At 38.3% G+C, this 72,089-nt stretch overlaps 1 protein-coding gene and 1 pseudogene across 4 annotated transcripts; both read right to left on the minus strand.

The window, feature by feature from the left end:
• Positions 1-7,129: 7,129 nt before the first annotated feature.
• LOC105077953 (uncharacterized) lies at positions 7,130-9,153 on the minus strand (annotated as a pseudogene).
• Positions 9,154-14,914: 5,761 nt separating this feature from the next.
• On the minus strand, positions 14,915-53,609 carry VGLL3 (vestigial like family member 3). 4 transcript variants are annotated; one of them, XM_074361452.1, is made up of 4 exons: positions 52,749-53,609; positions 40,775-41,063; positions 31,687-32,223; positions 14,915-15,255 (listed from the first exon to the last, which is right to left on the minus strand). In XM_074361452.1, the coding sequence occupies exons 1-4, from the start codon at positions 52,872-52,874 to the stop codon at positions 15,212-15,214; spliced, it is 996 nt and encodes a 331-aa protein (XP_074217553.1). In that variant the 5' UTR covers positions 52,875-53,609; the 3' UTR covers positions 14,915-15,211. The 4 variants fall into 4 exon arrangements, with proteins under 4 accessions (XP_074217553.1, XP_074217550.1, XP_074217554.1 ...); XM_074361449.1 differs by having other exon boundaries at positions 40,775-41,060; positions 52,749-53,542; XM_074361453.1 differs by having other exon boundaries at positions 40,775-40,892; positions 52,749-53,538.
• Between the last annotated feature and the right edge of the window lie 18,480 nt (positions 53,610-72,089).

Genomic DNA, 72,089 nt, shown 5'->3' on the forward strand with positions numbered 1-72,089 from the left:
TGTAAAAGAATGAAATTAGAACATTCTCTAATACCACATATAAAAATAAACTCAAAATTGATTCAAGATCTAAATGTAAGACCGGAAACCATAAGACTCTGAGATGAAAACATAAGCAGAACACTCTGACATAAATCCTAGCAGTAGTTTTTTGGATCTGTCTCCTAAAGCAAAGGAAATAAAAGCAAAAATAAACAAATGGGACCTAATGAAACCTATAAGATTTGCACAGCAAAGGAAACCATCGACAAAACCAACAGAATGAAAAGGCAACCTACTGAGCGGGAGAAAATATTTGCAAATGATATGACAATAAAGAGCTAATATCTAATGTATACAAACAGCTCTTACAACTCAACATCAAAAAAACAAACAATCCAATTATAAAATGGGCAGAAGACCTGCAGAGACATTTTTCTAAAGAGGACATGCAGATGGCCAACATGCACATGAAAAAATGCTCAAAATCCTAATCAGGGAACGCAAATCAAAAACACAATGAGATATCACCTCACACGTGTCAGAATGGCTATCATCAAAAAGAAGGCAAATAACCAATGTTGGAGAAGATGTGGAAAAAGGGAACCCTCATACAATGTTGGTAGGAATATAAATTGGTGCAGCCATTATGAAAAACAATATGGAGGTTTCTCAAAAAACTAAAAGTAGAACTACCATATGGCCCAGAAATTCCACTCTGGGTAGATACCCAAAAAAACAAAACACAAATTCAAAAAATACACTCTTCCCAATGTTAACAGCAGCATTATTTAAAATTGCCAAGATATAGAAGCAAAATCTAAGTGTCCGTTAACAGATGAATGGATAAAGAAGATGTGATATATACACATACAATAGATTATTACTCAGCCATAAAAAAGAATGAAATTTTGCCACTTGCAACAGCATGGATGGACTTGGGGGTACAATGCTAAGTGAAATAAGTCAGACAGAGAAAGACCAGTTCTGTAAGCTTATCACTTATATGTGGAATCTAAAATATACAACAAACTAGTGAATATAGCAAAAAAGAAATAGACTCACAGATACAGCGAACAAACTAGTGGTTACCTGTGGGGGGAGGGAAGGGGAGAGGGAAACGTACAGGTAGGGGATTAAGAGTAATAAACTATTAGGTCTAAAATAAGCTACAAGGATATGTTGTGCCACACAGAGAATATGGTCAATATCTTAGAAAAACTATAAATGGAGAAAAACCTTTAAAAATTTTGCACCACTATATTGTATACCTCTGACATATAATATTGTACATCAACTATACTTCAACTTAAAAAAATAAGTAGTTGAAAACCACCTCACTAGGCAGGAACATCAGAAGTAGAGAACTGCGTTTTGCAGGTCCTCAATCCACGGCCTTTCAGAAGGAGAAACAGACACAGCCTCTGAGCCAAGACAGGGCACTTACCTGACAACCGGCCCCTTCCTCCTCCTCCTCCTGCTTTGGGTTGTCTTCTCAGGCAATAATCACATCTGCATCTTGAGAAAATACTTTCAAAAGCATCAGCACAGCTCCTTCACTGGCTCCCTCCACACCCAGAGGCAGGAGGGCCTCTACACGCTGGAGAGTCCAACCCTCTAGTCTCTTGTCTCAGGAGAGATTCAGGAACAATGAAGACCCAACTGTGATTTTTTTTTTTCTTTCCTGTCTACAGGTGCTCACCCCTCAAACATCCAAAAATTCTGCTGCAGCAGGAAGCAGGGGGCTGCACCGATCTGCCTCTTCCAAACCCACATAAAGCAGATACTGCTGTCTCCCCTTGGACCAAAGCCGGGACGCAGCTCTCACAGAGTACCCAGTAGCTCTTGTGCTTCCTCCTAGCCGCACCTTAGAATCACCTGGGGCACTTAATTAAAATATCATTGACGCTTCCACCTACATCAAAGACAGATGCTGAGGGGAGGGCACAGGTGATGTTTGTTGTTAATTCTCACCAGGTGATCTTAATGGAAAACCTGATGGGAACCACTTAGCTACACATTTCTCCTGAAGCTTTAAAGTGCCCACAGGTCCCTTGAGGCTCAGGAATCCCCTCTAAGAGGCTACGATTCTGCAGGTTTGCAGTGGGGTCCATGTCATGGCATCTTTAACAAGTTTCTTGCTGTTGCTGGTGTGGCTCTCCCGGACCCGATTTCAGTAGCACTGAGCTAGAGATGTCACGCCTGGCACACCTGAGTCCTCTGCATGGTGTGAAGGTTTGGGAAGGGAACATCTAGAACCATGGTGTCCCTTGGCCAGCTCCTGGTTTCAGAGCTTATCCTGGAATTGGTGTGGCTGTGTTGTTGTCTAGGGCACATGCTGCAGGCGTGGAGAGAACTATGTGGTGGCTTCAGGGTTGTGTGAAGGGTTGCCCTCAGAATTCTCCCCAAAGTTACCCTTTGTCCTCAAGTCCTTTAGCCCCCTGTCTCCTCAGGGCCCACTTGAGTCACAGGAAGATCCATGGTGTGACCCCCCTGCCCACAGGTGAGCAGAGCCTCCGTCCCCAGGAGACTGGAGGTGCGAAGGTGTTGACATCACAGCTGTGCTTGAAAATAAACTAAAGATAAACTGCAGCAGAGGATGGATTCATATTTTATGCTGGGAATGGAGAGAAGCCTTTGTAAATGAGGCCATGAATGTCTGTTTAATGATACACAAAGGAGGCTGTGATACATGCTAAGTAATAAGGGAGATTATAACTGAAAAAAATGCAAAGCCACACAGCAGTGTTCTTGTAAGTCAGATTTCCCCTTTTACTGTTGGGGACATATCTGAGTGGCGTGTGCTGAGAGAGATTTGCCCTGAAGCCAATGAGGCGAAGTCTTCAGAGCCCCTTCCAAAGCCCTGAGATGCATCCTAGCATTCATGTTGACATATGTTTTTGCAAATTTTTTCAAAAATAAGCTATTTTAGCCACAATGCTTTAAGAGCATCCTCCTTTTCACTCAGATGTCCCCATCATACTTTCCCTGTGTCGGGTGGTGGGGATCAAGTTAAGGGAAAATTGAGCTGGTAGCCACCTACTGTTTGGACTTGGATTCAGTGGGATGTATTTACACCATTGTCACACCCTGCCGGGTATAGGTAAGTCATCATATCCCAATGTGTGGATGGCTTCTAGGAACACTCCAGCCCCTGTCTGCGCCCTTTCAAAAGGAGCTGGGAGTATATTACGCTATGGGCAGGTCCTATGAAGGTTCTGTTACCAAGTATAAGAAGGTACTGGAAAAGGAACGTGTTTGAAACGGGACGATAAAACCAAGTTGTTTGAAGAGTACTACGTTATACCATGCTTGCATCTTAAGCAGGTAGTTAATACAAATTACATGGTTTTTCTAAATTTGGTGTTTATGGTATGCATCACATTTTCAAAATTTGTCAGTTGTGTTTCTCATTCTAAACACATATTCACTTTAATACAGAATTTAGTATTCGTTTTGTATTCTTTTCCTTAAAAAGCCCTCCCTCCCCACAACTTCTATGTTTCAGGCCCCACGAATCACAGATCAGTCCCTGGGTGATTAACTTTCCAGAAATAAGCTTCAGGGAAGCCTGATCATGCCTCATTCCAGGAGCCAGAGCTCAGCAGGGCTGGGGCAGGAAAGGCCTATAATGAGCAACCGAAGTCAAAACAGGTGAAAACCTCTTCTGAGACGTGCAATCAATGGATCAACATCAGAGAAGTTGAATTCTGTTGACAAGTCTAAGGGGATCGACATGGGGCCAGGAAACAGACAAGTTCAGAAGCGTCACAGGCCCAGATGTATGTATCTCAAAGAGCGAGGAGCAAGTTTGCATCAAAGAACATTTCCATGAAAAAGCTGGCATTTCTAAGACTTGTTTTTATGAATGTGCACTGCCTAAGAGGAAGGTCGTTTGATCTGTTTCAAACAGTCAGCACAGACACAATGTCCACTGTCCATTGTCAAGGGAAAAGGATTTAACACATACATGACTTCAAGACTGCAATCAAAGTAGGGATTGAAATCACTACTTTGTTTTACTTGTATTAGTTTTCTTAGCATATATAGTTGACCCTGTAGAAAAACTAAATGAAAAGAAAAAAAATATTGTATGTTGTACACACACACACACACACACAAATTCCAGGGTTCTGGGAATAGGGAGAATTCTCCTGCTCTGTTATTACGGAATTTGGAAGAAGAAGAAAATGGGGATTATCTTCCTCTTCCATAAGTTTATGATAATCTGATTTCTGATGCAGACATTGGACTAGATTTTTCAATTACTCATCATGATATCTCAGTCATGAAATTAGCTGCCCAGTAATTTAGTTCAGGGAGCACAGCAAATTTGCATTATAAGCAGTTTAGAAGGCGGGCATCCAATCACCCAGAGGAGGGCATTTATACTCTTACATTTTGTATGTGAATGTGAGCAAAGAGTAGGCACTCAATATTCATGTTTTAGTAGACTGAGAGGCAAACTGGCTCAGTGGAAAAGACATGACCTTTGAAGTTACACAGACTGAGCATTCAGTCCTAATTCTGCTTTGGTCAAGCAATCTAAAATCTCTACAACTCAGTTATCTCATCTGTAACATGGGAATTAAACAAATCACCTTGGAAAGGATTCAATTGGGATGACTTTTGTAAAAGTTTCTTGTTACAAATGCCTATTTAATTGAGGCCATTAGTAATTGATACTTGAAATTGTACACTTCTTAAGAAGTCTAGCATTTAACAGGCATTTTTGTGCATTATCTCATTTAATCCACATATCTATATGGATTATAATGTGAGGATTACCACATCTTTTTTACTAATAAGAGCGCTTTTTCCCACATCAAAAAACTAACAATTAGAGTAAGATCAAAACCAAATCTTCTTGCACCTTCTGAGCTTTCTGACAGAGAACCTGCAAATTAAGATATTGTGTGTTTTTAAATGATTTATTCTATCACCTTTAATCCTGACCCAACACACCCTCAGACTGTGAGAAATGAGAATACTTCACAAACATTACCTTAATTATTCAAAAAATCAGGACAAAATGTAACATTGATTCTTTTAGCAGAGGAACTAACAGCACATCCCTAAAGAGATTTAGTGAGTTGACATTTTCAGATGAAAATTACAGTAAGATGTCAATGGAAAGAAGTTATAACTCTTCCAACCCATTATTCACTATTTTAATGAGATTTGAGGTTGACCTGAGTGGAAAAATAACAATGATCCTCCAGACCAGAATATGTTGCATGAATTGATTCTGAAACCCCATGTTACAAGTAATGCTCTACAATTGCAAAAATCTGTCAGAACTCTATTTGGCTCATGAAAGCCACATTACTTTTGTTCACTCTTCTAAAAATCCTCCCCTTTTCTGGCCATTTTTGGTTCCTCCTACTGTCTCTTTTACTCCAGTTGGCTAAGAAATTATTAAAGTATGCTCACAGCAAATACATTCACATGTGACAATAGCAAAAACTCTAAGGGGGTGGGTAGCGTGGTGTACTAAGATTCTTTTCGGGGGGGTTGAATCCTAGCTCTGTTACTTGCAGGACTTACCTGAAGATTTCCTCAATTACCCAAATTACTAAAAAAGAAAAAAAGATTAATTTAAAAATCATAGTATTTACTCAGTGGTGAATGATTTATATACTTTAGCCTTCATAACAACTCTATTAAGTAGTTGGTTTAAATCTATCTTTTTTAATTGAAGTATAATCAGTTCACAATGTTGTGTTAGTTTCTGGTGTACAGTATAGTGGTTCAGTTATATTATGTATATTCCTTTTCATATTCCTTTTCATTATAAGCTATTATAAGGTATCAAATATAGTCCCATATGCTATACGATAGGACATTGTTGTCTATTTTATATATAGTAGTTCATATTAAATATCTTTATCTTGTAAATGGAGCCACTGATTTAAAGTGGCTGAGAAAATTGTCCAAGGACTTACAGTTTCTAAGTAGCACCACTAAAACTTAAATCCCCAGTTTTTTATATTGCTAACCGGCTCCCAAATAACGCTATCTACATGTTACTATTTGTGAGAATTCCTTGAGATAAATTCATACAACGTTCACAGTCCAAAGAGGACTTTTAGTAAAGATCAGTTCCCATCTCTTCGTATCTACTTTTAGTTTTCTCAAAGTAGTTTACATCTTTTATTTCATTGGGACTTCATCTGACAGATGTAGAAATGGAGGAAATTTGGGACTAAATGATATCAACAAATTTCCAGTAGAACCGGTCCTGGGACCTGGGGTTTCTGGTTTCACATTTGCAGCCTTATCTTCTCCAAACATGTCAAAATCCTGCAAGAAGTAACTTTCATTTTTCACTTCTCTTCAGTCCTCCTTCCCTTTTTGGCTTTGGGCAGAAAGGCATATGCTTATTTTCATAAACGGATGAGTGCCTTGATGTTACAGAATATGATAAGACACACTTAAAATGATTAGTCTAATCTTTGGAATCTTCATGGCAGGAAGGCCACTCTCAGCAGGACTTCCTCTCCCAGTGCAATGACAAACCTTAATGGAATCTGGCCTGTGGAGTGTCTGGGTTATGTGCGAGGCTGGTGTTAGAGCAAGTGCAAGCAAGTTCTCCGAAGCTCAGCCTTTACAACACAGCACAACTCAAACATTCCTTCCAGGGACCGCCCACATTTTCCAGTGGGAATCTACTGAAATGATTCTCTTGAAAACAGTGTGGAAGAATGGGGGAAAGGCGTTAAGTATGTGTTTTCAGCCGAGATAGTGGATGGTGAGTGGGTGGAGACTTAAGGGAGAAAATGACAAGCAAAGATGGAAAAAATAACCACGACTGCCACCAAAATATTCTGCTCGAGGATGAGGGGGTATACCCTGCAGCTGTTAGGACTGTTCGGCATACTCTGCATATTTACATATACCAAGTATTTCCAAACAGCCTTGTGTTTGTTTTAAAATCCCACACGGAGATGTCTGGTAAAGCTGTCACTGTGGAAAGCTTATCTTCTTGGTGATGTTTGCAAAACTGTTTTCAAAATTCTGCATATACAATCATAAGAGACAGAAGAGTTGCTGTCATTCCCCATATTATAGAGAAATTGGGACTGATACATTTACCCATCAGACAACATTCAGAGTAAAACACCATGTTCTAAGGCCACGAAAGCACCTGGTTGGTTGAAGCCAAGTTTTTATTATTACTTTTGATTCAATATCAGATGAAACACCAATCATCACCCAGAAATCCCTGGCTAGTCCTGAAGCCACCAAAGTGTGATTTTCTTAATTACTGTTGACTCTCATCTTTGATTTAGGAGTTGTTTTTTGTAAGAGAAATGATAATAACACTGGATGGATTTCTCCTATAGCCATTTTCTTTTGGAAACATAAAACTCCACGCAACTGCACATAGCCCATTTGAAATAGGTCAGCGAATTTCCAGCAGAAGGAATGGGGTAGTTTAAAGCTACATTTTCCTTTTAGCAAGATCCACAAGAAAAGGATAGAGTGTCATGCTTACAGGGGAACAGATTTTGTATTTTTTGGCAAGATATTAAATCCTCTGTTTCTATATTTGGCTCTCTGCAAATAGTCTCTTGTACAAGTGCAAAGCAAAGATCAAGACTGGGGTTCTTCATTCAGCCACAGCCAAACTGGGGAGGGCAAGTAAAACAGTGGGGCTTATGTGTTACTTCTAAGAGAGCCAAGCTCATTTATTGATCAACAGCATCCCAGAGTCTAGGTTCCTACTTTACACATTAAATATATCAAAACAAGTTTGCTTTCCGTAACAGGTTTTCCACTGCTTAACTGATAACAGATGTAACGATTCAATCTGGACAGAAATGAAAAAGCTTTACGACGTCAGTGTAGTCATGTACAGATATTGAGTCAAATGGGTAGGAGCAGGTCAAATGAGATGACTGAAGTCTGAGGACATCAGAGAATGGGCATGTATTCCCAAAAAAGGAAGCAAAACAATTAAATGGTAGTTGACTGTCCCCAGAGGAAACACACTTCAGCTAGTAAGAATCCCCACCAGATGTCTTGCTCTCCACCCCCCGGAGTGCCTGTCTGACATAAATACAACGTAACCCTTTGGATTCCAAGACACTCTAATAACCACATAAACGTTTGAAGTAGCAACAAGTATTTCTTTTACGAATGTAGAGGAATCCTACACAAATGACCATTGCAAACGTGGAACATGCCTCTAGTTCCAGTGTTACAATAATCCTCTCAGATTAAAAGGCTAATAAAAATACTGAAATCTAATTGTAATTGTGGTAGGTCGAATAATGGCCCCCCAAAATGTTCACCTCCTAACCCCCAGAAGCTGAGACTATGTTACCTTATGTTTAAAGACTTTGTAGATGTAATTAGGAACTTTGCCATGGGGAAATATCCTAGATTATCCAAGTAGGACCAATGTAATCACAAAGGTCCTTAAACATGTAAGAGGGAGGCAGAAGAGAGGGCAGAGTGATATGGTATGAAAAGGACTTGACCAGCAGTTGCTGGTTTTGGAGCTGGAGGAAAGAAGCCATTAGCCAAGGGCTCCAGAAGCTGGAAACAGGGAAGAAACAGATTAAAGCATCCAGAAGGAATGCAGCTGACACTCTGATTATTGCCCACCGAGTCCGATACTGGATGTTTGACCTACAGAGCCATAAGATAATACATTTATGTTGTTTTAAGCCATTAAGATTGCGATAACTTTTTATAGCAGCCATAGAAAACACGTTAATACTTGTCTAGTCTAAATATAACAGACAATTAAGAAGCCATATTATTTCACCTGTAATGATGGAGGGTCTACTAACTGAAGGACTAATTTCCAGGCTTGGTATTTTCACATTAAAGATTCACTTACTAAGATGATAGCGAGCCCATGAAGGGAACCTCTAGCTTCCCTTGAAGATGTAAAGTCTTGGACTTCTTTCCAGGTGCTCTCCTTCGATATAAATGAATTGTTAGGAAAGTTTTGCTTTTTCCTACTTACAGCAAGTTCTGTATTAACAAATGTAAAAGCAAAATGACAAAATGCTCCTCTCCCAAAGGGTCCACTGACAGCTTTAGAAGTGTTGTATTAAAAAATTCACAAGCCTCCTGCTGCTGTGTAATTGTTGTAGCCCTTTTCACTTGTCTTCTATTATAAACACTTGCTTTATAACCATACACTCGTTACTATAACATGTAAATCCTTTGGCTGTAGAAATTAATCTCATTGAAAAAAACCTAAGATATTTTGATTTCTAAAGATAGTTGTAAGTTGCTTAATTGAGTAAGAAGAAAGCAGAGAGCTTTAGTTAATTGTCAAGAAGTGCAGACAAAACCAAATTGCTACATTAAAATATAAACATTAAGTTTACATTAAGTTATTTATTAAACAAATTGAAGATATTTGTTTTTATTACAAAGTCCTCCATCATCTTATATCATCAACACATAGCTATGAGACCTGCCTTTGAAGTGACTGGAAATATGAAAATGTCCCTTCCTCCAAGCCCATGAAAAACAACAAAAAATACATGATTTTTATAACCAGCTTGTAAAGCCAAAAGTGTTATGAATTACATACTTTTGGTAAATTAAAAATGTTAACATAGCTAAGATTAGTTCATTTCTCTTTCCGGACATGTAAAATTAAGATGGCATATAATTGCTCATAAAACTAATGAATCTGAATCTTTTTGTATTTCAAAGTTGTAAGATAATACTTCTATTATTAGTTCTCAGTTTACTTAATCAAGTGACAAATAGAAAGCTCACCATGCTATGTATTTTTTTATAAAAGCTTTTCACCTTATCTAGATTTAAATGATGAAAACAAACTGAACGCATGTTTTCCCATTTAATATGTGCACTTTAAAACAATACAAAGAATTTACATGAAAACCCTTCCCTATATTGTATACCCAGAAAAATGTATGGAATAGTATTTTTAAATCAGATACAATACCCAAGATTGTAAACAGTCTAAGAAATTAAATCAAGTGTGTAAATCATTGTTATTAAATTTTGCCCGAGCCACAGCATAGGAAAAAATGTACATCTCTATTAGTATAAAGAGATATCATTAGAAAAGTTCACATCTTATGCGTATACCAAAGACACTAATTAAAGAATCTTGCATTCTAAAAGAGTTATTCTTAGGTCAAAATTTAGTAGTCCAAAAATCCTTAAAAAGGAAGCGAATTGCTGATGACCCGCCATTTTCTAGAAGGGGTCGTTGTTTATTTACACAATAGAATTGGTAAATTACACTCAATTAGCATTTCTTGAAACTCTACAAGATTGGGACAATTTTATGGGATCAAATGTGATTTCAAGAGAACACTAGATTGATCAATTACTTGAAACTATAAAAATATTTTTCAAACAAACAAAAAAAGTACAATGGACAGTAAGAAAAGTAAGGCAATTAAGATATTTTACTTATAATGATTATTTCTATACTTTGGGAAAGTGTAGAGGGTGAAATTCCCAGAGAGCACTAAAAGGAAAATAACGTACTGAAAAATTCTGAAAGTCTGCTCTGTGACAAATCTCCATGAACAAGTTACCAGTTAATTAACATTTTGAAGCTACTGGGACTGAGGTTCACTTGCAAACCTCACCCCTGCCCTACTCTCCAGAGACTTCCACTTTTGAGTGTCTACACAGTCTTCTTCAACATTATTGAACTAAATTTTTAACCTGATTTTTCTAAAATGATTTACATAATAGTTTAATACTTTAATAATAGATTTAAAGGGCTTTTGGGCCATGTGTTTAGAGAAAACATTTTAACTGCTCTCTCCAATCAGCCTTAAATTTTCTGAAAGATGTGTCTTTCATCTTGGAGGGAAAAATAAAAGAAAAAGAAAACCTGAGTCCTTAGGTTCCTGTACATTACAATTGGCAGACTGATTTCAGTCTTGGTTTCCTACAGTTTCAGCTTTTCGGCTATCCTTCTGTCTGCCCTGGCAGTGATCAATCACAGGAATTCTAACAGCCATCAATACCCCTTTGTAACCACAATGGCTCAAGTGAACCCGTTCCATCTTCAGTAACTGACACAGTGTCAACATCTGCTTCCAATGAAGTTGTTTCTTTTTTTCTCAAGTAGAATAAATCTGCTGACTGAGATTGTAAAGGTTTTTTTTTTTCCTCCCCTTTTCATGCGGAAAATTTTTTTCCACAATATTTTGCAATTTTTCCTCCAAGGCAAGTTAAAAAAATAGGATAACTTCAAAAGAGATGTTTTCATTTGAGGTGCTAAGAAGCCCAAAATATAACTAAAAAAATAAAAACTATGGTGATTTCATGAAACTTTTGCTTTAATTTTGGAGAAAAAATAATACACAGGGGCCTGGGTGAATAAATTTTAGAATATGTAAGAAAACTAGGAGTTGGACCTACATACCATAATTTACTTTCCTTCATCAACAGCACACTAAAATATCAGAGATAATTAAGAAATTTACATTTGATCTTCTACACATAGTAGAAGGCAAAGTTTCTCTTGTAACAATTTCTTGCAGAAAAGCACAGTCATATATCTATTGGATTGCTGCAGAAATGGGTATGGAAAATAAAAAGAAGGGATGTTTGGGAGTTCAATTTTATGATCTACTTCTCAGTTGAGAGATAAATGTGGCATCTGTCATTTATTGAACACCTACTATGAGCCAGATGATTGAGCATCTATATATATGATTTCCAACCTTCCCAGCCTGCCAGTTAGGTATTATTATCCTACCATACTCATGAGATAAATGAAGCCCCAGAACATACATCTAATTGTGACTAAGCCAGAGTTCAGAAAATGACCTAATGTCCAAGCCGATGTTCTTTTCCATTAATTCATTCTGCCTCTCTATGCACCCAGCCGTCAGCGCTCTAACATAAATACTTTCCTTTCCCATCACTTAGTGCCACTGCCCCAGTGACTTAATTTGGCAAACATAAGGTAACCAAGAGACACTCAAGGATAGAACACAGTCTCTTGAAACATAGTCTCTGATTGCTATTTGCATAATGAATAACAACTTCCTCAAAGACATGTTTTATGCTGGTGCCTAGAATTTGTTTTTTCTTTTAAAGTATGTTATAACATTAAAGAAACTAATTCCTCGATTATTTGCAATTCATTTGTTCTCATTTGCGATATGTAGAATGATCCTGCCCCATTTGCTCAAAATAATAATGTAAATAATCTTAAAAAGAAAAAGAAAGGAGAAAAATTAAAGGGGAAGGTTAGGAAGGATGGTTAACCTTCTTAAGAAGAAACATTGGTTTTTAAACATTTAGAGCTGCTTTTCAAATAAACAATGAGGAACCAAATAAGCTGTTAGGAATGAATTTGTCATTATCTTGTTGTTTCTTAGCTCATGATAATTTATTGGTCAAAGCATAGATTAGATGTCAAATAAATGAGATGATTTTCTAGGGTCTAGCTCCCTCACAGATCTTTAGAAACCTTGAATAAAGTCTGACTTGAAGAATAACCGAAGGTGGAGTGGTTCCAAATGAAACTGGGGAGGGAGATGGTAGCCCTCAAATAAAGCAGTCTGGAAGCCTCCAAGTTGAATAACATCATTTTGATATGAGAAAACCAGACCCAGAGAGTGGTAGCATTTTAAACTTCAGTTCAGAATATCATGCTAAATTACAACTCATCCTCTTTCATGACTTCTGGTGGTAAGGGTAATACGATCTTAACATTGGGATGCCAGACAATTATACAGACAAGCACTCATTCATTTTTACTGAGATTTTGATCCACTCCTTGTATATGCAAGGATCTGATCCTTGCAATGTGCCAACAACACCTGGGCCTGTTCTCCATGGGGGATTCACTTACAGATCTCTCCTGTGTACAGCAGAACCCAGGTCCCCAACTTTTCTTGGGCCTCCAGAGCCAAGGAATGTTTCAGCATATACTTACCAGTAGTGACACAGGGCAGAATCTAAATTCAGGGTCTGCTCTCTTTCCTTCAGTTCAATTCAGTGGAGAGTAAGGAAGGAACAAAGTTAATGCTTTTCTCCTCTTAACTGGGAAAATCCAATTGAATGATCTGAATGAGATGGAGTACAACACTGTTCTAAGAGGAACTACAAAGGAACTTGAGAGCTTCCAAAGGAAGAGAGGGGAAATAATCCCTAGTGAGTCGTTCCATGGGAGCTACTGAACACCTGTCTTTGAAAATTCAGGCAGACACAAAATCAAACCAACTTCATAGAGTCATTCAACTCAGTGCTCCATAGATTGGGGCAAATTACAAACAATTGTATCAAATCAAATTGCAGATCAAAATGTAGATAATTTAACCAAGCCACTCTCTAGAAATCTAAGTTCATATCATAAGTAAGTGAAAGATACCTTAAGTTTGGACCTCGCATTAGATAAAAATGTGTATACTGTGTTAAGGGGAGTCTGGTTAAGAAGAAGCAAAGTGGTGATGACAATACAACAGAGTATGTAGGTTTGTAACTCTTAGGATGCACCAGGAAAGAAGGCTTATGCATAAAAAATAGAGTTAAGGGAAATATCTGAAAAGTATCTGTGAGAACTCTGCATAGTCAAGCAGAGATTGTTTTGTTCTTAATATCTAAAATGTTCACACACATGAGATATGCAATTTAAGATAGAAGATGGTGATTCACTAAACACTGTATTTCACATGGGTGAGGACGGGGATGGGAAAAAATATAGAAACTTTCTTTTTTAACCAAACTAAAACTTCTATAAAACACTACATTTTTAACATGACCCATCTCTGGAAACAGCTGAAAGACCAGATTTTGCATTGAAAGTCCTTAAAATACCAATAACTGCTATTTTTATAATCTTAATCTTTTATAACAGCAACTTAATGACAATCTCAACTTCTTCTTTAGATCCTAAGGGCCATGTCAAGTTGAATCTTGAGTTCTCAATAATAAATTTCAAATAGCAAACTGTCAATTCATTAACCTACTTTCAGTAATTGTAGTATAAATCCCAATTTAAATTTATTTTGCCCCCAATTTTTTTTCTTAAAAAGAATTAAATCAACTAAAACTAAATTTAAACAAAGACTTACAAAAACCTATGTTTAAAATATTATATATGCAATACATTATTTTTCAATTGACAATGATGGGTAACACTCTCAGAAACAGCCATTGAATTAAAGGCTCTGTGATGTGTCTAGTACATTCCCAAATGTTTTCCCTTCAAACTATCTTCAGGAAAAAAATTCACTTAAAATATGACAAAAATTGCCATGAATGAATAATTATAAATGAGAAAAAGAAGTCACTGGCACTCAAAAGTAGCATGGCTAAATGCATTTTTCCAGTAGTTGGATATAAACTCTGTTTCCAATTATCAAAGTCGGATGGACTGGGAGGGTTATATACTCAAGGAAAATGCTCCATCTAATTGAAAGTTTATGCAAACTTTCTTCCTAGTCAACTTCTAAGTACTCTTTGGGAGAAATCAAAGCAATGAAATAGGCTTTCTTTAGAGTGGTCATTTTAAAACTTCCTTTTCAAGCCATACATGCACCTCAAAGCTAAGTGAGCTAGCATGGAGTTTAATCTTCTCTGAGATTTAATGTAAAACAATACTATACTGGCTTGGCTATGGTGCTACTTTTGTAAAAAGGAGAAACTAACAAACATTTGAGGTAACCTAGAAAGCACAGAGCATATCACAGACATCTTAAAGACAAGCATTTTAAACATTTTTGCCAGTGCTTCTCTGAGAGCTAGTTCTTTAAACAGAACTTAACAATTTTTACAATATTAAAAAAAAACAAAACACATCCCTCAAAATAGCCCACCGATGCTAAGTCAAACTTTCTGTATTTCTACAAAAATAGATGCACATAGAACTACAGAATTGTATTCCTGAAAGAGCATTTTCTTTGTGGTTCATCTTTTCCTGGCAAGGGGACTGGTTCCAAAAGAAAAAAAAAAGTCAAACTGAAACAAAAATTAAACCTTGTATTGATAAAAGCAAGACAAAAAATAAGAGAGTCGCACAGTTGGCAAAGGCTCAGATGAGGGAAGAAATAAACAAAAATGCTTTTCTTCAATGTCTAGGACCCACTCTACTTTCTCAAGAAAAGGCTCCAAACCAAAGTCAGCTGGATAACACTTCCTCTTCTCCTTCCACGTCTACTGCGTTGTGTCCCCTTGCAGAATGACAAACCCTGGCAGCATCTTTTCCCAGTGGGCCCATGGGTTCACGCTCCAACCTGACCTGCTAATACTGTGTGTTTCAGTACCATGGTGATTCCTTGCTCTTGTCTTGATGCTGTAGACCTAGAAGAGGTGACAATGAGAAAGAAGAAAAGCATTCATACTGTAGCACTCAAAAACGGGCATCATCCACAGTGCACTGGATAAAGAGACCAAAAAGACAGTCTAGGCATCTGCGAGGTATGACCTCAGGATGACCTGATCTCTAAGGAAATTCTGTGCCTGAGCTCATAATTTTCAAAAAGTCAACCCACATAGTAGATGACCAAAAAGCTCTAGACTAGAGCAGTGCTATTTGCACAGCACAAATTCTTTGTTTTTTTAATTGAGGTATAGTCAGATATAATGTATCAATTTCTGGTATACAGCATAATGTTCCAGTCATACCTACACATACACATTCTTAACTGTGGTTAAGATTTCGATCTTCCTAGAGTGTGAGTGAATAATAAATAAAATAAAATAATACAAATGAAATCTTATTTCTAATCTCAAAAGGAACTGATATTGCAGGGAAAGGATGTAACCAATCTTTGGGGGCATGTAGGCAGTGCTTCACTTAATAGTTTTCAGCAACCATCACAATGACTCTTGTGGAATAAAGTAGTGACTAAATTTACTTATTTTTATCACTTTTTCCTTCAGAAAATATTTAAGATGGTTTATAAAAATTCCATACCTCATAGCCAGAAAATAAAATTTACAGATAAGTTAAAAAATAGTGACAAGAGAAAAGTATGTGAGCATGAAGGAATTCCAGCTCAAAGCTAAAATGATTAGGAAGAAGTTGATCATAGAGGCGACAGAAAATGTGACTCTGATTTGGTTCTGATACAGTCCGTTGACTAATTTCTGATGTGGGCAATTAGCATAGCATTTTCAGCTTATACCCACTCGGAGTCACTATATTTTTGTCCCACAGCATACTTGTTCAGAAGAGTAAAGACACTGAATAATGGTTGTTTTTAAGTTGTTTAAAACCAAGTACCAAAACAAGAAGAGAAGGCTGTTAAACAAGTGGGTAGAAATGCAGTTTGACTGCTGTTGTGCTAGGATCCCAGGCTGTCTTCTTGATCCTTGATCTAAAAGCTATAGTTGCCTGGGCTGGGTGTCAGATTGAAAGGTTAAAATGAGCCAGGATGGTTTTCAATTGCCACTAAAGTAGCTGCAGTGATTTCATTTCCTGTCCTTCAGCTTGTCAACGGATTTTATAAAACAATGGATGTCATTACAAAACAGACACAATAAGTCAGTCATTGATGGGCGACATTAAGACAATCTACAAAAAAGACTACACAAAGGGAGATGGAACAAACAGAAGGACACACAGAAGCACCTTATAGAACCACAAGGCATGATTTCTGTTTCATAGCACTTGTATAGTGGGAAAAAGCAACACTTCCCTGAATGCAGAAAAATTAGTTCCATCTTAAGTTTTTTTAATGTGTAATGATAGCATTATGCTTAGATACAGAGTCAACAGTTTTCCTTTCCCATTTCAAAAGTAGAACAGGAGGAGAAAGAGGAGAAAGAGGAGGAGGAAGAAGAAATAAAATGATCTGGGGCATATCAATTCACTCTGTTTGCTTTATTCATTTTCAAATAATTGTGGCCAGAATAATTTGCAACCTGACAGAGTCTCTGTTGGGTGACTCTTATAATCTAAACCAGCTTAACTGACAATCTGCTGACTGCATAAATATTTTTTTTCATTATTAATACATTTCATCTTCTGTATGACTCAGTATTTCCACACTTGAAGACTCCATCAATCTATAGAATGTCAGCGCTGCAAGTCATGAATAGTGTTGGACTCATCAAGTGGTTTGAGTGTCTTTTTTTCTTCTTAAATAAAAGCAATTCCTAGTTTGCCTTGCAAAGACAGATGACTCCATCAAAATCATGTTAGCCTTTTTCTGTAGACGAGTATTACATTACTTAACATAGCCCTAAATTTTCCAACCAGAATAAATGGTTGGAATAACTCTCATTATAACTTCATCTTTTCAATATAGTTTTTTGTTCCCAAGTCTTTGCATTACTCCAAAGCAAACCTTAAAAAAATCAATTCATCTATAGCCTGAAACATATTAAATAGCTAATGTGCTCTTTGTGGTTTAGCTTCTTCTTAGTGATGGGACATAAATCAAACTTTGCTTTAATAACCAGGAACCCATATCTGTAAATTTCAAAATAGGGATAAGTAAAGCACAAGAAAATGAACAACTGCAGACAAAAGACACTACTACTAGTAAGCTGTAATGGAAAAGCAGAGCTATGACTTTTTTTGTTAAACATTGTTGAGGGTAGATCAGATTATTTAAGAATCAACCAGTACATGTTGTTTTTCCAGCAAGGGTGAAAGGAGACAAAATCATTAACCCATGATCCTTGTGTGGTCTACATATATCTTTAACCCATGATTCTTAGATGGTCTACAGATATTTAGAGTTTCCCCAAATTTTCTTACTAAAACACAAAATCCACTCTGCTATTATTTTGCTCCTATTTAAGCTTTTTCTTTTTTTTTCCTCCTCACTTCCCTGACTCAAACCTATATGAAATTAGTGTATAACACAGCCTAAAATCTCCCCACTGGCTAGCTGAAATCACCTATGTTTATCTCTTGATAATAGTACCTCAGTTTTAGTTTTATTGTTTAGTTCACGAGATTTTCAATAGAAAGGGAAATAAACATCACAAAGATATTAGCAAACACTTTCTTAGGGCTGAATATGCCAGACATTGTGCTAAGTACTTTATGTGAAATATCCCATTTAAGGCTTCCAACCATGCGATATATTTTTTTAACTTCATTATACAATTGAAAAATTGAGACTAAGAGAGCTTACGTCAGCTATTAAGTGGTAGAACCAGGATTTAAAATGAGGTGGTCTGCTATCAGAGTCAATGGTCTTAACCACAACGTATGTCTCCCCTGTATGGACTATATTGGATGTAAGCTGTCACACTTAGCATATACTCCTGCAATTCCCCAAGTCAGAATTCCTTTGTTAATTCAAGGAAAAGCCAATACATTTTTAATATTCCTTTTTACACTGTTTAGAAACACTCTGGTTTAACAGAACTGATACTAGTATTAATAAAAGAGTTCTCTTAGTGTTTTTCTAAAAACTATACCTTTTCAATGTTTGTCCTAAAACACAGAAAATGATTACACAGTAGTTTGCTATACTTCAGATGAAGACTACTCCAATCATGTAATAGGACATGTCTTATTAATTGAGATTTTTTTTTGTTATGTATCTTTAACATAAGCACCCCTCCTCCCCACCCTCCACAGACTTCCCCAGTGTGAACACGGAATTTGAGAGTCTTGGACTGAGTCAAGAGAAAAGCCCGAAAGGTAACGCAGGCCCACAGACCCAGTTCCTCACTTCAATTCCATCAGCACTAACACCTGACCACTGGAAGAAAGGGCAAAACAAAGCCCGGACCCAGGAATAGAACAAAGGAAGTATGAATATAGGAAGGGCAGAATGATTAAAAGTGAGAGAGAAGTCTTGGTCAAAGAAGAACATAACATGATTTCTCTTTAAAATTTGAAGAATCTGACTATATAACAAGGCATCATAACTCACTCTCTCATTTTCTGTCTGAGATTTTTGGGAAGCTATTGTTTCACAGATTCACTTCTTGAAAAAAGCTCTGGGGATAAGGAAGTCGAGATAGCAACAGGGTGTGTCTAAGTTTAAAAAGCCTGGAAACATCCCTCTTCCTAGTTTCCTTCAACTCCTAGGTCTCTGGTGAAATGATCCTAAAGTTCCCATGGGCCCCGTAACAAGGGTCCAGAAGTCAGTTCAGAGAGAGTTCTGGGCCTGCTGGTGGGTCCCATGGCTATGATGTGGGTACCCCGTGGCAGAAGAAATGGCATAGGCCACCCCAGCTGAGCACCTTGGTGGGATCACAAAGACCGTGAAGCTGAACTCAAGTAAACGTGCCATTGCTGGGGTGGTGGGGCTGGGGGTGAGGGCTCTGGACAGAGAGGGCACAGAGAAACAAGAGTCGGGGGAGGGGATGTGTCTGCAACAGAGGCTAAGCTAGGAATGAACTGACAAGACCAAGTAGCAGACAGCAACCTTCTAATTGACAATTTTCATGACTAACACTGGGAAAGCAGAGGCAATCCGTAGGGAGAGGCTGAGGGAAGAATCCGAGAAGAGGTTTCAACTCTGAGTGGGACATTGTTTTAAACTGAGAGCAGTGAAGATATCATTGGGTGGGACTATGAATACTCAGAATTGATGAGGTTAAGTTTTCTACTATTGGGTAGAAGTAAAGGATACATTGGGTTACTGAAAAAGTTACATGCCAGCACACATGAGTTTTAGGATATATGTGATTATCAGAGTCAAATCCACTAGAAAAAACATGTCCTCCTTCTCAGGAAGCATAAACACTTGACAACACCATTGACTGCAGCTCTTAAGTAAGTTGAATGTGCTTCCAATTAACTTTATTGCTTCAGTTAAAAGAGGTAATGTGGTAACCATCCACTGGGGAACATGCTGTTGATAAAAAGAGAAGAAGAAAAATAGGAACATAAAACCTGGATGTGTGGGTAGAATATTTTATGACTGAAAAGTAAAGAAAGTACTTAAACAAACTTTTCATTTCATAGATATTGAGTCTAGAAACCCTTGTGGATCAGAATGCTTGCTATTAGAGTAAAAGAAGCTAGTAGCTAATTTCTACATTAAAAAAAAAAAAGAATCCTTTGCTTCACCCTGGCTTTTATAAAGAACAGTCATGATTATTACAAATATAAATACATATAACAGTGTTTGGATGCTACATCAAAATAGCCAACCTTCACCAACAACCTGGCATCTAACACTGACACAGGGACCAATGATCACAAACTATGTCAAAAGAGAGACAGTCCTATTATCTTCTCCTCCTTTATAAAGTTATCATTGTTAATGATCAGACAACTACATTTGTTTGTCTGAGCCCTGGGACAATCCATTTAAATGCTAGTTAAGAATTTCTAAACAAGAGCCACATGGGGGTTGCACCTTAACACTAATGAAAAGGGGAAAAAAGAAGAGTGAGAGTTATCCAATTTGGAAATTATCATTTCAGATGAATATCAAGATAAATCATGTTTGACTACCATGGAGATCTCCCTTCATTTGTTTTTCAAACATTTTTTTAACTTCAAAACATTGTAGATCTCTTGTTTAAAAATCAAGTTACAAAGTATTTAGAAAGTAGAAGTTGGACATAATATCCTGTCATCACACAGCATGCTGAGTACAATTCAGCTGTACATACGTACTCATACCACTGTTCATACAGTGTTATCACATGATTATTTCACCAGCAATATTATCTTGGAAAACTATTTCATGTCAGTATATGCAGATCAATCCTTTGGAGGGCTGCACAGTATTCATTCTTCTCTATACAAGAAATTATCCAGTTCTCTATAGACATACATCTTTTGGATAACCCCCCAACACACACACATGTGTGTGTACAAATATACGTGTTATTTATGTGAATAATTTAGTAGATAAAAATTCCTGAAAATATTTTTGTACAGTTGCTGACACCAAAAATATATATACATTTACATTTACGTATTTCATTGTGAGTGGTAAATGTTTCAGAAAGTTTGTACTGATATTCATATTTTTTAATATTTATTATTAGTATTATAGATTAAAAGTATCTAACTGTTTCAATTTGCATGCCTTTCAGTATTAATGAAACTGAAAATTATGTGATTAGGCCATTTCTTCCTGTGTTTTATCTTTGGCCAGTTTTCCATGCTTTTAAGAAAGCAATTTTTTCATTGATTTCTGAATGCTTTTTGTATATTAGGTATACTAGCATTTTTTCTCATGTATTTCCACTATTTTTTGTCAATTTGATGAGCACTAAGTACCTTCACACTCAGTACTTAAATGTTGGACAATAATTCTTTTAAAACTTGTCACAAATAAGATGTATTCTTGAACCAGACCAAAGATTAAATTTGTTAGGACACTTGAATTACAATGATCTTCTTATCATTACAACTTTTACACACTAAAGCAATGATAAAAAGATACCTAACTATGACAACATAATAACTGATTAGCAGACGGAGGTTTTCCAGTGTATAGAGGTGTTTTCTCCAGACACATTTAGCATTGACTTATAATCTCCATGTCATAGTACTGTCAGAAACAATGAAGCGAAAACTGTCTGAACCTGTCTGAATATATTTAAGTTCAGGTTCAAAAGAGCAGTAGAAATTTAAAGCCCACTGAACCTGACGTTACTAGTAGACTGTCATTTACTACATTATTGTAAGAAACACAGCACACACACACCTGAGGCAAACATCTCAGGTGACAAGCAGTTCAGTGGCCAAGTGTTTCCCACTGCTCCTGGCCCAGACAGCAAGCTCCCTTAGCGTATCTCCCCTCTCAGAACCTTCCTCCCTCTGAAGCCACAAACTCATGCACAGAATCTCCAGCCTTCGGCGATACCCGCATTCTCAGACTTGTGCACATACGATGCTCAGCTGGAAGGGAAATTGACAAGCACTTTAAGCATCAGGATATGGGCTTACAAATCTGAACCAGCCATTCTAAAACCCACCTTCTGGACAAGTATCAAATATAAATCATAAGTAGTTTTTGATCATAGTAGCATGTTTTTGATCATAGTAGCATGCTCAAAATTTGAATGTCAGTGTGATAACTGGGGACCAGGAGAGGCAAGATGGCATGTAGACACTGCTCAACCAATTCAGTGACCTCAAGTTCAAAAGCAGATAAAAAGAAACTTTGAAGACAGAGACAAAGAATAAAGGAAAAAGGGAACGGGGAAGAGTGAAACGAAATACCCTCTGTAATTTCTTCTACAGACTCTCCCAGAACTGAAGAGGAGCAAGACCAAAGAAACACTTGGATTGCTTACTGTAACTGAAACCACAAGTTATAATACTCTCAAGAGATTCTAACTATCCAGACATCTGTTGGATAACACATGCAGCCAAACATGCATCTTTAAAGAGGTTTCTAGGTTATGCAGTGACAGTTTTACGATCCAGAAAATAGATAATCCAACTGGAGGAAGAGCTAATCTGGATCCACAGTTTACCCATAAAAACTTAATTAGGGACACAGCACCAACCCAGCAAACATCCTACCTGAAACTAGGCGTTTGGTAAGGACTCTAAACGTTTTTTAAATCACTTCAGAACTGCAGAAATACAAAGTAATGTTTATGTCCATTTAGTTTAAGTAATCAATCTCCCATTAAATCAAAACATATTGGAAAATATTCCATAAGAATGAAATATGCTGCATATAGATCAACTCTATACTGACATCAGTCATTCTTCATCTCACTTCTATGTGAGGTGAACACAAGTTGCTCTCTGACATTTTCCAGAACTGTCTGTCCAACCTAAGCAAACATAAATAGGGCTTTAATGATTGTGAAGATGCTAAGTGTCACCTGATACTGCTCAAATGAAGCAGCTATGAAAATAAGCATTATAGCACATGCTTGTGGTTGACGAAAATGATGACGTGAAATCTGCCATGTATCAGCCTGTAACCAAACGAAAAACAGCATGTTTTGTCCCTCCTCAGACTTTTTTTGGTCATCTTTTTGCCAAGGAATTCAGAACATGCTGTCCACAGACAACTGTTTGTGAAACCTTATATTGTTGATAAATAGAACAGTAAGAGAAGAGTTAGGCAACCAGAAAGAGAATAAAGAAAATCTGGAAATTCCACAGGCCATATAGAATTTCTGTCTATAATCTTTGTAGCCCATTTGAAAGTCGATGTAATATTGTCTGGGGACGAATTCTGAAACAGATTTCTTCATTCAAGCCGTTTCTTTTAGATGCATTCCCATATGTGGTATGAGAAATAGGAAAGTATTATTGAAAAGATAATTTGCTGATACAAAATGCACTGACCTCTGAAACAGGTATTTTAATGCTTTGAGTGGTTCTGCATTCGGAGCCATGTAAGAATTAACAAGGAGTGTTTTCAACCTCGATAACTCCCCTCCCAAGCAAGCATCTAAGCTTCTTTGGGGAAGGCATTGTATAGTTTGACAAAGTTCCCAATTGCAACTACAGCTAGTCTATGACAACTTTGAGAAAACAATCCAAAGATAACAGTGTTGCCTAACTTTGCTTGTAATTTTTAAGAAAACATCTCATAAAGCACAGGAATTTATATATATATATATATATATATACACACACACACACATATACACACACATATATATATATTTATAGAATTTATATAGCTACCAATAGAAACATATTTACAAAAATGTACATATTTACTGGAATGGAAAATGAATCAGTTCCTAGTTCACAACTTTTAACGATTTAGCATGTATTAATGGAGTTCTGGTGAATCTACTTATATGTATAGCCTAACTTCTTAGTTCTGCACATAAAATTTCCTTTTGATCTATATGAGTGACAAGAACAAACATCTCAACAATACCTAAGCATAATGGGTGAGGATTATTTTTTTTAGTACCCTCTCATTCCACATGGTTAAGTATTCTAGATGGAGAAAACTATGTTGAAAAATGTCAAACACCTATATTTTGATGACCCTTCTAACCCTTGTCTTCTTGATTCTTTTACCTTCCCCTCCCTCATTATCTGCCCAACCAATATAAAAGCACCCAGGCTTCCTCGTATGGCTAATACCAGAAAACGTTACCACTGGGAAATGTAACTCCAACAAATGTCACAGCTTTTCTTCAAGAACAGAAACAAATTAAGTTAGAAATAGGCAGGAAGTGACAGACATTAAAAGCTTGCATCTCAGTTACTCGTGAGGCTTCACATCTCCAGTATGACTTTCTTACTCTGTTTGAAATGCACCGTATTTATTAAGAATAAGGAGAGCTTAAGTTCTGCATCACGTGTCACCATCTAGAAAACACGACCACATGGGTTACTTCATTGGAATCACTCAGCCGTGTCAGAGTAGGGAGTATCATCTCCACGTTGCATCTCACGAAGAGGAGTGGGGAGGTTATGAGACTTGCTCAATGTAACACAGCTAAGTGAGGAGATGGGTCCCAGAATCTATTTTTCGGCCTTCTCCTTTTCCCAGATACATCTCTGGATACGCATTTCCACATTTCTGCAACAATTAACATTCCCTGTATTTATCATCATCTTACGAGTCCCTAAGTTTGGGAGGGGAGGATGAATTATTAGTAAAATCAATCTTTCTCCTTGTCCTTTTCTCTCTCACACGCATACACACACGTATGTATACACATGCATATGTTTTCCTTCTAAATTCCTCCTTCTCCCCTTCTGAAACTTGTATTAGTGACCCTGATACATTCAGCCCCAAAAGGAGACACAAATTGATAAACTCTCTGCTTTCACTGAGCTGTAAGTACATGCACACACCCACCGCAGAGACACACACATACAGGATTTTGTCTTCTTTTTTCAAAAAATATTTTTACTAAAGGAGCATATACATGCACTTCTTCATCTGTTTTGTTTCCTGTCAGCAATACCACAGAAAACATAATTCACTCATAGGTTCCGCCTCTCGATGGCAGTCACCTGATTCCACCTTTCTGCTGCTGTGAATGTCATTACAATAAACATTTTGCACCTACACTGCTCCTTATATCTGTGTGGTAGAGACTCACCAAAGGAAACACGCTGGGCCAAAGCTCCTGAGTATTTTTAACTGTAATGCGTTTCCCAGTTTGTTTTTTAAAAAAGCCTATAATTCTTTAATTTTCTACCAGCAATAGATGAAAAATAGCAGTTTCCCTTAACCAAGGGATTCTCTCACCTATACAGACCCCACATTATGCAATGCATCCTAGAACATTCAGAATCCCCAGAAGGCTTCTGCGCTAGTCCCGTAAGCTAGGAGGAGGACCCGTGAGACAGAATCCCCACGCTCTGGGCATTGTGACAGGGCGGTACTATTCTAAGGATGAAGGGCCAGCAGAGAGCATGGGCAAGACCTACAGGGCTCTGGGAGCAGGGGACTTTCATTCAGGTCCTGCAGAATCTGCTGTGGATACTGGAAACTAACAGCCCTGCTCTGGAATGCATTTCTCCCCAATCGCCATTCTGCTACTTTTCATGCAGCTCTCGGTCTCTGGCTGGGATCTCCTGGCATTTCTCATGCATCTCAAAGATGATGGTTTCCATTACCCTTCTGGTCACGAAACTGTCATTCTGGACATGCGCTTAACACAACTAACGCCATTCCAGGGTGTGTAAATATTTTAACGTATCTTTGGTGTTTTTTTTTTTTTTTTCTCTCTCTCAGTGGAAAATTGGCTTATGCCATAAGCCAAAGAAAGAGAAAAAGGTTTGCAGAAAGTATGAAGCAAGCAGTTGTTAATTACTAGAGTCTTTACTGTTACTGAATCATAAGAAACTGTAAAAAAAAAAAAAAGAAAGAAAAAAAGGTCCATAGAAAGTATTAGTGTAGAAACATTCTGCCTAGCATTTTTCCCCACAACTATTGCCTTGTGATGTTTTAACTAGCCTGATTGAGATAATGCCCTCAAGGTAAGTATCCAGAAATCTACAAATCTTTATCGACGAACGCAGCTGTCATTGAAATGTCACATTTTTCTAGGGCTGACTTCTATATTAAAATGCATTTAATGTGTCCCCCTGCTGAAATCAAATTATTAAAGGTAAGCTTCTCTGTCTATTCTATTTTATAACACCATTAAATAAAATTTCCTAATTTCCTCATCATTTATAAAAATCATAAATAATGTCAGGAAAGACTTCAATGAATCACCAACCCCCTAGCTTTCATATATGTATTAAATGACTAGCATTTATGTTCCAGGAGAAAGGATGTGGAAGTGGAAAGGAGGAAAAGTGCTTGTAGCTGAGCGTCTATCACATATGTTACTTTGATGTGCTCTCTTCTCTATGATGGAAATATCTTGGAGCCTTAATATTTTATACAACTCATATTTTCCTGTTAATTATTACTGCAGCTCTCGATGATTTCTCTCCAAATTTACCATATCTCTCTTTCATGATAAAGCCTGGAATTGGAGAATCATGTTATCAAGTAAATATTCAATTACCTTAGGTTGGTAACTCTTGGTTTCCCTTAGTCTCTTTTTGTATATGTATATGCTGAGAGAGAGGAACAATTTCTAAGAAGTCATTGTATGTGAAGTTCCACGATTTTAATACCCTTTGTACTCCAAATAAAATTCCAAAATTAGCAACATTAAAAAAACAAAGATGTTAAAATAGTTTAGCAAGGTTATTCTGAGAACTCTCATGCCTGTGTTTTGCCCGGGCTTGTCACCACCAGACCACCGACAAGAAAGCATGGGTCTTGAGATGTGACCTGGAGAAATGGCAGCTTACAGTTTGGATGGAAAAGCAAGTGCTAACCTGATGTCCATCTCCCTTTCATGGAGAGGAACTGCCTCTCCATTTGCTGCTCTAGTACATTAGCTGTTTGTCACCCTGCTCTTTTATTTCCTGTATATGATAAACAAAGATATTTATGTTTCTAATGGATTTCAATATAAAATATCCACATCATATGAAGCAAGACTGACCACAATGATCTTAATTAATGAAGTAGTTTAATTCACCTATTTCAAAAAGATCTTTAAAATTTTTCAAAGGGAACTTTTAAAAATAATTTTGAGCAATAATAATTACAACTTGGATTGCACTAAAATATAGTTTTTGTCACTTATGAATGATGTCCCTTCACAAAACATTCAGATTAGAAATTCAGATTAAACCAGATTTGGATAGATAGATAGATAGATGGTTTACAGGCCTATACCATTACAAATTCAGAAAATCATTTAAGGTGATTCTACTTCTCTATTATCAGACACAAAACGTCTATGAAGAAAAAACAATAGATACGAAGGACACTGGTAGGCTCCTAACTTCCCTAGTGTTGCCCAGGGCTCCCTATTCACTTTCAAATTTAAGAGCTCAGAAACAGTTTTTCCAGATTTCTTCACAGAGTATTTCTACTTGCAGGTTAATAAAGCTCAAGTCTCTTCAGAAGTAATTCAGCGTATGCCTCAACATTGAGAGAATACTAGAAATACAGCTTCCTGAGCCTACGGGAAATTTCACAACCTTCATTTAGCAAATAATTTTTAGACCTATGAGCTATCGTAGTTTAGTTCTTCTCTATGCCCCATTCTATGATACATAATCTTGATTTCCCCAATATCAGAAGATATGTTCATTAGTGAGAGATGAACCAGATGATGTTTGATAACTGGCTATAATCATACACTGGGGCAGAATCATACAGTGATTCACTCATTGAATCTACTACTTAAGCAAATGTATGGTTAATGCTTATATGATAATTTTTTTGAGAAACCAGAAGATACATCAACATATGTTAATTCCCTTTCAGCCCTAGATTTCTTGAAGCTGTGATACAGTGGAGAAAATTGTTTGTTTTTCAATTTTAGGCTACCTAAATGTATCTAAGCAAAAAGAACATGTATACCTCAACTCTAAGCTGTTTATCTATATTGTATATTGAGTTATTGAAACATTCCTCAAAGTAAAAATAAAAATAAATTTATAACAAAATTGGAGCTAAAATAACATGAGGGATCCTAAGAAAAATAAATCTGTGGATCTAGAGATGAAAACAACCTCAAGCCATGAGCAGCTTGTGTTTATAGAAAAAAAGTCACACCACAAAACATGACTCCTTTTCCGTTTGGTAAATTTAAATATAGTGGGTAAAATGGACGTTATAAATAAAGTCAACTTTGTATTTCAGTAAAAAGGCCTCATTAACAAATCTTCACTTGAAAAATTAATTCAAACTGGCTGGGATATGCAACATTGTATGTCCTACATTAGGTAGATTAGTGGTAATAACAGGAAATAAGAATGACAGCATTTCCACAAGATGCATTTTTTTTTAGTTATGGCCACTGACAGATGAATTGTAGGTCAGAATTTACTGAACGTCATCATGAAAAAATCTGAGTGCGATAAGAAAAGACACAGTCTTGCATTCATTGATGCATATCTAGTAATACAGTATATCACAACCAGAAATATTTCCACATTTAACTCTTTTCTTCCTAACATGCAAAGGGGCCCTGTACAATACTCTGAGATTCCTGAAGTTAATCTTCCATATCCTGGGTCCTCCCTTCTTCAGCTCACCCTTCCAGGTATTATCTTCAGCCCCACCTACCCTTCCTAAGGATTCCTCTAACAACAGCTAAATGTTCGGTGAAAGTTACTGACAGAAGTTGGAACCTACACAGCTTTTATTATGGTGAAAAAAACGGGTACAAAACAGTTCCCAAAGCGCATTGCATGAGAAGTTAATAAGTATGCTAAAAACAAAATGTGCCCCAAAGAAAATAAGATTGAAAAATCTCCTATTAAGCAAATTGTAACATGTTTCTTTACTAAAGAATACATAATAGCCTTTTATATGCTAAAGTGAATTCTGATCTCAAAGAGATGTACCTAGCTGACAACATTAACAGATTCACTTCACCATAGACTTCTTTGGTTTTCAGTTAAGCTCCTCTTACCACATTCCGGAACTATTGTTCCCATGGAACCAACAGAACCCAGTTTTGTGACTGCTTTTAAGGAGAGGGGAAAGTGTTATGTGGGATTTTGATAATAGCCTTTTGGTAAAAAATGGGTATTTTCCCAAGGAGGGCAAATACAGATGCCCTACAATCATATCAATACACTGACCATTCCAAGGGCTCTGTATGTAGTATCCATTCAACAGACAGAGTCGTGAGTGATGGCAAACCAGGCATGGCAGGAAAGTAGGGCCAGGACAGGCGAGGTGGGCATGGCATTCTGGGAGCAAAATTTAAGGAGGTATGTACTTGCACACCCCAGAAAGTGAGTCTCTCTTTAAATTTTGTGCGGAGGCACCTTACTCTCCTCACCCCAGTTTGGGCCCTTCAGAAAAGATGGACTGTCTCACTTCACTCTTGTAGAAGGATTTTTGCCTACCAAACCTCAGAACTCTATTCTATTACTCTATTACCATATTCTGTAGTCAACTTTTAAAAATTAACTACAGATAGAGTCAATGCTCTTTGAAATATTTTTAAGAGCTAGAGAGGTATGCAAAATAAAAAGTGAGGTTCTCTCAACTCCATAATCCTGCTTGGTACACACCCAAGAGAACTGGAAACCTACGTTCACACACAAATTGGTACATGAGCGTTCATTACAGCATGATGATTATTAGCCAAAAAGCAGAAACAAACCAACTAATGAATGAATAAACCAAATGTGGGCTAGCCATACAGGGGAATAGTATCCACCCCTAAAAAGGAATGAAGTTCTGATACATGCTACACAGATGAATCTTGGAAACACAAGCTAAGTGAAAGAAGGCAGACACAAACGGCCACATACTGTGTGGCTCTGTTTATAGGAAATGTTCACAGTAGAAAAATTCATAGAGGCGGAAAGTAGATTAGAGGTGGGTTGCATAGGTGGAGGAGGAGATTGGGAGTGACTCCTTAGACCTATGCAATTTCTTGTTGAGGTGATGGAAATGGTCTATGATAGACAACGGAGATGCTTATAGAATATTGTCAATATACTAAAACCTACTAAATTGCATGCTACAAATGCATTAGTGTATGATAGTGAAATATATCTCAAACTTTTTAAAGCTAAGATAAGTGAGGGTCTGATCACCTCCCCTTACATAGCTAGAATTTATAAAGTACCTATTTTGCGCAAGGCACATCTGTAAATGTTTTACTTCATTAACTCATTTAATCCTCAAAACCACTCAATGAGACATCTTTTAAAGATAAGAAAGTCAAGGCAACAAGCCAGCTAAATAATTTGCCCAAAGTCCTGCAGCTAGTAAGGGACAGAGCTGGACTTCTAAAACCAGGCAGTCTAGCTTCAAAGTATATGTTGTGCACTAATTATCCGGAGCAATGACCATTAAGAGTTGGGGTATATACTTCCAGGCACACACATGCACATGTCTGTGTGTAGCTAGATAAAAATTATTTGCATGGGATTATATGTACGAGAGGTCAGCAAACTGTAGCCCGTAGACCAAATCAGGCCCACTGTCCGTGGGTTAAGAATGAAAGACTGGATTCTATATTTTTAATTGTTGGAGAAAAAAAGAGATGAAAAAAGAAGAGTCATATTTCATGGCACGAGGTAGCCTGTGGGGGTTAGTCCCATCACATCCTCTCCTCCTAGAGAGGGAAAACCAAGTCCTCTGAGAGTTTAGCAAAGCAGCTTGAACCCAGAGATGAAAATAGAAAGCTGAAATGGGTGAAGCTAGGCAGTGGCCAACACTGGAAAGCTCAGCGGAGAACCAGTTACCCAGGATAAAAAAGCTCCACTTCTGATGGGGTGAACACAACTTGATGCTGAGAACTGATCCCTTTCAGGATGCTTCTCTGCTGTAACCAGCATTCAAATTAATGATCCTGTACATGAAGAATAAAACTAAGAAAAACTATGAAAAGAGTGAGTTTTCTCATCACAAGAATAAAGAAAGAAGAAAAAATTTAAAAAGAAACAAAGAAAGAAAAAAAGAGTGAGTTTCCTTAAACTTCTAGAAAGAAAGTCCTACTCTGTCACAAAGTGTTCCAGGCAAAGAACCTGGGGTTGGAGGTGGATGGAGGTGGCTGACTCTGGAATGTAGATTTTGGGGATATAATCACTGAGACTTGATTCGTCTTTTTAAAACTCTGATGCTTGTGATTTTGTGAACTCAGAACTACTACTACTATTAATATGATCAATCTGGTCCAAAAACCAAGCTCAAACATTTAACACCATGACCCTCAGAGTTAGTGAATTCCAGAGAGGAGCTGAATGCTCTGTGAAGAAATATTTCCCTTACCAAATTTGTCTAAATCTGTTGAGTATAAACTTTTGAGAGTGGGAGGAAAATAACAAAAGGCAAAGGAAGGGAAGGGAAGAGAAATGCATTCCTTTAAAATAAGTTTCCTAATTCTTTTCAAAGACCATGATTCTATTCCATGAACTATTTTCCACCAAGCAGTTCGTTTCATAAATCATAAAGAAGACCCAACAAAAAGGGGAGAAGGAAAAATTACTGAAACATCCTATTTCTGATTCTGTTAGGCATTACCCATCACACATAGAGAGCACACAGACACCGAAGATTTAAAGAATGTGCTTAAATCGTTGTAAACATAAGGTACCAGAGCCTCCAGTTCAAAGAAACAGATTACTCGCTGAAGAAATGGGAGAAAAGTTCTGAGACCTCTCTCAGGTCGTCACGCCAGTTTCTGTCGGAATGCAGGAATTATGGCAAAGCGGTTAGTTTTATAAACATATGGGCAGAGCTCAACTTTACCTGTCAGAGAAAAAAAATAATTCCAAGTATTTAAAACCTCCTCCATTTGTACACATTTCTTTCATTACTTTTTCTTCTCTTTATGGAAAGGAGGAAAGCCTCCGGCTCGGCTCACCTGTATCAAACCCCACACTTGGCACTAAGTCCACGGTTCCGTGAAAGGCTCCGGCCCACGCTGAGGTAGCAGTGGTGGCTGTAGTCGGATCGGTCTTTGTGATGTCACACGGGGGAGCAGGAATCCTGGCTGCGCGCACTGATGGCATCAGCAGGGGCCCGTAGGACGGATCCAGGGCGGAGCCAGCAGAAGGGTGGTGGTGGTGGTGGTGGTGGTGGTGGTGGCGGTGGTGCATGTGCGCGTGCGGGTGGTGGTGCCGCAGGTACACGTCATGCACGTGGCTGTAGGATGGGCTCACCTGAGATGCCAGAGGGTAGTGCCAGGACTCGGACACGGGCGGGGGAGGGGCTGGGCCAGTCTGATGCAGGCCGTGTCCTGCCCAGGGGCTGGGGTCGGCGGCGGGAAAGGTGCCAGGGGGCGCGGTGACCTGGAAGTCGGGATGAACTCCCCCCAGACAAGGTGCAGGAGAGGGCTGGTAAGAGCTGGTCCAAAAGGAAGTCGGGAAACTACTCCGCTGGCTGGAGAGAGCTGAGCTGTCTGAGAAGACAGAAAAATAAATTATTTACATAAGACTCAGTTCGGGGATAGACTTGCCTTTACTTGTCCAATATTTCACAAGCAGGCTAATTAGTCTGCACTTTCTCCCCACACAGAGGTAAATCGATACCCGTAAATCTCTGCGCTTCAGAGCCAAGACAAGGCGCAAGGGTCCAGGTGCTGAAGGAGTCCCCCCCTTTGTTTGCTTAGCTTATGTCGTCCCGTCTAGGCTGAGGTTTGCAGGGCTGGGACTGGAAAGCTTCGTTTCCTCCTTTGTGTCTTGCTGCCATGAGGTCTGAGCAGAGGTCGTGGGTACATCCATCGCAGGTAAAAAAAGCGTATGCCGTAGATGTGATTCCGGTAGGTTGGGCATGACTTTTACCAACTTCTTTTAAAGGCAAAGACAGTTTTCATTGAAACTAAACATTTTCATGCCAAAAGTAACAATGAGAAGTGATATGCTTAATGAGGCTCGGCAACTCTCATTTTCCATCAAGAAGAGTGTATTCCAAGCTTATATTTTTGGTAGAAGTCTGGGAGTTTCTGGACTGAAAATAATAATAGTTCACATTTAATGACCAACAGTAGGTCAGGGGCCTTTCAAGGATGATCTCATTGGATCCTTACTCAGGTCTTATGAGGTAGGAGTTACTGTTATTATCCCCATTTTAGAGATGTGGAAATTGAGGCAGGGAAGAAACCCCAGACTTCACAGCTGGCAGGTGGGAGACTGGGCTTTGAAGACCAGGAGTCTACCTGGAAAGCTGACACTTCCTAACTTTGCCACAAGACAGAACACCTGTAACTAGAATCTGAACATCCAGAATTTGGTGGAGACTCTGTGGAAGTCATAAGTGGAGGAGATTCAAGTAAGGGTCATGGGTTTGAGGACGTGTTGATGGAAGGGGAAATCACATCAAAGAATAGCACTTGGAGCTAAATAGGCAAGAGAATGAACCAATCCCCAGTTTTGCCTCATTTCAATTTCTTCACTCAGTCGTTATATTTATGGATGACCTACTATGTATGAAACACGGGGCGATCAGGGATGACAGGAGAGATGCCACTTTTAATCACAACCTGGCAGGCGACAGGTCAGTAAACAGACCAGAGCAGTGTGACTTGGTTGGTGCTCTCGCAAGGGGAAACAGAGAGGGCACCGAAGCTGCCTAAGAAAGTACTTGCCAAATTGAAAGAGTGAGTAGGGCTAGCTTTATTTGTGAAGAGGTGGACAAGAGTGTTTTCAGGCTAATGAAAAAGTATGTTAAAAGGGCCAAAAATTACATACACCCACAAAGTAGCATTTGAGGGACAAAAAAAGAGTTCATTGGGCAGGTGGTGGCAAATAGTTAGACTCTGGTCCAGAAGGACCCAGATGGGTATGGCCTTGCCAGTGTGCTCTAAATGTGGGTGCTGTCCTGAGGAGGTCCAGTGAGCTTAGAAAGGTTTAGCAGGGTTTAAATCCAGGGGGAGATGGAGAGTCAGATCTGTGTTGAGAAAGATGGATAACTCCACGGATAGCCTGTTGCCTGCAGTGCAGAGTAACTGGGAAGCACTGGCCTGGGGGTCTGGAGTCTTAGCCAGAGAGTGAGTGCCAGCAATTACCCTATCCCATTGTAGGACCCCCACTTGACCTGCTGACCTCTCCAGGGCTCAGTATCTTCCAATCAAATATCTGGTGGCCCTGTACTTCTAACCATTCTGTGCAGCGTCCTCTGATTTATTTCAATCTATAGATAAAGATAAGGTGGCTCAGGACATTAGTCACAAATGTGCAGTAAAATAGTATTTTTATACTGGATTCCCCATAAAAGAACCTTGCTAGATCTTTCCATGGAAGGAAGGCTATCCTAAATCCTGTGAAAGAAAAGCATGTAAAAGTCTGACCTGTCCACGTTCTCACTTCATAAACTTGGAGGACACAGTTTTCTTGCCTCAGGGAAAGTATAGATAACTTGACTTAGTCCCCACATATGTAACGTGACTAACATAATTAGGAAGTCACCATGGTGTTCAGTTATTTCCTTTCTCCAGCTTCCCTGCAGGCTGCGGCATTAGCACTACAAGCTCTTCCACACTCTCCCCATCCGCCCTCCCCCAGAGCTGTCATTCACCCTACTCAGCCTATGCTCAGACAGCTATTCAGTGTCTCATGGTCAAGTCTCTCCCCACCACTGAAACTCCATGGATGTCAAAATACTTGGGGAAATCTAGGTGATGATGTTCTTCAAGAGGTGAAGGATGGAACACCACCCTATTCTTCAAACCTTCCAACAGTTCTGGCAAACTTTGAATGACTTGGTTTTGTTGACAATCACAATCTATCAAAATAGCACTTAACTCAAGCTTACTGGCATTGAGGCAAATATGTTTTATTTAAGAACTGTCTTCCTTTCACATGTGAAACACAGCTGCTAATGACAAGAAGGAAAACTGTGTAAGCTATAGGAATAAAATGTAATTTGCCATAGACAATGGCCATGTGTACAATATTTCTACCATACCCACAGTGAAATCTATCAATGTTGAAAGTTTAAAACTCATTGCAAAGAGTATATGGAGGCTCCTTATATCACATAGTGGAGTTTTGCCACAACCAATCTGCCACTTTCCTCTCACAGATCTTCATCTTTGGTAACATACTCTTCATTCTACTCATAACTTTTATCTCTGATGGGGCCAGAATCTCATTGTGAAAACAGCTGAACCCAAGCCACAGGTGTGTGCCAGAGATAGAGTTCTCCTTTTTAATGTCCCCCATTAAAATGTCAAGAGTACAGAGAATATATGTCAGTTCCCTGAGTACTTTCCTTTTGTCTCTTTTCATTTGAATGTACATGGACCCAATTTTATTTTACAGATGCTTATGCATGTTGGATATGCATGCACAAATGTGAATAATGATTCCTTACCAAAAATATTATTCCTACTAATGATGTACTGTGATTAATGAACATATTATCATTGAGAGTAGAAATCTATGTTTAAAAATGCACCCCATAGAAGCTGAACAAAGCTTTAAAATGCTCCAGGGAAAAATAAAATTAGAAGCAACTTAATATTTTCCCAGTTGGCATGCCTTCTGAGATTAATACAAACTTTGCAGAGATCTATGCAGCCCTTTTCAAAAATAATGTTGCATTCTACATGTTCAAAAAAAAGATATTGAGTAGAAAATATGTTTATGGATAAGTCTACACTTTAAAACCACTGTTTGGGTATCTTGATTGTTAAAAGAGGAAATTCTTGATACAAAGAAACAGATGATACTCTTTATTTCATGACTGGGAATCAGTATGCTTATTTCATATGTATGTAAATTTTTTTCATTACATGACTCTTTGCTTACAAGTGTTTAATCACAGCCACATTTTTTGGATGAAAAAGCTTATGAAAAACTGCACACGCTATTTCCATGCAATATTACTTTTCCGCAATTCAGAACTATGTGATATTAACACTCCATGGTGACTTTGGGCTCAGTGGTACTGGATATTAGGATGATATTTACACTGAGCCTAACATATACAAAAAGTCTAAATATACTTTAGTTCAGTTTGCATTTGGGATTTAAAAATATTGCACATACACACCCTATTTCTCAACAAAAAGAAAAAAGAAAAAAATCAATTGTCCAATAAAACCCATCCAGAGCCTATCCAGTAATCTCACTGTGTGATTTATAGCAGAAATATGTCTTAGAAAACATAAGAGTTTAACATGGAACATCAAGTAGTTATTTCAACTTCATAGTAGCTGGGATACTTTTTATATTAACCCTCAATGCCTATGAATAAAAAATCTAAGGGCAAGTAATCTATGAAAGAGAAAATTCAACATATAGTTAAAAATTACATATTTTATTACCTTATTTTGAAAAAGATGAAAACTATATTAAAAGGAAAAATGGGCCAATAAAATGTTGTAGAACCTCCGTCTTATCTTAAAAATCTCCAGAAAACATATTCTTAGAATAAATATTGATTTAAAACATCAAAAATTAAAGATAATATTTACCTTTTTATTAACCTCAGTGAAAAAAATGCTACTCCATTCTCAACCTAGGGGGCCTTCTCTATAATTTTAATTCCCTTCCTCTTGTTCATAAAATAAATCATTGGGTCAGAGGTGAAATGCAATGTGTTCCAGTGCTTTCTGTCTCTTAGGAATTAAGCATCACCATTATGTTCAAAGATTGCCCTCCAGTTATTTTGTTCTAGAGTTGCTCAAAATGGACCTTGTGACTCTGAAAGAGTTTCAAGGGGTGATGTCAGATGCCCATACTCCTTGGAGGCAGGACGATGAGATAAACCAGGCCTCACTTCCCTCCCACGTGTTTGTTCTAAACTTCCCAGCAGCGATGGCTTCCAGTGCCTCCTAGAGATGGAGCCCAGCTCCCTCCTTCCCAGTCTCAGCCAGCCCAGGAGACAGGCCCTCCTTGCCCTTCCTCCTCTTTGCTGTCTAAGTTCTGCTCATTTTGAGAAGACTTTCTTATGAGAATGAGTTGCTGCAAGCAGACACTCTGTAGATACATCAAGCAGAAAATATTTACTTTGCAACTATAGCAAGGAAAAAGATATCAAGTTTACCATTTAGCATAGTTTTTAAAGTCAGTGACGTATCTTGACTTAACTACTCCCTTTTCCTACACACACACACACACACACACACACATACACACACACACACACTTTTTGTAATAGTATTTGGGCCCTGAGATCAATGAATAGACATATTTGAAGTCAATGCTTATATTTGCATGGGTTAAGGAGACAATCAGATTCATTAGGTTTTCTTAACTGAGAAGCTCTATTCAATCCCTGTTAGAAGATACAGTGGGAGAAATAGCTGGTGTGATGCTGTCGAATAGAGTACAAATATTTCCTGTCAATTGTTTGCCTAACAGCTGTAAAACACCTAAAGAGGACTTTCCTAACTCCATCAAGACACAAACTCAAAGTATGACCAATATTCCATCAGCTGACACTCTTATTATTTGCCTAAAGATTTACAGTGGAATTATATTCTGCAGTCAAACATAATTCAGTTTTAAATGCCTTTGAAATACTGTAGCAATTGGGCAGCATTGTAAAAACCTCATGTCATAAATTAGACACTTTAATTTAATACAGCTGGTCAGCAGCTCCTCATAAAAGATTATTGCCATGGCCATCAAAATTGTCAATAACCTTGAGTACCTATTATGTCCAAGACACTGTTTTTGCCAGGAATAGAAACTTCCAGAAAACAGTGTTTCTGAATAAGGACCCAAGGTTGGTTTTCTAGGTGCCAGGTGAGTGGAAACTTACTTAAGGAAGAGAGAAAAGGCATCTGACCTTCAGTTAGCACCTTGCATCAAGCCCTGTGTCAAATTATTCATATATATTATCAAAAAAATCTTATAATAACCCTAGGAGATGGGTATCAATAAACATATTATAGCTGAAGTTAAACTCAGAGAGATTTTTAAGTAATTAATCCAAGATCACACTGCAACCAGGCAGTGATAAGATCCAAACTGGAACCCAAAACAAACACAATCCAAAGCCTGCATTATCCAAACCTGTGTTGCTTTGGCAATTGACAGTAACTCTCTCCACTAGACATGAGAATCTCAATTTATCATGGCCCTCTTTAAGATATTATTTTCTAAATCTTTAACTGCATTCTGTGGCTCTCCTATGAATCCTATCCAAGTTACATCTGTTTATCTAAAAACACTAATTCATAACTGGAAACAACTATGGCAAAGTTCTGTTCACAAAGGGAAAGTAAATAATATATTTGCAATCACAAAACTTCACAGAGACAACATTTCAACAATCACTTAATTCAACCCTCCTATTTTATAAATAAGAAAATTGTCTCCAATGATTTCATATAATTTATTACTAATAAATTCTCCATTAAGGACTTTTTTGGTTTTCTAATCCTGGGTGCGTGATATGAACTTGGTTCATCTACTTTAATCATGTAACCATTTGATTCATTTTTATACCATATTTTTCATATAGAAATCCACTATTCTGAATATTGAGGAAATTGATGTGCAATAACTAGATACAATATATCTAGTCTCAGTGGAAGAGGGAGAAATGGAAATTGAAGAGCTTGCTGTGTTTGCCTGGGCTACTCTGATAAATTAAACTGACATACAAAGCTCTGAAAATTCTGATCTCTACCTATGCCTCTTCTTTTGTCTCCACTCACACCAGTATTTTTTGTTTCTCATTGAATATTTAAGTTCAGTCCTTCCTCAGGGCCTTTGCACTGGCTTTCCCCCTTGCCTTGAATAATTTCTCCCTAGAAATTTGTGTGATGAGAAGCTCTCTTATTTCCTTCTGGTCTGTGCTCAAATGTAATAGTCTTAGAGAGACCATCTATCATCATCCTAAGTAAAACAATACCTTGTATTTCATTATATATGTATAATATATAATTATATGTATTTTTATATATAGGAATGCATATATAGTGGAAGCCTGTCTCTTCCACTAGAAAGCTCCACAAGTGTATAAGCTTAGATGCTCCTGTTCACTGATATAGTCCCACTACCCAGAACACAGAAGGACCTTAATAAACACTTGCTTTGTAAGTCAATGAAAGGAACAGGAGATAGACTTGAAGGCCAAGTTTAAGATAATACCAAGAAAATTCTAATAATAGTTGCTAAAACATTTCCATGATTCATCCTTCCTAAACTGAAATTTGACATCTTTCCAAAGGTCTTCTCTATTCAGTCATGCAGATTTGGGGAAAAAAACTGAATTGTAGAGTTTTTGCATTTACACACCACCTCACTTAATACTATTCTGGTTATGACACCTTCGACAATCACTCTCACATCTAGCTATAATTTGGGGCTTTTGTTCCTATATTCCAAGTTAAATGGTGACTAGGTTACTTACGCCAGAATGCTAAAAGGCACTGCATTTATTACTCTCCTGGAACTGATTATCCTGATAGAATTTCTTATTGACATATCAAACTGTTTATTAAAGCCAGCCAATTCACTGAAGTTTTTCTATTTTCACCCTCCCCAGGTTATAAAAGTATTCACCATGTGCTATCAAATAGGACATTCGTTGGTCCCATTAGCATCTTAGGCTTCTAAGAACTAAGTGCTCAGTTCTTGTGAGAAGTTCATAATTACTCTTCAAATAAGCGGTTATGCCTCCCAATTCACCCCTATCGAGGGCTGGGTCATTTGAGTATGGATTTCACCTTCCTCTTTACGGTTGCTCTCTATGTTAATGTTCATATTTACTAGAAGGAAGGAGGAAAGAAGAGAGGGGAGGTGAAGGGAGAGAAGAAGTGGGGAAGGAACGGAAGGAGAGAAAGGCAGGCGGAGAGGCAGGCAAGAAGGTACCATTCTTCTGATACTGACAGGGGACCAACCACTCATCACCTCTCACCTGCCCCCTACCACAGGTGACCTACCACAGGTGGCCAGCCTTTCCTCATCATAGGATCACCTGGGCCACTTGTTACAGTGTGATTCCCAGATCCTCCCTCCGTAGCCTCTGAGTCAACAGGTCCAGAGTCAGGGAGAGGGGGCGGGGAGGGGCCGGGCGGCAGGTAATCTGTGACCTGAACAGCGCTAAGTCAATGGTTATCATACTTGAGCTTGCATCTGAATCTCTGGGAGGGCTGGTGAAAACACAGATGACTCTACCCTGGAGTTCCTGACTCTGTAGGTCTGGGGATTTTTCATTTCTAATCAGCTCTCACATGATGCCCACGTTCCTAGTCTGGGAAACCACATTTTGAGAACTATTTTACTTGATGCCTCTTATAGCCAGGCCAGTTCAGAAGAAACATTGGTAACACATTTCTCTAAAACTACCACTGGAATGATGTATTATTTTTTCTCTAATGTAATTATCACACTTAAGTTGTCACCCAGCCATTTTCTGCGAGTCAGAAATCAGATTCAAACACACCTCTGTGGACTCTTTATAGAAGGCAAAAAGGAGAGGATGCTCAATCTACCACTTTCTTTTACTGAGGAGGAAAAAATAATTAGCCTAAACCAGGCAGATACAGTCAATAATCTCTCGGTTATACACTCCAAAGAGTTAACACCACAACAAAGCAACACAGAAAACTCTTAAGAGAACACAGAAGGATGTATTCCGGGGTCAGACTCAGATCTCTGCTATGTCACCACGTAGCACCTAGTGGAATGAGCAAGGGCGAATTTTTAAAAGCTGATCCAGGCACGCCTATTATTTAGAGATCCAAATTGGGCCATCGGGGCTTAAGGAATGATGCTTCACGGCTCAATCCTGCCACTATAAACCCAGGCCGGTTGCATCACTACTTTCCATGAGGAATTTAAGGGGTGTGACTGCATCCTTTCCAACCCTGCATTCCACATGTGACAAAACTGATCCAGCTGTTTGTCTGAAAGAAATTCCTCGCTGTCCTTAAAAATTAAAAAGCAAGTGGATATCCGTCCTCTGGGGGCAAGTCTCCAGCTGGAACCTGGTACAGGCGGTTGCGAAACAGAGACAGTGCCCTGGAGGGCATCTGCTTTTCGAATTCTTACCTCGCCATAAGGGGGTTAGCCCCATCTTGCTTTTTGAAATGGCAGATTCTGGATGGAGGGTGCTGGCTTGGCCCAAAGCTCTTGAGAAGTGTTCATCCACTACTGACCCAATGTCTCCCTGGAAATAAGTGAAAAGGACACAGCGAGAGTTAAGGTACTCCATCTCGGCAGGCTGGTCTTTCTCCTCCTCCTCCTCCTCCTCATCCTCCTCCTCCTCCTCCTCCTCTTGTTTGCTGGGAAGGGTGACTTCCAGAGAGTCCTGCATCTTGCTGTATACCGCTAACTTCTTCTGGGATGGAATAAACAAAACACAGTATCAAAGACAGTTTGTAACAAAGCATTAACTAGTTAACTTTTTACTTTAAAAAATTATCTAAATATTAACATATGTTCTCAGACTGATTCTTCATTTGCTTTACTCCACCCCTCCACCCCCAAAACCAGCTTTCTCCTTCCCACCCTGAGGGAGAAAAAAAGTCTGTTATTTCAAATTTGGTGGAAAAAAAAGTCCATTATCCAATGGTACCTTTTCAGAGTGTGAAAGACAGGTTGTTTTTCTTTCTCTTAATCTAGATATACCAAAAGGTGAATGTCTTGTAAAAAAAGAAAGTGACAGGTTTCTTCCACGTTTGTCCCCATTTTCTATTTTAAAGATTTCACATACAGCAACATTAAAGTTGGGGACAGGGAGGGCTGGAGATGGACGGCCCAACAGCTGGGGGAGGGGTGGGGAAGAAAAGAGCTTTTCATAAATGAAACGTACTAAAATAAAAACAGGAATGTAGCATCTTATAAAAGGATTTGGCAGATGTGCTGAACTCATTTCTCAAAAATCACACTAAAATGACAAAATAAGTCTGTGTGAAGATCCATTTTGCATGGCACATATTTTTCAGATGTTCCACTTGCCACCATTATCATAAAAGGGGAAAAAAAAGCTATTATTATGGATTATGGACAATAATACAAAATACGAGCAATGGGCAGTACGGCTTTCAAATAAAAAAGAAAACGTTTTGATAGCTGCAAAATATTTTCAAAACAGACGATCATAGCTATAATCATTTATATTATGGCTAGTAAAGCTCTTACATTTATTACCCCATTTAATCTTTACAATTCTGTAATGTGGTTATTATTACTCTCCATATTCTAAAGATGAAGAAACTAAAGCACAGAGAAGTGAAAGAACTTGCCAAAGGTCACAGAGTATATAAGTGGTGGACCCAGAAGGCATGATAAAAATATGCAGATGGGCATATGCACGCGCACGTATGTGTCAGAGGAGTGCAGGAGAGGGACATCTCGTCTGGGGAAAAACAATCACCAAAACATTACGTTTTGTATTCTTTTTCTAGGTGGTGAGCTTGTCAGTTAATTGTCATTTTCTTATTCCTGCTTTTCACTATTTCCAAAAAAATTTTTTTCCTTGAGCACGTATCACTTTCACAATCAACAATTTCAGTATAAATTACATATAAGAAATAATGCTAAAAATGATAAAACTCATGATCTCAATGACAAAATGAGCATCCTAGCATCTGTATACCTACAAAACCTGACCGTTTGTCATATCATTTTTCTTATTTCAGAAAGAAATGCATGCTGGGAAATGAATGTGAGTAGAGAAAAGGAAATCATTTCAGAATACTCAGTGAGCCCATAGTTTGGAAAATGTTATCAAAACACATAATCCAGACTCTTAATGTTTCTAGTGGTAATTACTAGCTTCAAAATCTATAGCCCCAAATTATAAATGCATCATTGAATAAACTGTACCCTTTCTCCCAGCAATGAGTATGTTGTTCTTGTGTGAGGTAGGATCTGAAATGTTCAGGCGTATTACGAGCTGTTGGTTATGATTTTTATATATATTGCTTTTTATTTAAAACTTGTGTCAATACGGTTATCGCTTCTTGATGAATAGATAATTCATTCCCTGTAAGTGAACTTGCCTTGTTGATGAATAAGTGACTGTAATGACTGAGCAGTTATAAAATTCTTACAATCTGTTTTTCGCAGATTTGACCATGTTTATATTTAACTTCAATAGTAGAAACACCATAGTAACATAGGTTAACATATGTATAAAATGAGAGGGTGGAACTAACTGACCTCGAAAGTTACTCCTGGCTTTAAATTCCATTATAAAATTAAATGAATATCGTGACTTATTAGTCAAATTACAGCACTGTTTCTCCGTGCACATATGCACTTATGAAAGTTACACCGTTTTAAGCATTTGCACACACTCTGTCAAACACGCTGGTGTATGAGAAAGAAGCACTGGTTTTATACAGGAAAAAAATTAAAACTGATCTACTGAGTAGCTTGACTGCCACAAGTGTTCAGTAATATCTATGAAACTGGTATCTTCTTCCTGTTAATGACGAACACAGCATCTCTCTGTGAGAGTTGGGCTTTGCACCTACTTGGTTTCATTTGTTTAATTCTAATATTTATGCCTTCAATGAAAGTGCCCGGGCTATGTTAATTACCCACAGAAAGGCAATGTTTTTATTTTATCCCAATTAGCAATTAATTCTTAGAGAAAATAAAATTAATTAAAATTATATATATGTGAATGATTTGAAAACTGCAAATCAAATACAAAGAGAGCCTACACTTGTATGCAAATGTAGCACTGTATTATGATCAATAATGGTAGTAATAAAATTATCTTAATTTTTACATTGATGATAGCTGAATTTAAACTAAAGATTCTTGATCTATTTAAAAGGTTTCACAATTTTCTAAATGCTATGTGGTTTCATGTTTTTATTTTTTTGACCAATTGTTGAATGGTTGGATACAAATAAATTAATCTAAAGGTTACACATTTTTCACTGTGAAATGGGGAAAAATAAGCAAAACCTTCCTTATACCGAAATACCTTTTAGTAATGTATTTTCTAAATGTCAATTCTGTCAATGGATGTATTGATTTTCTCTAATGTTAATACTTAATATATGTAATACATATATAGACATATATGCATTTTGATAAGCATATATTGAAATATTTCTTTTTGATATGCAAATACCTGTGCTATAATAAAAATATCTGTCTTAGCTATTCTATTTAAATACATTTTTGAGGGTGATTATAAAATACACTTTTTTTCCTCTCTCTCAGCTCTTTAAGGAAGGTCTTCTACTAATTAAATAAATTTGCTTGGAGACGACTAAACAAATAAAGAAGGAGCTTGTGATGTATCTACCAAAGGGCAGGACATAAGGCAAATTTACCATTCTCTCTTGCACTTTTTTCAAATAAAATTGCATCAATTTTCACAAATTTTAGTGGACCACTTTAAATATTTACATTTACAACACACAGGTGCATTTATGGCCTCACCATCAATCAATATCACTGGTTACAATAAGAACTCTAAAGTATCCAAATGGCCTGATAGCTTCCTAAAATGCCAACACCGAATTTACACACATATTTTTAGACATCAAGTGTGAGCAAGGAGAAAACGGGAACACAGAATTTAAACAGCGGTCGATTGATTTGCTGACATTCACACCATCCTAATATTCTTCCCCACAGACCTTAAGCCTCAATTACTTTCTTTTATCTGTGCTTTGGTGATTGTAAATCAATTCTTTGTCTTTTCTTTTTTTTAAACTAAGTATATTCAATATATACACTGTGGCCATACTCTGTCTTCACTTGGTGTTTGTTCCTTGGAATGAAATTTCCCTAGTGTTACCTTCGTTTTTGAAAATAATGTATAAAATTCAAACTGTTGAAAATAAACCTCAAATCATCAGAACCTAGATTTCCTGAATCAGGGCTGAAAAGCAATTTAGTTCATATTTTTCTCAAAATGCACCATCACTCCCTAAATATAGCCAAATCTGTCAGAAGTATTCACGCTTTTCTTACTAGACACTTAAGAATTGTTAACAAAAATAAAGGAGTCATCAGAAGGGATTTCAAAAGCTCCAAGTTGGTTTATTTAATGCACCTTAACTGTTCATCTCCTATCGCAGAGTAATGACAGGTTTTCTCCAGGTAAAAGGAAACGAGGAACAAGTTAACAGCCAACAAGTTGAAACTAACTCGCAAAGCTGTGAAAGCAGCAGTGTCAAGGAGTCAGCCAAGGCAGTGCGAACCAGACCCGACCACCTCCAAGCCTGCCATCAGCACAACAGAAACAAACTCGCACAGGAATGTGCAGGGGAAAGGATTTGTCTGACAAGAGAAGACTCCGCGTCAGGAGCCAAATACCGCTAACTCCCCAAGGCTTAAGCTTACAAAATGCCAAATGATTACTGTGCATATGTGGAAACTGTTTTCCTAAGGAAACAAAAGAATTTTAGTGAATCATTGGATATTTGGAAATTTTTTTTTCATTTCTACTGGCTCTGTTCTCTAAATGCAACGATTCTTTCATGCTGAAAGACACGCTTCAAGTCTACAAGAAAAAACTACTAGCCCAGAATAAAGGTTTCTGAACTGTGAAGTCCATAAAGCAGCACATTGCTCTCCGAGCATATGTTTCTGAACTTATTTGAATGACAGATTTTAAATATATTTCAGGGAGACCTGAGGTTTTGGTCCTTAGCCTGTTGGAAGGAGGAGGAATCAGGTGGACGGAGGGCAGGTCAGGATAAGGGAGAAAGGCCACCGACCTTTTATATATTTTATTTCCCTGACTCTCATACACAGATATTTTGTCCAAAAAATATTCTCACTTTATATATGCAAAAACCGATTTACTTGGCCAGGATCATCTAACTAGTAAATGGCAGAGATGGGATTAGAACCCATTTCTGTCTGACTACAAAGCATCTGTCACGGAAACAGACTAAAGAAAATAAGCATATATAAAATACTTAGTTTAACTGAATAAACAAACAGAAGCCCACAGGCAGCCCGGCACCACATGCTAAGGAAAGTCTAAAGTTATTTATAACAAACATTTAAAAATTAGGGATGTAAACACAGAGATATGGCTATTAAATAATGTTGTGCTCTTCAAAATACATGTGTATCGAGATAAAACTGTCCTTCTATACCTAGAAATGTGTCATCCCCCTGACAAGTCAGACACATAATACAATTAATTGCCTACCGTTTTTCTGGAAACTCTATTTTGGAAATGTGAGCAGAACCAGTTTGTGAGACACAGTCACACCCCGAGATTCTGTGTTTGATTGCTTTTTTTTTTTTTTTGGTTTTTATTTTTCTTAACAGTAGGAGGAGCAAACCAAAAAGAATATTAGCTATTTCTGAGTACACTTGCCTCTCGATGATTTTGGTCATTATCAAAAATCAAAACCATCCCCTGGAAGGATGAAAATTTTCCAGTTTTGACGATGTTTAAAAAAAAAAATGTGCCACAGGCTGAGAGAGAATTTCAAAATTTGCATTCCCAAAATGTTTTAAGTAATGATCACATCGTGAGGGTATGTGCTCTCTTTCATACTGACTACTTTGAATGAAACAACAGTTTCTGATGTATAAATTTCTGGTATGTTTATATAATCCTATTACTAGATTTAGGGTATGATTTCATTTTTAAAAATGTATCTGTTGTTCATCGAATTGTCAATTAATTCCTATTTCGTTTCAGTCACTGTGCAAAGACTTGGAGCCACAAAAATGAGTCAGAGCCGTGGAGAGAAGGCTGTGAGGAAAATGGTAAAGAAAGTGAACCTCAGGGTTTATCTATGTGGCTAATTATCTTATTCCTCCAAGTAGCTAATATTCAAAGATTTTAAAAATGAGATAAGTAAGAAGGTAACATGAGGTAAACTACTAATTGCTTTCCTTGTTTCTAAAGAAGCCCACATGGGAAGGGAAACCAGTGGAAAGAGAACTTTACCAAAGTTCTCTTTGGGACGGGTAAGAGGATTTGACCAAAACTAGTCCATGAATCTGGGTAAGGCACCAAAACCTCTGGCCTTCAGCTTCCTCTTCTGACAATGAGGAATGTTGACTTGATTATCTCAGAGGTCTCATCCAGCTCTGTGTCCTAATAAACATGTGGAGCTCCAGACAAATTCACACTTAATTTTGTTTCTTAAATTGGCTGCCTCTTCTGATTTTGCAGGACACTGGCCAACAAAACCTTACAGACCATTGAAGGCTAATTCAGTTGCAGACATAGGTCATTTAGCCCAATTCCTAGGAATTAGTTTTGGTCCTCCCTTTATCTATTTTCACAGTAACAAGAAGGGAGGCATCATTCAAGTGTCCCCCCGACTCCATCCCCCAAGGACAAGCATTTTGGCACACCAAAACAATAAGAGGAAGGGACACCTGTTCACTTTAGGCCATCTTTCCTTTCTTCTTTCCTTTGTTTTTCCTCTGCTAAACTATAAGACAAGTGAAGAATAGTTCAGTTACCCCAGTTCAGACCACGCTTGTAAATTACTGGCATAAATCTGGAGTCCACTGAAATATCTATAAACATGGCATTTATGACTTGCTTCCAGCAGCAGATGTTTGGGGCTAAGGGTTCAAGGCACTCTTAGGATCTTCCTAAATGAATAGTTAGAGCAGAAAGCCAGCTGCTTACGGAGGTGCTTTTTGAAAGATTCAGTGCAAAGTTTTGACCAAAACTATTTCCTTCACCGTTTCTGCCCGAGTCTGAAATTCAAGTCTTAGAGAGTTTTTATTTCTTGAATGAAAATGTTTTTCTAGAGATAATACCTTAAATTGTTATCTGTTACTAAATGTATCCATTTGGAGATTACCTTTTGAAAGCTAGCAGGAATTACGGTCTATGGAAACAGAATTCAAGTTAAGTGGCCGGGTTTTAGAACGACAGTCGCTTAACTCTCAAGTTTGCTTTAGGATCTGCCCTAGGGATCATGAGCATAATATTCTTAGTCTCATTGAAAATGCCCTTTGCACAGAAAGATACAAGACAGCGTCTCTTCTGTAGTTGCCCAGGGAGGCACCATGCAGGACGGTTCTACCCTCTGATCATGCTCATCTCTTTTGTTATGAGTCATGTCTCGGTCATCTCCAACTTTGTGAGATGTGAGACTTCGGCGAGTGCTGGGTGAAGCAGGACTTCCTTGCATTTAATGAAAATGCCCTTCACTTAGGTTTCCAAAGAGCACTACCTTGTCCTGGCGTTGGGTTCCCTAGTGAATGGAGCCTCTCTACACATGATTTTATGGATTTCAAGCCTGCCCTTACTATCGGTATTGTAATCTCCATTCTGGTTGACTGCCAGAGACAGCAGTTTGGTTTAGTTATTTTAAAGTTGAATTTTCCCTCTAGCTTCGAATTTTCTGGCTGGAAAGTTACGGGGAGCATAAAACTATGAGGCACTTTCAGCTTTAAGTCTCTACAGTCAAGTTAGTTTGTGCAGTATAGAATTGGAGGGGCTGTTCTTTCTCAAAGAAGTCCTGTATGAATTCTTTTAAAGCCACTTAAGTCTTTGCTTACAGTCGCAAGAAAATGAGATCCTCCACCTCAAATCAGTGGACTGTGTATTGAAACTACTTAGAATATAATTGTATTCTTTCCTCTTAATGAATCTCAACTTATGTTGGACTCACAATGATACATGAGGCACTTAGAACTGACTGTTAATACCACTTCCTGCGTATTATTTAAAAATAAATAAATGTTCATTTGCTAAGTGGATATTCTGCTTCATCCACAAAGGACGCAACATGGATGGCAAAAATCATTAGCATAATACAAATGCTTGCAAAAGGACTTTGGAATGCCTCAACTAAAAACGTACACTACCAAGGACTGGGAAAGAATTTCAAGCTCCGAGGCCAAAGAATCTACTGCATATTAATCTTCTTTATCAAAGAGTTGATTTGGAGCAATGAAGACAAAAATAAGCCTATTGTGCAATAGCAAAAAAAAAAAAAAAAATCCTGGGAGATTGCATGGTATGGTGAAAAGGTGCTACACTGGGGGTCAGGGGATCCCGTGGTCCTATTTTTGTCACCAATTAGCTTTGAAATTTTTAACCTGACATTTCAGCTCCATAAACATCCATTTCCTCATTTGTAAAAGGAGGGGTTGAAGCATGTTTTTCCAGGGTTTTTTTCCCCTAACAAACAGAATCTCAGAGAGATTGTATGACCTAACCAAGGTGGCAGAGTCCAGAGAAAAGAGTGAAAAAATGCCTTCCAAACTTATGACTGAAGTTCTGCCTCCCAAGGGCTTTTCATTCTTTTAAGTGAAAGCATGCATGCAGATTCACCCAGCTGTCACCCTTGAAGATGGCAGAGTAAATACACTCTAACTTATATGACATCCAAAGTGTGACTGTTCAAAACCCCTAAGCACAATTAGAGAACTGGGGATTGTTCTCATCTGTGAACTGCATAGTTCTGAAAGCTTTGCTTTAAGTATCTTCCTAATGTTAACATTATGACTATCTGCGGGGAGGGAGATTTTAGACAACAACAGATTGTATTTAAGATAAGATATCCATGGAGTATGAAGGGAATCTATGATTTCATATTATTTCCCTCAATTTTTTCTGAACATATTTCAAATTTTTTTCTCCTTCTTGCCTACCGTCACTGTTGGAATACAAGTGCATTCCTTCCTGCACATGTTCTGCAGTGTCATCATGCCTTTGGAGCACATGCAGAGATACTGAGTCAAGGGTTCTCCAGAGGAGATGGTAGGGACTGATGTATTAAGGCCATGCCATGAGGAGATGGTGGCCACATGGACCTGGGAACTTAGCATCCCTCAGCAAATTCTGCCTCTATAAGGCACATTGTAAGATTTATGCACAGCCATGCAATTTCTAAGAATTAACGTCAAGGAATATAAAATTTACTCTTCAGATATATTTACATATTACTTTGATTCACTTAGTCTATTGTATGCCTAAATAACACATTGCAATGCAGCCTGATGTATATGCAGTTCACTGTTTTTTTAAGACACTAAACTATTACCCACCAACAACGTATAGAATATGTTCAATTAAAAAGTGCAACTTAAAACTTCCAGTGTAGGGGGGAGGGTAGAGCTCAGTGGCACAGCATGTGCTTAGCATGCACGAGGTCCTGGGTTCAATCCCTAGTACCTACATTAAAAAAAAATTTTTTTTCCAGTATACATTTTGCTTCTAGGGAAAAAGCTGAGAGTACATATGCCCAGAGTTTGAAGTTCCACAACTTTTCAAAAAGAATTTTCTGCTATATAATCATTAAGAGGGAAAATGTACCTATGTTTAAAATCCATCATAATAAGCCATTATTACATAGTAAGTTACAAGGACTTCAGAGCAATATAGATTTGAGAAAAAAAATCAGTTCAAAGATACACTACAATAATTAAAAATAGAGAAGTAATATAAAACTTTAATGCTCTTTTCTAACTTTTTATACATGGCCATTAAACTTTCTCTATAACTCTCACTTTTTCTGCTTCTTGTCCTCAACAAGTCAACTTTCCAAATGCAGTAGGACTTGTAGCCCTTATTTTTGTCTCCCAGGCAAGATGCTATTAGGGGTCACTTCCCATGTACGGAGAAAACAATCTTCATGGATAATAATGATAAAACCTTATGGAATGCAAAAACAACCAAAATATGTATTCTCAGATGACTACATTTGGGCCAAGTCAATATTAGTCCCACTTCACCCACGCACCGCATAGTCTAAAAACACTGTCAGCCTGATAAGAATTTCCTGATTTACTCTTTTTTCCAATAGAAAATATAGGTCATCAAAATAAACTCCCGACAGTAAAAGAACAGTGGTTTCCCTACTGTCTTTTTATTTTGCTAGCCAGTTATAGTCAAATAGTTTCTTTACTTGACAAAAAAAAAAAAAAAAAAAAAAAAAGTAATCGTGAACAAGCCAGTGTAGTAAAAGAAACATGAAGATTTCAAGCACAGTTCTCCAGTAAGTTTTTAAGGTCAACTCTGCCTAACACCCACTTTATAAATATCTGCAGAAGCCCAAAGTATAGCAGATGTTGGTTACTATATACTAATTTGTGCCACTCGTCAAGGTGGACAATTCAGATGAAAAAGTCAGCTCATTTTTGTTTCTTGATAGTCTTAGCAAAAGAATGCAATTTGGGAACTGAGGTGGCGGGCTATTACAAAAGTTAGATAAAGTGTGAGTTATTTTTTATTAAAAATGAAATTTTATGATTAGTTATTTATAATTTTTCAGATGCTGTATTTTATTTTCTAGCTCCAAAAAAAAGCATTCTCATTCTAACCCCCACCAGAGAGTCATATTTTAATGGAATTATTTTCACAACTCTAGAAAATAAAACCTTATTCACGACTCCTGCTAATTTAAGTTATTTTTAAGGGGAAAATACTTTTTTGAATGTTTAGTAAAGTTTGAGTCTGTTGCTCGTCCACATTCCAATTGATAATTGAAGGCCTCTCTAGTCTCTGAGATGGAAGAGGGGGGAGAAGAAAAGGGTGGTTCTTCTGGGACAGAGTGTTCATAAAACACATAAAATGGACATCTAGCATCTCTTTGCCTCACTTGCCTGACTTGTCCCTAAATGGTTTTTTTCCATTACTTATATCTTTTATATTTAAAGCCAAAGAAAAACAAATAGTATAAAGAAAATGTTTCAACCTGTCACCCTTGATCACAAATTGCAAAATGCTTTCCCATTCCCCTCCCTAAAAGTAATCTTGCTTTTTGCAAAAGCAAGAAAGTAGGGGTCCTTCCTCTTTTGCCCTAGTTAGTCCTGGTTAAGCTCACACTGTTTAGTAGATAAATCTAGAGTATGTACCCTTTCAGAATCAGCTGAATTTCAGTCCATAAGTTTTAAACAGAAATTATCATTTCTTTCCAAAGTGTAGCACAATAGAGACAGAGGTAGAGGAAATAAAGAAATTAAACAGTCAGATTAATTAAAAAGCCAAACCCTGAAGACCACGATAAAACCTATGATTTTAAAGAAACAAGCAAAAAACTCAATTCTATGAATGTTAGTTTCAGAACCATATCTAGATCCCTGATTGGTGTCTCCACCTCAGAGTGTATAAATCATATTTTTGTAAGTCTCACCAAATCAACCCACCTTAATTCAAGAATCTGAGGACCCTACTTTGGTACAGCCTCTGGCCACGTGCTCCCATATGTGTTTTATGTAGCACTAACTAAGCCTTGACACACACTCTGTTGGCGTTTAGAGAGGAATGTCCAGAGGTGCCTGGTGCTAACTTTCCCAGAACCCTCTCCTCCCTTCTAAAGGAACTCTATCGTCTCCCTAGTTCCTGAACCCTTTTTATCAGACAGCATTCAGTTACTCTTGGCGTGGTGAAGACCCAGCATCCAGTGATCCAAGGCTACCTCTTGTATGGGAGAGGAAAGGGTTCCATCCAACAGACAGAACTATATATAATACCTCTGTGCTTTGATGGAAATTAAAAATGAACGAGGAATTCTGGGATCAATCTCTGTTGTCTATGTCACAGTACGGGAAGAAGACAGATATTACAGAGAACTTCTAGAAAAATTTGATAGATATTACACTAAACCCATGTTCCACCAGAAAATTCCCAGAAAAGTCATTTTTTGAGCTCACCGTCCAGGTAGCCTCCCCTATGTCAGTGACACATTTCATCCTCTTAATTAAGAAAACCCCGAAAGACTCTACCTTTTCGACGGAAAGTACTTGGTTTAAAGGAAGTTTACTCACATACTCCTAAAACAGATTCCCTTGGTGAGCTTCAGAGAACTGAGCCTTAAGAGCTGGGGTGGCTGTGAGACATAGCCTCTGAGCTCCGATGACAACAGCTCACTGAAGCCCCCAGCCAGGCAATGCCTCTCTTCGAATCCCCACCCGTCCACCTGGCTGCTGGTCCCTTCCCGAAGCCTCGTCTGTCTCTTCTCTTCTGACGGCTTTCGGCTCAAGGGCGCTCCCGCATGTCTCAGAGCATCCCCGCGCCACCCGTCCCAGAGGGACGTCGCGGGAGCCCCAGACCGATACTCTCGGTGCCCCTCGCCCCCGCCCCCGGCAGGCTGCCCGGTCGGTGACTCACCTGCTGGCCAGGTTGGGGCGCCGGGTGGTAATAGGCTGTGGGGCAGGTTGCAGCTGCCACAGGGTTGGGCAGATACTGGGGCGCTCCATACGGCTGGGGGTGATACATCACCTCCGCACAACTCATGGCAGCCGGGGCAGCGGCGGCCCCGAAGCTGCCGCCACCGCTCTGTGCGCTCGCGCGATGGGCGCCGCCGCCGCCGCCGCCGCAGCTGCCGCCTCTGTCGCAGCTCCAGCTGCTACTGCGGCGAAGGCGGGTCCTCGGCGGCCGCGGGCTCCGCGCGAGGCGCGGGCTCGGGAGGGGTTGGCAATCAGCGGGGGCCCATGCGCGGGCACCCTCATCTTCAGCCCCTCCGGGTGTCCCCTGGCCTGCGCTTACATAGCGACTCGGGGACGCAGTGGCCCGCCGCGCGGCAGGGTCATGACAGAGCGGCGCTCCGGCGAGGGCAGCGGCGCCCACGGCAGCGCCAGCCGCAGCCGCAGCCGCAGCCGCAGCCCCGGCCCGGGTCGGGCAGACCTGGGGAGCCGGGCTCGGTTTGCATATACACAATGCACGCCAGGGGCTCGTCCTATCACCGGCTCTCCGGGCTGGGAGAGGACCGGGAATGCGGGGGCAGAGAGAGGGGGCCGGCAGGGGAGGGGTGGGGGAGCACCTCGCCTCCCCGGGCTCTGACGCGGAGGTCGGCGAAGTTCCTCCAACTCGGTCCGCGGCGGGCGGGTCGCCCAGCAGGGGGACCCGGAGGAGGGCCGGCCGCGGATTGGAGCGAAGTTGGAAGCCCTCTCCGCCTCCCGGCCGTGGGGTGGTGGTGGGAGGGAATGGTATGCGAGAGGCTCCACGCCCTTAAAGCTCCTCGGATTCCCACCCTCTCTCCTGTCACCTGGCCGTCAGGGCGAGGGCTTCCCAGACCCAAGCTTTTATGGGGAACACCAACGTAGAGGCCAAGGCTAAACGAAGGTCAAGTGACTAACAGATAAAATAGAGCAGGCACAAAATAAACTGGGATTAGCTCCTGCATTAAGCATCACCGTATAAGTGAAAGTTAACTTCCTTGCAAGTGCGCACACGCCAAGAATGCAACACGGCTTTCTCCAAGCAAGCTCCGCTTTAAATTTCCACCTTCATGGTATGACATCCTTGCGGGATGTCAACCTCTTCTGGCTTTTTCAGCCTGGTTTCCAAAGAGCGATGGACATTAACAAGGATTAAACCCATCCAGCTATTATTTAAAGGTTTATTTATTTGCAAGTGGCTTACAACTGTCACTAAAATAAAATGAAAAATGAAAAAGAAAATCTGTTCCTAGGAATATAATTGTATTTCGATATAACCAGGTAAAATAGACAAAATTATACTTACTTTGTAAATAAGCAAACTTTCCGAACTTTAACAGTATATCTCTCCCCCTGTGTATGACACGGAACACTTTCTTTTGTTTTCACGGAGACTATTCTTTGATGAGAAGTTAATCTGGATGTCAAATGACGTTGTTATGGGCTGAATTGTGCTCCCCCCAATTCATGTGTCAAAGCCTAACCCCCGTTGTCACTATCTGGAGACAAAGCCTGTCAGGAGGTAATTAAGGTTAAATGAGGTCATAAAGATGGGCCCTAGGACTGGTGTCCTTATGAGCAGAGGAAGGGATATCAAAGATCTCTCTGCTTTGGTATAGAGGACAGGCCTTGTGACACTCAGTGAGAGGCCTTAGTCTACAAGCCAGGAAGAGAGGCCTCACCAGAAACTAACCCTGAGGGTCCTCTGATCTTGGAATTTCAGCATCCAGAACTGCGACAAAGTAATTTCTGCATTTAAGCCACCCAGTCTATGGTATTTTGTTATGGGAGTCCAAGTAGACTGATACAGAGGTATATTACTCATGTATTGTTTATATTGTTAATCTTTATATAAATGTGTATGTGGATATGCATAATAACTACACAGACACACACATAAATGCGTAGATACGCACACCCTCACTCCTACACTCAAATATACAAACTGTAATAATTGTATAGGAACTCTTTGTTACTCATAGCAGTTCCTATTAACTCACTCATTCTTTCATCCATGGAATATTAAAAATATATTTATTCAGGGGCTATCACAGTTTAGACTTTGGCCTCTTTGTAATGGAGGAGTATTCCTATCAGTTAAGAAATATACACACTTATTTAAAATGTTTATTATTTCCTTTTCTCAAATTGACAACCACTGGTCATTACCCATCTTCTGTGTTCCAGATTCATCTACTCAGCTTCTGTCCGGATGGCTTCACGCAGAAATTCCATAGGAACCTCGGTCATACTAGCCCTAATCCTTTCCCTGTAGCCCCAACCTGATCCTCTTCTTTTAATCTCCACGTCAGGTATTGAAACTCCTACCCTAGTTGCTGCACTGGAAATCTGGGCATCACCCAGCACGCCGTTCTTCTCACAATCGCCATATCTGGTCTTGGAGTCCATACGATTTGAACTTTTATCTCCACTGACTCTCTACTGTCATCTCTTTATCTCTGTTGCTATGACCCTCAGTTCACTCAGCGTCTCTCACCTGGATTCCTGCAGGAGGCTCCTACCTGCTTTGTAGGTGCCAAGTTGAACCCTCTTCTGATCCATTTTTCATAATTTATCCTCCTGTTCTTTTCCATCCCGGCCACGGCAAACCCGTCAAAGTGATGACCTTTGTCCCTCTTTTAAAAAATTTGATGGTAGCTCCCTACAGTCCACAGTCCCAAATCTTTCACATTCAAATTTTGGCCCCTACTTGTGCACCGTCTCCTGCAACTGTCTATTCAGCCACCTGAACTGAGACCTCCCTTTCCAGGAAGGAGCATGGTCACTTAACACCTCTAACATTATCTTCAGATAATTTAATATATCTGTGGGTGATTAATTTTTTTGTACAATTACATGCTCAGTATGTCACCTCCACTACACTGCAGTGGAGAACATTTGTATTGTGTACATCTAATATTTAGAAGGTGTTCAGTCTATATTTATTGACTTAGAGAATAAAGGCAGAACTAGATCCAACATGTCCATACCCCTAATTTCTGCATCTTCCTTGTGCCCCACACAGCTTCTATCTAGTATGTTGCAAATGCTTACTGTATGACAAAGATGTAGTTCTTGGATACTAATGTCATGGACTCAAAAGTCTGGAAGTGTTTGGCAAAATCTTCCTATAATACAATATCTTGGTTTTGCTAACTGCCTTCATTTCCATATGGCTCTAATGGATGAAAATGAGAAAGTAAAGATCAATTCTGCCCAGAATGAGAATCTAGAAGGACAGAGAAGAGGGAGGACATAACTGTCAAAGGCTAGAGTCTTTGTTTGCTCATTAATAAAAAGTAGGCTAATTCCTATTAAGCAAAGCTGGAGTTCTGATAGGAGAGCTGATGTGCCTGACTTCCCCCAGGTAGATGTTTTGGGTTTTAGAATAGAAAAGAATCAAAAAGGTCACGTGGTCTAAAACATCTTCTTTCAAAGATGCACAAGGAAGTGATCTAATTAAAGTCTCTTAGGGAACTGGAGGCAGAACTAAAACCAAAGCCTCAGGTCTCTTGACTCTTAGTTCTGTTCCTTATCATCCCACGATAAGGATACAGAAACAATCACATACATATATTAGACGCATGCGTATGTTATATGAGGGTGTGCCTACATGCACCCATTTATACATATTCATCTATGCATATAAGAAGAGGCCTCTGATTAGATCACCCTTTGGTGACCTGGAGTTGTGGATAAGGAGTGGAGGGGAATGTAGGCCAATTGCATTTGACAATAGTGACTCACCCAACCCAGAGAATTCAGTCTGACCACTGGTGTACTCATTTTCATGTCTATTATGCAGGGATGTCACAATTACTTGCGATAACGTAGTAATGGAGTAGAAGTTGATTCTTTGCACTTCTGAGCGAAAGTTCCTCAAAGATGACTCATGTACCTTTTCATCCTGCCCCTCTCACGCTTCTCTGTCTGTCCTCTGGCTCAGTGGTGTGGAACTCATGCCTACCCAGCCAGTGTTTATCCTCCTACTCTTTTCTATCCCAGCCACTGTGATTCTAATAGAATCCCTACATGACCTTGAATATTCCCAACTCTTCTGAGTCAGGAGTTTACAGTCACTACATTTTTGACCCTGCCCACCAAATTTCCCAGAATATTTCCAAATTTTCCAGCTGGAATTTAGGGAGGTGAACTCACCAAAGCAGTTTTATTTGTCAGGGTAACTTGAAGTGGATCTTCCCAATATCTCTTGGGATAAAATAGAGCAAAGAGGGGGGAAGCTTTCTGTTTTTGAGAGATGACAACCAGGCTTGTCTTTAACTTGGGGTTATAGTGTCAGAGCACATAGGGGACCTGCAGTTCACAGGTTGGACATCTCAATCTGTGCATCCAAACCATCTTCCCAGGATACCACACAGCTGATCTTGGCCATCCTTCTGGCCTCAGCTGAACCCACTGATAATGCAGCACAGTCTAGGAATCATGGCTCTGAAGAAGTGGACTTGGGTCATCTGTGCAGGAAATTCCCAGGTCTTGAGTACAAAAACATGGTTGTTCTAGACAGAACAGTGCCTATGAATATGTTTAACTTATATGACACAAGGGAGTTAAAATTGCATTTGGAATTAAGGTTACTAGTGAGTAGATTTTAAGGTAGAAAAATTATCCTGGATTATCTAGGTAAGCCCAGTGCGAGTAATCACAAGGGTCCTTTTAAGAGGGGAGGCAGGAGGCAGAAGAGTCAGTGTCATATTGATGTGATGTTAGAAAGATTCTGTAAGCCATCACTGACTCTGAAGATGGAAAGGAGCCAGAAGCCAAGACATGCAGGCAGCCTCTAGAAGCCAGAAAGGCCAGAAAGAGGGCTCCCCTGGAGACTCCAGAAGGAGTACAGCCCTGCCAACAATGCCATTTTGGACTTCACACCCCTAGAACTATAAGAAAATAAATTTGCACCAGTTTATGTCAGTGAGTTTGTGGTCATTTGTTACAGCAGCACTGGGAAGCTAATCAATAGCAGAATGAGGAGGGGAGCTGGAACGGAGGACTTGGGGATGTCCCCTTGGCCCAACAGATTCCTACAAGGAGAGACACAAGAGGAGGAAGACCAGTGAGAGGTTCTCTAAAGCTCAGAGGCCAAGGAGGGGCTCTGGCTGCCTGGATCTAAGGGTGGTGCTAATAACACGAATGGAATAGATGTGAAAGCAGAAGGTCAAAAGGCACGTGTAAAGCAATACAACCACTTTACTCAGTTGTCCTTAGGATCACCTGTCTTCAGTGGGCCCTTCCGCAATGCCTGGCAACTTTACTCTGTCCCTCTGGTTCGCTCACCCTCGTCCTCTTGTAAGCTCTGTCTCCTGTCTTCTCCACCATCACAAACTCCACAGACTCACTTCCTCCTCTTTCTCCCTTTCTATTCACTGTTCCACCCATTTGCAATCAGATTTTTGCCTCATCACCGCACCAAAATTCATTAAGGTCACAAGTAGTGGTCACATTAAAAAGTTCGAACTTCATGTTTTTAACTTCATCCTAATTGATGCTTCATAAATTTTGATGCTGTGGGTTAATGCCTCCTTAAAGTTACCTCTTCTCTTGACATCCTACCATGATGTTCCTCTTTGCTAATCTGTCTCCTTACACTTTGGCTATTCTTTCTCAGTTTCCTTTGCCAAATCCTCCTCTACTTAAACTCTAAATATCAAGTTTCTTAGTCTTAGTCCTGGATAATTTTCTCATCTTAAGAGATCTCATCCATCTACAGATCACCTCTATATGCAAGTAACTTACAAAAATTATCATCCAGCCCAGAGCCCAAGCCTTATAGAGTGGAAATATATTTTATCTGGGGTTCTAAAGTCAATAAATAAAGCAAATGAAACTTTGCCCAACATATTACTGAAAATTTCTTCAAACCCCCACAATGAACTGGATATACATGTACTGTGCCTCATAAGTTCAACACAGACGATTTAACCTCTAGCGTCGAAAAGACTGCCTTTTCTTGGGTTGATCATCAGATGAAATGTTGGTTCACGTTTAGGAGCCATGTCTTCTTTAAAAAATGTTTTTGCTAATCATTTCATGATGTATGTAAGTCACATCATTATGTTGTACACTTTAAACTTATACCATGTTTTATGTCAATTATGTCTCAGTAAAACTGGGGAGAAATTGAATAGCATGTGATATTATCAGAAACATGACCTTAGTTTCAGGAAACAGAGACTTGAATTGAGTCCAGAAGAGTAGCCAGAGTAGACAGGAGGACAGGCTAGCAAGCCATGTAGGAGATGGTGATTAGAGAAGTCACCTGGTAGCTGACCTCTTGACCAGGAGGACAGAGGCTGGCGGTGCTGTGGGGTGACTAGTAAAATCAGTCACAACTGGGCCCTCAGGTACTCACACAAAGAATGAAAGGAGCACAACCTTGGCTTCAGACAAAGCTCTGAACTTCAGTTTTCTCATATCCAAGTGGAGATATAGTTATATTTAGGGGGCTTCTGTAAGGATTAATAAATGATTTATCTAAAACTCATATGGGAACACCTGTCCTTCTCAAACTATTCCAAAAAATTTCAGTGCAAGGGACACTTCCCAAATCATTCTATGAGGCCAGGATCACCCTGATACCAAAACCAAAGATACCACACAAAAAAGAAAATTACAGGCCAGCATCATTGATGAACATAGGTGCATTTTAAATCTGTCTCCTAATGCAAAAGAAACAAAAGTAAAAAAATCAACAAATGGGAGCTAATCAAACTTAAAAGTTTTTGCGCAGCAAAGGAAACCATCAACAAATGAAAAGACCACCTACTGAATGGAAAAAAAAATTTGCAAATGATATGACAAATCAGGGGTTAATATCCAAAATATGTAAACAACCCATACAACTCAATATCAAAAAACCAAACAACCCAATTAAAAAATGGGCAGAAGACCTGAATAGATATTTTTCTACAGAAGGCGTACAGATGACCAACATGCACGTAAAAAGATGCTCAACACTGCTAATCATCAGAGAAATGGGAGTCAAAATCACACTGAGATGTCATCTCATAGCTGTCCCAATGGCTATCATCAGAAAGACCACAGATAACAAATTCTGTGCAGAATGTGAGAAAAGGAAATCATTGTATGCTACTGATGGGAATGTAAATTGGTGCAGCTACTGTGGAAAACACTATGGCAGTTTCTCAAAAAACTAAATATGATCCAGTAATTCCACTCCTGGGCATATATCTGAAAAAAACAAAAATATTAATTTGAAAAGTTATATAAACCTCAATGCTCATAGTAGCATTATTTATAATTGCCAAGATATGAAGCAACCTAAGTAGCCATCAACAGATGACTGGTAAAGATGTGGTATGCATACACAACGGAATATCATTCAACCGAAAGAAGGATGGAATCTTGCTACATTTGCAACAACATGTATGGATCTGGAGAGTATCATGCTTAATTAAGTAAGTCAGAGAAAGATAAATACTCTGTTATTGCTTATATGTGGAATCTAAAAAAATAAAACAAATTAAAAAAAAGAACTCATAGGGGAGAAACTGACCCATACTAAACTTCAAAGTGTTAGTGTATTTCCCTGTCACAAACTTCCCTAAGCAAGTTGTGAAACAGACAGCTTTCACATATGGTACAAGATCTATTATAGAACAACAAAAACTTAAAAAAAAACATAATTTGGGGGTCTTTTAAAAATTTTTTTGTACTGAAGTATAATTGAGTTACAATGTTCTGTTGGTTTCTGGTATACTGTGTAGTGATTCAGTTATACATACATACAAATATATATATATTCTTTTTCAGATTCTTTTCCATCACAAGTTATTACAAGATGTTGAATGTAATTCCCTGTGCTATACAGTGGGACCTCGTCACTTATCTATTTTATGTACAGCAGTTTGTATATGCTTATCCCAAACTCCTAATTTATCCCTCCCTCTCAACACCCTTTTCCCCTTTGGTAACCAAATGTTTGTTTTCTATGTCTGTGAGTCTGTTTCTGTTTTGTAAATAAGTACATCTGTATCGTTTTTTAGATTCTGCATAAAAGTGATATCATATGATATTTGTCTTTCTCTGTCTGACTTCACTTAGTATCATAATCTCTAGGTCCATCCATGTTGCTGCAAATAGCATTACTTCATTCTATTTTATGGCTGAGTAGTACTCCATCATATAAATATGCCACACCTTCTTTATCCAATCATCTTTCCATGGACATTTAAGTTGCTTCCATGTCTTGGCTATTGTGAATAGTGCTGCTATGAATACTGAGGTGTGTATATCTTTCTAAATTAGAGTTCTCTCTGGATATATGCCCAGGAGTGGGATTGCTAGATCATATGGTAACTCTATTTATAGTTTTTTTGAGGAATCTCCATACTGTTTTCCACAGTGGCTGCACCAAGTTACATTCCCACCAACAGTGTAGGAGGGTTCAATTTGGGGGTCTTCTCAAGAGTTCTGATCTAAAAACACACAATCTTCCTGGGCATATGTCCAGAAGGAACCCTACTTCAGGATGACACCTGCACCCCAATGTTCATAGCAGCATTATTTACAATAGCCAAGACATGGAAACAGCCTAAATGTCCATCAACAGATGACTGGATAAAGAAGATGTGGTATATTTATACAATGGAATACTACTCAGCCATAAAAACTGACAACATAATGCCATTTGCAGCAACATGGATGCTCCTGGAGAATGTCATTCTAAGTGAAGTAAGCCAGAAAGAGAAAGAAAAATACCATATGAGATCGCTCATGTGTGGAATCTAAAAAAATAAAAAATCAAAAAAACAACAACAACAAAGAAGAAATACAAAACAGAAATAGACTCACAGACATAGAATACAAACTTGTGGTTGCCAAGGGGGTGGGGGGTGGGAAGAGATAGACTGGGATTTCAAAACTGTAGAATAGATAAACAAGATTATATTGTATAGCACAGGGAAATATATACAAGATCTTATGGTAGCTCACAGAGAAAAAAATGTGACAATGAATATATATATGTTCATGTATAACTGAAAAATTGTGTTCTACACTGGAATTTGACACAACATTGTAAGATGATTATAAATCAATAAAAAATGTTTAAAAAAAAAACAAAAAAAACCACACAATCTAGTCCTGTGAAATCAAGGACAATCTAGGATGCAGGACCTGTGAGAGTTATGCACAGCACATGCCTGTTATGTTTTGCATTATTCTGTTCTCTTCAGCCTGGTGAGATTTAATGGGTAAGCTTGTAAGAGTCAGCGTGTTCTCTCTGCAGAATGTTTTAAAAACATCCATGCAAGAATTTCTTAGGCAGCATTTCTTACAGAGATATTATTTGTGCTCCAATTCAAGGCAGTTTTTTTTTTCCAGATGATTTTCAGTATCTAGTAAAGTGCCACTTCTCTGTCTTATTTATTTCTCTTATGATATGTTTAGGTTAGAGCCCACTGCAAATTACACGTTGATCTCATATAAAGACACCACAGATGAAGTTGCATCTATGTTTTAATTAATAATAAGGCTATTTTTAATCATAGTTTGTTTAATCCAAAGTGAGATCTTAAGGATCTCCAATGGACCCAGCAGAGACATACAGCAAATGTATGTTGGAGGTTCATTGCAACCCTCTCTTAGTACCTCCATTTATCATTAGAATTATTCCTGAAACATCCTGCTTTCTCTGTAGAATTGGTTGAGTTTTTTTTTTTATTTTTTTTTCCGTTAATAATTTTGGCTGGAATTGTAAGATTTTTATACTACTCCTTATTTGTATATTTATAGAAAGGAATCCACATTGGGGACACTGAGATGAGATGAAGAGTTACCAAGACACTTCTTAGCTGGCATTAACAAATCAGCAAAGAGTATGTGCTTAACCATGAAAGAGGATCATTCGTCCTCATGGAAGATAGTGGCAGAACATTAGTTCAATGTGTACCTTGAATCTGTTGTTTGTTTCTTTGCTAGTTGTCCTGGTAGTGATGGCTGATCTGGGCTAATCTAACTACATTCTATCTGTCAGCCTCTGACAAGTGGAACATATTCATATGATGTCTGGCCTGGTCTGGGTGCAGTTCAGTCCATGGAATGGAACAAAGCTAAACAGGCCAGGAGGGACTAAAGCCTTGATCTTGGCATTATTAGCACTGCGTTCTAACCCACCGGGCTAACTAACCACAGACAAAGACCAATTGGATTAATACATCACAGCAGCCAGCATAATCTGGTTTGAATTTATTTCTCATTTTTAATACATTAGTTTTATGATTTGATTTAAATATTTTAGAATAAATGAAGCCAAGGGCCCACGTTGCTGTCATTCAGAAGAGAGAAGGCAGGGAAGAAACACTGTCCCCTACGACTTCCCATCATCACCGGGCACAAGGGGACACTACAGGCTGCACTCTCACTGGGACACTGAGAGCAAATCATGATGTCTATAGGTAATTTATGTCTACTAAGCAAAAAAGAGCCTTTGTATCTAAGGAAAACGTCTTGGACCACGTTAAAGGCCAATGACTTTTAAGAAACAAAAAATTACTCTTCTGTTTAGTTATTTGCTTTTTGCCAGATTCTCACACATTGTGTTTATTCCGTGCATCCAAATGTATATAGACATCTTCAAGTCCTAAAAGCAATTTAGCTGCATCCCAGCTGCCCACTTCATTCTTCTTGTACACCTAGGGCATCAGGGAGGATGTCTTAACATTATTGTCCCTGTGGCCATAGATGCCTGGTGTATATTCAAAATCCCACTTACTTCCAGGGCGCATTGTAAGTAGCACTTCTAGGAAGTACATCTTAACATTTGAAAATTGACTTCATTTATAACCATTATAATTTATATGGCCTGCACCTTATATTTGGTGACTTGATTGCATGCACTTCTTCTTCTTCTTCATTTTGCCCTGATCATTTCAATTATCATAATTGCCTTCCTCATGAAAAGATTAAAAAAATTAATTCCATGAGGGAAGAGGCAGAGTTAAGTATTTCTTTGGTGCTTCACACAGCACCAAAAGTAGGTACAGTGCAACTCTGCTTAGGTTAATTTGAATTGAATGACTCTATGTGTTAAGTGAATGTCGTGGATTGTCGTTCTGTAAATGTTCTTGCTTTGGTCTCTTTAAACACCAAATAGAAACACAGATTCTAAGGATTTTTTTATGTGAACGTTAGACAGAAAATATACCTTTTATAATTTTTAACCTAATTTTCATATTTTTGTAGAATAATGTCAAATTATTGGCTATGATGAGTAATACTTTTAATAATACTTTTTTTACTTTCTAAGGATTTTAACATAAGTCTCTTTAGTATTGCATACTGTAGTACAACTGAAAAATACAAAATCCATTGGGATTTCAGAAGATATATATCATCTCCAGTAACTATAAATTATTGTAGCTCATCCTTCGTATGATGGTGTCCAGAGAGATTACAAAATCAAGTCCATCCTGGTGGTATAATTAGGTATAGGTTTCCTGAAATTGTCTAATAATAACAGAAATTTTATCAGGATAAGGGAACTAAGAAACAGTAATAATAGTAATAATAATCAGAGTTAACCTTTATATAGTGCCTGCTTTGTGTCTGGCAGGTCTTAAGCTTTTTACATATACAACTCATTTAATCCTCCCAACAGCCTGAGGAGGTAAGCACAATAATCACCTCCATTATGCAGATTAAGAAATCAAAGCACCAAGTGGTTAAATGATGTGCTCAATGTTATTCGTCCAGGCAATCTGTCTCAAAGGTGTGATGGAGAAAGTTGACATGTAATTTTGGCAGTTCTGAATAGTTCTACCCATTCTATCATAGGAAGACACTGATTCTTGTCTGTAACTTTTTCTTAATAGCTGAACAGACAACATTCCCCTCTAATGATACCAATGATGTTCTGTACTCTAGACAGCAGTGGTCTTCACCAGAGGGACAAATGCCTGAGCGACAACAACCTGTCCTCCATATAAACCACCTTCCTAATGGGACAAAGCAATGAAAATAAAACAGGACCTCTATTGCCTTAATACTTGTCCAGTTTCCTTACTTATAGTATCCAAATATAAGTTGTATTCTTTCTTAAAAGTGAATAACTGAAATAATGGTATATCTGCTGCCAATTTTGTGGGATTCAATCTCATAAATTCTCAAGGACTGAACTGTTTGTTTATACTTTCCCTGGAAGCACACCATATTCTTTATGGATAATCACAAATGTTTTTTTTTAAATCTACAAGTAATTTCAGAGCATTTGATAATCGGGTCATGACATAATCAACTTCAGATATGCTACAAGTATGAGGAACTTGATATGAACAGATGGGAGAGATAAAGTTATTCTTGGGTGATGTGAGATGCAATATTGAATAGTAAATGCTTCTTCCAGCTCAGAAAATGTGCAAAAATTAGCCATTAACTAAAGCACTGCTCCTCGAGATGTGGTCCATGGTCCAGTAGGATCAGTATCATCTGGGAGCTTGTTAGAAGTAGAAAAGCTGAGGCCCCAGCCCAAACCTCCTGAATCTGAAACTGCATTGTGATAAAATCTTCCAGGTGATTCCTCTGCATGCTGAACTAGAATGTCTCTCTACACCCAATATCAAAATGTAACATCAAATCTTGCCGAATCTTAAGACCACAGTCACCGGGTAGAAACAGACAAATGGTGATATAATATATTCATGGCAACTTCTATGTTACAAAATCATGTCTCAGGCATTTACTTTGTTGAATATCCTCATTCTGCCTATGCGAAAGTCAGAATATGTTTTTTTTTTCATGATAAAACTGTTGGAAGGAGAGAAATTCTCATGGGGCCAAACATACAGAGAAGATAACTTAAACCTAGGTCTTCTAAATCCAAATCCAGTACTTGTCCATTCACAATAAGCCATCTATAGTTGTCAAAACATTTTAAAGTTGGGCCCATAGAAATGCAAGAATTTGGCCATATTCTTCTAAGACACAATGTATTTCCAATGATAAATTTCAGTCCTTCTGGAGACAGAAGTTAATCTTAGTCAGGTGCAAGTTACCCAGTCACTTCAGGATTTTTTTTACAACTTTTTCTGGATACACTCAATGATTTCAGGTTAAATTTGACATTTCAGATTGTTCCCTTCTAATCCTACCTGAAATGATATTAAGCTCTTTGGTGGGGGGCTTTGGAGGGAGGGGGCTGGGGAGTGGTGCATTTGTGGCACTACGCCATGGAGGAGGGCCCGTAGTTGCCTGGCGTTCTCAGTCCTGACACCCTACCTAGCCATCTCTACCCACTTCCCATGCTGTGGCAGCATTCTTGGAAGGCCGTTTCCTCTCTCAGCATGCCAGAGAGACGGCAGACGCCCGGGTATTCTAGCTTTTCTTTTTCTTCCTTTCTTCATTTCTTTCTTTCTTTGTTTCTTCCTTCCTTCCTTCCTGTCTTCCCTTTATTCCTTACTTCCTTCCTGTCTTTCTTTCTTTTTATTGACGTATAGTCAGTTTACAATGTTGTGTCAATATCTGGTGTACAGCATAACATTTCCGTCGTACATAAACATACATATATTCCTTTTCATATTCTTTCTCATTATAGGTTATACAAGATGTTGAATATAGTTCCCTGTGCTATACAGTATAAACTTGTTGTTTATCTATTTTATATACAGTAGTTAGTATCTGCAAATCCTGAACTCCCAATTTATCCCTTCCCATTCCCCTTTTCCCTCCTGGTAATCATAAGTTTGTTCTTTATGTCTGTGAGTCTGTTTCTGTTTTGTAGATAAGTTCATCTGCATTTTTTTTTTTTTTTAGATTTTGTCTTTTCAAATTCCACTTAGGCCTGCCTTCTTCTGTTCCTCCTTCCTTTTTGGGAACTGACTTTAAAGGTGAGGGTGGGAGGGGAGTGGACGGAGCACCGAAACCCACTCTCATATGCCTTCACCAGTGTCTCATGTGCTGGCTTCTCCTACCACAGGTCCCTGTTTCTCCTAGCCCAGGACTTCTTATCTCATCAAAGGCAGGAAAAACTTGATCTTCTAGTATTCTTGTGTGGCTTTTTTCAAAGCTTTAAAGTGAAGACTTTGACACCTCTGTTGTCTAGTCTCCATAGCTGCCACTCTACTGGATGCAATGTCTGCCTGAAGTCTAGTGACCTGAATGGGGGAGAGGTGACAAGATGAAATGGAACAAGGCAGGCCAGCATTCGTCAATACTTAAAAATACTGTCCTTCCTGGTGTCCCATAATTCTCAGGAGATAATGTGAAAGACTAGACACATTGGCCTTTCTAGAGTTTAAATCATGGGAAATTAGGCTCTCTCTAATCTGTTGGTCTGACAATATCTGAATATATATTCAATATATTCAGTTCTCAGTGATAGCTTTAAATGTTATTGACAACCTAAGGGATGTCCATACGAAAACAGCCAAAATGGTAAGCCTTTCTGAGAATGACTTCATGTGAGGTCTGATTATGGGAATTATGATTATTTAGGCTAGAAAGTAGAGATCAACGGGAAATAAAAATTTCAATGTCTATCATATCACATGGAAAACAGCAAACTTCTGTTGTTGTTGTTGTTATTATTGTTATGTTTTGCTCAAAAGGAAAAATTGAAATCAATGAATTAAGTTTAAAAAATCAAATTTTAGTTCAAATTAAGTATGTCAGTGACAACACTGGCATTTTTGTTTTACTCCTGGATAGAACATTACATATGAGCCCCGATTCCTGAGACATCACTTGAAAGAGAAAGCCACAAGGAAGGTAAGATTCCTAACCCATATTGAATGGTGGTGTGAGAGAGAAATAAACTTTTTATTGTATAATGCCATTCACTAATATTTTGTGATTTTTATGTCATCACAATGTATTCTAGCTTGGCTAATACTTAAGGAAGAACTTCCAAAGAAAGAAGTTCAGCAATGGACTAGATTTCCAGGCAGAAGTACAGATCCTATTATGGAAATTGTCAAGCAGTAAACAAAACACATTTATTAATTAATGTATTCATAAGTTATTTATGCACTTATTAAACTATATATCCAATGAGCACATAATATGTTCCAGTTATTCTACAATGCACTGGAGGAAAAGCAGGAGGAAAAGCAAGATCAGCATGACCTCTCAGCATTAGCTAGTAGTTTTTTTTTTAATTGAAGTATTGTCAATTACAATGTATCAATTCCTGATGTACAGCATAATGTCCCAGTCATACATATACATCCATATATTTGTTTTCTTACTCTTTTTCATTATAGTTTACTACAAGATATTGATTATAGTTCCCTGTGCTATACAGAAGCAACTTTTTGTTTACCTGTTTTATATGTAGTAGTTAGTATCTGCAAATCTCAGACTCCCAATTTATCCCTTCCACCTCCTCTCCCTTGGTAACCATAAGATTGTTTACTATGTCTGTGAGTCTGTTCTGTTTTGTAGATAAGTTCATTAGTGTCTTTTTTTTTTTCTCTTTTTTTAGATTCAACATAAGAATGATATCATATAGTATTTTTTTTTTTTTTCTCTTTCTGGCTTTAGTTAGAATGGCGATCTCCCGGTCCATCCATGTTGCTACAAATGGCATTATTTTATTCTTTTTATGGCTGAGTAGTATTCCATTGTATAAATATACCACAGCTTCTTTATCCAGTCATTTGTAATAGTTTTGATTAGATGATTCTTGTGTTTGCTTCCAAGTCTGTTTTTAGTGCCAATTCAATAAATTAATAGAAGATTGCCACCAACCACATCTTACTGTACAATGTTCCTGTGACACTTAGCCATCCTTATTTTTTTCTACATACACCAGAATATGCATGTCTGTGTGCATTTTGTGTGTTCATAGAGATATGTTTTATACTTCTGATAATTCACCTAATGATTGTCAGGAATTGGGAAGAATCTGAGATTTTATCCAACTGACAAGTTAACTTGGATGCTAGCAGAAGGTAAAAGACTCTTGGATCAGAAACAAAATATATTTATTATTCACAGTAATGGCTGTAGCCAAAATATTAGCATTTGTACTGATGGCCTGAGTCCCATTTTCTACAAGGAGGAATGACGGGTTCTAGGGAACACAAGCACATGCACTGGGTGGCATTACAGAAAAGGAATCTCAAATTCAGGAAACAGCAGTCTTTCAGAATTGGCAGCAAGCAAGCCTGACCATGCTTTGTCCCAGAAAGAGGCATCATTTTTTTTTTTAATGGCTACCAAACAAAAAGTCCTCTGCTCTGGAGGGAGACACTATCTCTATCTTCCAAGGTTGTTCTCTATGTAAACAACTCTGAAAAGATCATCAGGACAAAGAGCTGTCACTGCTTCTGCTCACAAGCCATGCAGGAACACTAGTGGTCCAGAGAGAATTGTCCTGCAGTAAGGATACCCACTAGATTACAAGGTGCCATGAACCAAAACTAAACCCATCTTTTTCATCACTGTTTTTAATTCCTAGCACAGTGCCTGGGGCACAGTAAAAGGCGATAACACTTATTGAGGCCAATCTTATCATATTCCAGGACTGTTTAAACACTGTGTGTGTTAACATACTTAATTCTAGCAACTACTTTAAGGTAGTTAACAAATATTCCCTGCATTTTGCATCTGAGGAAACTGAAGCCAAAAGAGTTTAGCAACTCATGTAAGATCGTACAGCTAGCAAATGGTGGAGCTTAAATATGTATTTCTTGAAATGAGTTGAGTGAATGAACGGAAAAATAACTTTGAAAACAGAAAAGAAGCATCTGCAATTATATGCATCAAGCTACATACCAGGTTGCAGTTTTGAGTTTGAGCACAGCACAGTTTGTCCCAGGACTCACATGCTACTAAAACCCAACTAAAATCAGAGGCTAATGCATATTGTTATATATCTGTTGATTTCTGTAACTGCAATCTGCTCACAGACTTCATGTAAGTCTGTGCTATAACATGTCTAATTGAAGCTTTACTGTCGAGGTTTAATTTGCCTGACTTGGCCAGACTTCATGGTAAAAGGCTAATTCTCTCTCTAAAAAAATGAAAATTTATTTCATACTTATTGTTCTTAGCAGTATGTTCATTGGCAGAACATTAAAAACAAGTGGAATTGCTCTGTTTTATTAACTGTGGAATAAATGTACAATGGAAAAACTAGCTCATGACTGAAACAGAGAGAAGTCATTTCTGTGCTATGTAGCTGTCCCTGGGTGTAGACAGGACTGTTGCTACACAAAGTACATACCACGCTATGCCTTGATTTTTGTTTTTCAAAAAAACTGTGATCTGTTTTTTAAAATTTCTAATTTCCCTCTTCATGGAATTATCTCTTTTGTCTAGATTGTAAACATAAATTGACAGGTACTGGGTAGAAGAAGACTGAAAAATACGTATTACTGTGTATCAACAGGATATATATGGAGACCTAGGTGAGAGAAGGGAGGAAAAAGTTTGGAAACTCAGGAAAAAAAGGTACCCATAATTCCACACACAAACGTAGATCCATTGTCACGTTATTTGTGTATTATTGGATGATCATCAAATATTTATTTTAAATGATCCATCAATAAAGTCACACAACACATATTTATTGAACACCTACTTACTATGCACCAGACACTGTTTAAGATGCCTGGGATACAGTGATGCACAAAATGAAACTGACAACTATTTCTGCTGTCCCATTCTAGAGATGGCTTTTTAGGTAGTATATATCAAATTTTGAAAACTACTTTATAAACATACAAACATTTTCTCATCTTACTCTTTGGTTTTTATAACCATCATTTTTACGGACTGAAATTTCTTACCTGAATAGCTAAGGACGTAAACAACTTTAATGCGGTTACTATTTTCGCTGTTTTCATTTTTTGGTTGGTTAGCAAATAACCCCGTAATGAACGTCTTGACAGATTGATTTTTCCTCCACGTTTTATACAAGTATATTCTTTCTGCTTATATTTCCCTGGGACCTGTGCATGCCATCTTTGGACACCATTCTGCTCTTGTTTTGTCCAAGAGTCTTCTTCAACACACTGAATTTTCTGCCAGCGGAACCATCATTGAATGATTTCAGAGGTGCCAAAGCGTGATGCCTCTGAGGTCTCCTCCACCCATAGCTGGTAGCTGAAATGTCAAGGTTAGAGTCCCATCTTGTTCTCTCTTAACATGTGCATACCACTGCAGTACCAATACATTGTCTATCTACACATCCACACCTTGATGAGAACAGATAGGAAAAGAGCAGATGATAGGGGAAAAGAAGAAAGCAGGAGGCCAGTGGCCACCACAGTACCCTGCACCTAAATGCAAGCAAGTACATTTCTCTGTGTGTGTGCGTGTGTGTGTTATTCCTTGTTCTATCATTACTGAGAAATACCTGGTATGGGATTATCTGACCTCACAGAATTTTATCCAAGTGCAAACGTGTGTAGTTGGCTGAGTAAAAGAAGAAGGTTTGAATCTCATTAGTGCAACATTTTTGCTCTCTGGAGTCAATAAATAGAAGTGATTTTTACACATCATCAAACTGTTATAATTCTTAAGGGTATGAAAAAGCTGGGGATGGGGTAAGTTCATAGATTGCTACAATTGCAAAATCTAGTATAGTTATTTTATTTTCAGATAAAGGAGTTGAGGCCTGAAAAATATTGAAAACCTTGATCAAGTCATAAAAATAGTAAAATATTTCCATTCCAGTATTCTTTCAGCTATGGTTTACTGCCTTTGTGCCTTGGTATTTGGGCATTTTATAGCTACCTTTGGAAAAACTCTAAAGTCTTTCATCTTTTTGGAGGAAAGAGAAATCAGTAGATCCTTTTCTTTAATTTAATTTTTTTCCTTTTGACCTGGGATCTTAATAATTTTTCTGAACTGCTTTATGGAACATACTTGATGTAAATGTGGAACAGGAGGGGAAAAGAAGAAGGAGAAAAAAAAAAGAAAGCAGAATGAAACAATAATTTAAAAGGGTAGGGAGGAAAGAGGGTGAGAAGGGATAAATTGGAAGTTCAATATTTACAGATACTATTATATATAAAATAGATAAATAACAAGTTTTTTTCTGTATAGCACAGAGAACTATATTCAATACCCTGTAGTGACCTATAATGAAAAAGAATATGAAAATGAATATATGTATGTGTATGTATGTCTGAAACATTATGCTGCACACCAGAAATTGACACAACATTGTAAACTGACTATACTTCAACAAAAAATAAAAATAAAATAGTAAATAAATAAATTAATTAATTAATAAATAAATAGACATTGAGTGAAATAAGACTTTCTTCTTTAATTTATAACAATATATAAAGCTTCAACTTGTGTTTTT

This window comes from Camelus bactrianus, chromosome 1, assembly GCF_048773025.1.
Source record: "Camelus bactrianus isolate YW-2024 breed Bactrian camel chromosome 1, ASM4877302v1, whole genome shotgun sequence".
Classification (NCBI taxonomy): Eukaryota; Metazoa; Chordata; class Mammalia; order Artiodactyla; family Camelidae; genus Camelus; species Camelus bactrianus.

Coding starts and splice junctions, on each gene's coding strand:
- VGLL3 (XM_074361452.1), bottom strand. CDS start 52,874: ATGAGTTGTGCGGAGGTGATGTATCACCCCCAGCCGTATGGAGCGCCC. Junction 41,064..52,748: donor CGCCCCAACCTGGCCAGCAG/GTGAGTCACCGA, acceptor ATTCCATCCCAG/AAGAAGTTAGCGGTATACAG. Junction 32,224..40,774: donor GCTAACCCCCTTATGGCGAG/GTAAGAATTCGA, acceptor CTGTCTTCTCAG/ACAGCTCAGCTCTCTCCAGC.